General features: G+C 42.0%; 5 protein-coding genes across 5 annotated transcripts; 4 read left to right on the forward strand and 1 right to left on the reverse strand.

The window, feature by feature from the left end:
• The first annotated feature begins 6,278 nt into the window (after positions 1-6,278).
• Positions 6,279-10,400, forward strand: haus8 (HAUS augmin like complex subunit 8). The gene is made up of 10 exons (XM_041040695.1): positions 6,279-6,369; positions 6,472-6,536; positions 7,106-7,167; positions 7,394-7,520; positions 7,802-7,912; positions 7,998-8,101; positions 8,289-8,447; positions 8,790-8,931; positions 9,317-9,458; positions 9,746-10,400. The coding sequence occupies exons 1-10, from the start codon at positions 6,305-6,307 to the stop codon at positions 9,870-9,872; spliced, it is 1,104 nt and encodes a 367-aa protein (XP_040896629.1). The 5' UTR covers positions 6,279-6,304; the 3' UTR covers positions 9,873-10,400.
• A 503-nt stretch (positions 10,401-10,903) lies between these two features.
• On the forward strand, positions 10,904-14,338 carry sac3d1 (SAC3 domain containing 1). The gene is made up of 4 exons (XM_041039446.1): positions 10,904-10,968; positions 11,777-12,149; positions 12,783-13,065; positions 13,467-14,338. Exons 1-4 carry the CDS (start codon positions 10,904-10,906, stop codon positions 13,976-13,978), a joined length of 1,233 nt encoding a protein of 410 aa, XP_040895380.1. The 3' UTR covers positions 13,979-14,338.
• Positions 14,339-15,031: 693 nt separating this feature from the next.
• On the forward strand, positions 15,032-54,117 carry cpamd8 (C3 and PZP like alpha-2-macroglobulin domain containing 8). The gene is made up of 44 exons (XM_041041105.1): positions 15,032-15,345; positions 17,746-17,897; positions 18,422-18,444; positions 19,071-19,236; positions 19,599-19,651; positions 20,263-20,280; positions 20,935-20,989; positions 21,254-21,367; positions 21,615-21,699; positions 21,832-21,940; positions 22,073-22,300; positions 22,432-22,602; positions 22,711-22,839; positions 22,994-23,192; positions 23,368-23,543; positions 24,949-25,098; positions 25,326-25,487; positions 25,602-25,744; positions 26,504-26,566; positions 27,395-27,626; positions 29,088-29,241; positions 30,577-30,707; positions 30,884-30,935; positions 31,092-31,390; positions 32,200-32,268; positions 32,356-32,512; positions 32,702-32,878; positions 34,709-34,790; positions 38,343-38,499; positions 38,936-39,010; positions 40,858-41,023; positions 41,620-41,706; positions 41,820-41,956; positions 42,052-42,207; positions 42,875-42,937; positions 44,810-45,078; positions 45,174-45,261; positions 47,797-47,871; positions 48,106-48,211; positions 48,411-48,521; positions 48,610-48,822; positions 50,238-50,312; positions 52,420-52,621; positions 52,998-54,117. Coding segments are annotated over exons 1-44 (5,616 nt in total). The 5' UTR covers positions 15,032-15,259; the 3' UTR covers positions 52,999-54,117.
• Positions 54,118-56,535: 2,418 nt separating this feature from the next.
• Positions 56,536-58,760, forward strand: odf3l2b (outer dense fiber of sperm tails 3-like 2b). The gene is made up of 4 exons (XM_041040422.1): positions 56,536-56,575; positions 57,319-57,429; positions 57,841-57,954; positions 58,220-58,760. The coding sequence occupies exons 1-4, from the start codon at positions 56,536-56,538 to the stop codon at positions 58,705-58,707; spliced, it is 753 nt and encodes a 250-aa protein (XP_040896356.1). The 3' UTR covers positions 58,708-58,760.
• Positions 58,761-58,801: 41 nt separating this feature from the next.
• cks2 (CDC28 protein kinase regulatory subunit 2) lies at positions 58,802-60,616 on the reverse strand. The gene is made up of 3 exons (XM_041040423.1): positions 60,558-60,616; positions 59,905-60,032; positions 58,802-59,328 (listed from the first exon to the last, which is right to left on the reverse strand). Exons 1-3 carry the CDS (start codon positions 60,614-60,616, stop codon positions 59,285-59,287), a joined length of 231 nt encoding a protein of 76 aa, XP_040896357.1. The 3' UTR covers positions 58,802-59,284.
• Positions 60,617-60,948: the final 332 nt, after the last annotated feature.

Consider the following 60,948-nt stretch of genomic DNA (forward strand, 5'->3'; position numbering starts at 1 on the left):
TCTGCACACAATCGGTATGCAGACAACACCCTTTAAACACATACCCGTGATAGTGCTTCTAATTGATTATTTAGGCAAATAGGAGGTTGAAGTTAATTACAAAGGGTAAGATACACAGGGAGGTGACCTGCTGCCATCACTTTTAAGAACATGGGGAGAGGTAGCTGTGGATTGTTGTGAATGATACACTGCCTGGACTGAGCGCAGCAAAGGCAGCCTCGTGTGGCTTGAACATTTGTTAACCTGTTGGCACACCCTGCAGACAGGTGATAAATTAGAATAACCTGGATGTGGGGCTGGTGGGGGGCGGTGTCACTTACTAGTTTGATTAATATGTAAATTATGTGGATCACATACCATGACCTTTGCAGTCACCATCAGCTTTCTTGAATACTTTTCAGAGATTTTGGACCAGATTGTTATTTTGGACCACAGTGTTAGACAGTGTTCTCCACTATCATTGTCAAAACACCAAAAGAGTGAATATGTTCAGGAAAAATGTTGTAGAATCAATTCCAAAGTGCACCAAAACTGTTCTAGACACTATATGTATTTTAGCCAAGCACCTTATTTGAAATTCCCATCATATGTACATTCATCCATGGAGTATTTAAGACAGTAGAGAGTGGGGTGAACTGTCCTTCTGACAGGGCTGATGAAAAAATATGGTGGCAATAATCAAACCAGAGTCATTAGTCATAACCGCCTTCTGTTCTGCTAGATGCCTGTTTCCCCGTCACCCTCACTCCACCAACACAAAGTAGCTGGCAAACCCACCCCCACCTCACACACACACACACACACAGATGACTGGGACCCCTCCCGACCCAGCCGCAGCTCAGACAACACTAAGCCCAGCTAGCTACTCACAGCCAGTGGCTAACAGCTTCAGACAGGCGTGGGAGCGGGGCTGTATCCAAGCAGGATCTGCCCCCAGAGCTGTCAGGTCAGGCAGGACAAACAGGGGCTCAGGCCAGGAAACGGGCCCTCTGCCTCGGGGCCTGCGGCCTCTTGCTAATCCCCTCCCCTCCCGGACCACCCCACCACCCCATCGGAGCCTCCCTACACTTCTCTGCATCTCGACGCTCACTGTAAACTTGTCCTGTACTGTGGTCAGTTTATGTATTTAATATTTTATCCGCTATGTTTTACACACCCATGCACCAACATGCACGTGCATATTTTGTGTGCAGTGAAAACCTTGCTTCAGTTCCACCCAGTGTTACTATGATTACAAAATGGCTGATATTGGCTCCCCCGATCACCACCTCCCCCAACCCCCCAATACCAGGATGGTGCCGCTGCATTGGAAAGCACATCAGGATCTATAAATAACAGGGGAGAAAAACTTCATATACCTGCTATTTAACTGCCAAATTCCGTGACTGTTCAGCATCCTTTTATAAGAGCCTTATTCAACAACAAAAAAAGACATTAATTAACTTAGTTGTAATTATAAGAAAAAAAGTTGTCTTACAGTAACTATGGCAACTAGATAAGCCACAGCTATTGCTGTAATCTTGTAATATTCTTTTATGACAAACAGACACACACTGTCTAAACTCATGCATTACAGATAATAAAAAAAAAAAGGAAAAAGAGAAACATGGAAGTCATGTTTTTGTAAATCTTTTATCTTAATGTTGGATTAACAACAGCAGTTGAAGACAGAAGGTGGAAATTCCCTGAAGCTGAGACAGGTGGGAGCTGAAGCCCAGCTGGTTCAGATTCAAATGGATGATAAAAAAAAAAACAAACAATATTGTGGTTACATCTCAGTAAAATTTGCCTTTTTTGGAAGCAGCTTTAGCCTGAATCACACTTTAATGTGTAAGCATAACTAAAGGTAGAATATAAGGCAATGCCAAAAACAAATTAGCCTGAATATGCTGTTTAGGCATATTGTAATGAACTACATTATTACCGCCTATAAATAAATCAATTCAATATGATCAACTCGACTGACACTAGGTTTGAGGCATTTAACAATTTGTTGATTTGAACCAAACATGAATGAATATAGAGAGAAATTCTCCTAAATGCTGCTGGTGAAGCTTTGATGAATTTTGTGGAATAAAAGTCTGATGTGTTAGTTCACTCCAGAAAGGGACATTTTAAATTAAATTATTAGATTAAATGATTTGCTTGCTGTCATAAGGAAAACTAAAAAGTGATTTAAAAAAAAATTGAAATTTTACCAAAACATAAACTTGTAGTTTTTATTACAGATAGAAACCCAATAGGACTTTGCTGTAAAAGACAGTAGTTGGATGTTTGCGCGCCCATGTGAAGACACAGTTGCAGGGATGTGCAACACATTAACTCATGCCCTGACATATTCTCCACCACTCTCTGTCAAATCACCTCTACACCTCTAGTCTCTGGTGGTATCTGATGGCAGTTGATCTGTAAATTCTCTTCCTCTTTTTGATGAAATAATGAGAAATGGAGAGGAACAGAGGGACAGATGAAGTTGCTGAGTAAACACTTGGAATCCATTCATTCGCAAAGTGGCTCCAGGGGACGGGGAGTGGGGGGGCATGAGAAAAAGAGGGGGAATAAAAGAGTGAGAGACAGAAAGAGAAAGAGAGGGAGCAAGAGAGAGAGAGAGAAACACACGAGAGAGCGCAACCTTTTTCTTGCTCAAGCCCATCAAGTACGGGCCAGGGCTCCTGAAAACGCAGGGATTACCAGGGTACTGGGGCTGCGCTGGCCTCGGCCGCCTCTGCTCACTCCTGCACTGCACGCTACACTGCCCTGCTAAAGCACTGCACATGGTTCTCACACACACATACACAGCCAGTCATGTTTGCTTATGTGGCACTCATCTTTTATTTGCAAAAGTTCACATGGATGTTTAACACATAGATACATACAGACAGAAGCTCCCACACACACATATATTCTTAAGCAACACATACAAGTGTCTCTGATTTAATTTTAGTGTCATTTTCTGCCTCAGTTTAATGATAAATGTTACATCTAATATATTGCCCACTGAGAAACAGACTCCACCTGAGGCACAAAATTCAATTTCTCCTACAACTCTTCATTCACTGAGCAACATAAACTTTGACCTGTAATGATGTCATGAAATCCCCCAGCCTCCAGCGCTGCAACCAGGCATGCTGCACGGCTCATCCACAAGAGTGAACAACAAGCTGAGGTCACATCCTGCAAAGATAAGCGCAGTAATTAAACAATTAGGAAGTGAGCAACAGACAGATGAGGTGGAAAACAAGGCTTCAGGTCGTTTGATGGATGGTCCATTTATATAAAGTTTCTCTTGATAGAATTTTGCCATCCCCAATGTCATACACCCCACAATCTCAGATTTTAGAAATTTTAAATGAACAAAATGATCAGTAGAGCCCACCCTGATATTGTGAAGGTAAGAGGCAAACACTGTCCTAATACTCAGCAGCTCACCACAGTGAGCTAACAGAATGAAGCTTACTGACTTAACACCGGGAGTTCCTGGCTGGCTGGTTAGGTCTTTCCTTAGCTGCTTTCTATTCCAAGGGCCACCAATACAATGAAGAGCAAACAGAGGATATTGTTCACCCTGTCTGCTCTGGAGAGATGAGGTGGCCAAAGCTAAAAGGGCATTTCTGCACCAAGACAGGCACCAGAAATGTTTTACCTGCAGGATCAGAAAATAAATTGTTAGACCCCCTACATTTTGAGATCTTGATAAATACATTAAAAGACAAACAGTAACTGATCAAGTCAATGGTCAGATGATGAAATAAGATTATTGCTTTGGTAAATCAGTTATTCAATGCTAAACAAATACATGTGCCTAAAAGCAAAAGCATGATTATCAGGTTTAGAATGATGTGATTTTGTTCAGACATCCAACCAAGTGCTGTAAACACTGGTTGTTGGCTTTACTGTACAAGCCACTGTGTATCTGAGGCATTCCTGGAAGGCTATGTGGACCAGACTGGCAGACTGGGTGGTGATGAGTAACAGCTTACCGCAAAGGGGAGAGGGACTGGTGTGTGGGCAGCATGGCTGGGTTGTGTGAGTGAGTGTGTATCTGTGTGCGCACAATCATGTGCACATACATGTGTTAGGAGAGCTGAATAGAATTTTTCTTTCACTTCATTCAGAACGTGATTTAAAGCTGCTTCATCTCACATTTTTTTTTAATCACTTCCAAAATGTCTTCAAGTCACAAAGCGGAGTATCAGTGAGGTCACAGTGACATAGACAAATCCTTCTGTAGACGTCAGAGTTTCGGAGCAGAGAGAGAGGGAGCTAAGGGAGGTGGGCTCATAAAGGAGACAAGGACTCTCATTCAGCGGCTCCACGCGTCTTTATACTTATGTCTTTCAACGTGCACTTCTCACTCTTTCACCTCAGCTCCTCTGGGCTGGACCAAATTTCATCCTTTACTCCAGAGGAAAGTGAAAGGAAACCACTACGCCAATAAAACATTTGTTCTATGAAACCAAAATTACTGCTGACTGAATCCAAAAGAGTGAATTCTGCCCATATCACCTTCATCAACAGCACTAGTTGTCCACCTCGAAGCAGCTATTGGTCCTGGCATTGCTTGGTGGTGAGAGATGGACAGCCAGCATGCGGACACACAGCAGCCTGCCTCAAGGCTTTATTACACTGAGAGAGAGAAGAGCAATGATAAGACCCGGCCTTTACACAGACTGATAAAGTTGGACACACACACCACATGCTTGTCACACACACATAAATACAGACATGTATTTGTGAGAGATTTGTTTTAATGCCAAGCCCAAATGTTCAACCTTTATCACGGAAATTCATTAAAGCAGAAAGGTCAGATTAAAACTAGTTTCAATACCTGGATGTTATCCAGCATGTTCACTTCATGGAAATCTGATTTAACTAATCTTTTAAAAGTTATATTTAAAATACTATTATGGGATAGTAAAGGATACAAAGTAACATTCTCTTGCAAATGTTAAACTCACTGAATTATTCCCTACATTTTTAAGTTTTAGATGCCCACTCACAAGCCACCAGTTTTTTCCATCTCTGACCCCAGTGGTTTATCCAAGCATGTCTGTGGAGGTGACTTAGGACAGAAGTGGCTGACCAGTGTTGACCACCCAGTACCCACACCCACTCTCTTCCTATTGTCCAAGACCAGCTCAGACAGGTGGGATCAGACGCCCATTATGTTCTTTAAGACTTGTGCACACGAACAACCAGTTGACTGCAGGTAAGAGAACTTGCTAAGTAGATATCCACACAAACGGGATGGGGACGCACACACACAGGTACAGGCACAAGGGGTTACATATCTACACACACACACACACACACACACACACACATCTGTTGACAGTGAAGGTGAATGCAGACCTTTACACCCATCTAGTGGTTACTTGAACCACTGTAGGTTTTCACTTACCCTGATGCTATTGCAGAGCAAATGTTGTGTTCTTTCATATACTAACATATACTTTTCATACATGCAATAAAGTGTTAAAACATTAAAATGAAGAAGTGCACAATATAATGCAACAGCCCTGCATATGTCATGTCGCATCACTCTGTCACTGTTTCAACAAAGAGGAGGACCATAAACAAGACTGAAGATTGCATCAGATATGTTGATAGTGTTTATATTACCATGTTCACTCCCTGCATGAGCAAAAAAACATAAAGTGTGCGGGAAAGAGGAAGGAATTTTTCTTTTAAATAAAATGGTACAGAAATATCTGCGTGTATCATATTAAGAACAGTGTCAAAGTTACAAGGGTAGGTAGGGGACACAAAAGAGAGAAGGAAGTTGTGTTGACAGTGATACGGTTGGTGCGCTGTGCACTAGACAAAACACTGAAAATGGTGGAGAAACACCAGACAGGCTTGTGTGTGGGATAACAGGAAGAGGAGTCAGTGGAGCATGCATGTCTGAGTTGTAGGAGGAATGGGACAGAGAGAGAGAGAGACGATGACGAGGATGAATTTAGGTGTGCAGCAGTTCACATGAAAAGGCTTACCGAGCATGCGTGAGAAAGCACAGGCCGGGCTACTGCATTTTTTTAAAAAAGGGATACAGGGATTTTAATGGGACGTGACGGATAAACAAGAATAGAGTGGTACAAAGGCTGACACTGATAGTTTATAGTAGCACTAGTTTGTAAAGCGTGGTGGGTGGAGTGTAGAAAAACTGTGGTTTAGCATGCCTAGGCAGCAGATGGCGGTAATGCACCCATGAGCCGGATGCCAATCGACATCCGGAACAAAGAAAGAGGAAGAAGAAGAAGAGACGAACTTCCGGAAACAGGAACGCGGTTTGCTTCAAAACATTATGGCGTCGCGAAGAACGACAACGGTGCCAAGCAGTTTTAAAAATGCTTCCACCGACGCTAAAAGGTAGGCCTTGTCGTCCTTTAAGCGAACGTCTTGTTTTTCGCGCATTTTCAGTAGTAATTTGTGGTCTCGTTTCTACAAGTGCGACTTTTTTGTGTGTTTCAGCTCGAAAATTGGGAGCAATGCTAACAAAACCAGCAGCGGTGGAACTGGGAAGAAAAGCGTCAAATGTAAGTATTCACAAGTTCACAATGCATGACATTGGATGCCTGCGTCTGCGGGTGTAATGAATCGGTTTTGATAGAGCTGCCACTTTTCAGACATGGCATACAGCCCTATTCCCACAATTCCCATATTTCCACAGAGCATCTACCTAAAACCTGAAATCAATTTGAATTGTGCTGATTATAATATTCTATTTGTTACAGCAGAAAAAGTATTGAAGTGTGAATTTAAACTGTTCCCGTATCGTATTTTTCTTTTATGTCCATCCATTTTCCCAGTACCAAACCAAACCTGATATCATTTGCCCGAATGCGGATAAATACACTGATTGGTGCTGTCCACCTCAGAGCTTTGTATTTTATATCACAAATAGTTCAGAGAGTGTTGTTGTGAATGTATTGGTTATGGCTTTTTTTTTTGACCATGTTGGAAGATTTAAACTAATGTTTTTTCTCCCCTTAAGGGGGAATTTGTTGCTGTTATACAACCTGCATGTATGTTTTTAATCAAAGCTTCATCAATTTCTTTGTTTCTGTCATTGTTAATCCTTTAAAATTTCTTAATCAAACTTTAGCAAGTGGAACTATAGTCAAGTCTCGATATATGCAGTCGGCTGAGAGGACATCACTTTCAAAGGTATTGCTTCCTTTTTAAATTTGTTTTTGTGGTAGTGACTAGTAATAATCAAATTACATTAGGTATTCTTACCTAGGATGTGGGCACAAGATTCCAATATTCTCTGAAATTTTCAAGAGTGTGTGTGTGTATATGCAGTTCAGGTGACTTAATTTCTCTGTGTGTTACTGTCAACCTTTTGATGTTACACATTTTTTTGTTGTTGCACCCCTATAACTATTAACAGAGTAACTCACTGAACAATGAGTCTGTTGGTGTGCCACCGAGACCTTCCTCACCTAAACCCAGTGGTGTCAGACCAAAGGTGGGCACTCCACCAAGACGTTCAGTGGCTCCACAGGCTCTTGCAACTTGTAAGTACTTCCTATGGTAATGAATGTGAATGTAAATCGAATGAGTTTGTTAACTGCAGTGAGCCCCAGCAGCAATGATGTTAACCTCCTAGTACTTGAAGTGCTTTAAAGACTGTCTTTATTTTTAAGTCAGTGTTGGTGATAGTTGTATTGTGTATGATTCTCTTTGAGTGTGTTGTTGATATCTTGCACTGAAACCCTGCAGTGCCAACTGAGCCTATAACATTGTCTTAAGGAGTTCCGTAAATAATATTTGTGTATTCACGTTTTCTTCCTTATAGCAATGATGACACGTGAAACCGAACCATCACTGCTCGGGAAAAGTATTCTGCAGTCTACTTTCTCAGATGGACACTGCTTTCGACCAGATTTTGATATTTCTGTCATTAAAGGTAAGCTGATTTAAACCCCTGAAATGTGTAGAGTTAATCAGAAACGAGACAGTCCTATAACAGTTTTCGTTTGAATCTCTCTAAGATAAAACAGTGATAGAAAATGCAGCAGAACCCGAGAGAAACCCAGAGAATGAAAAGAGAGACATTGAGATGCAAACATTTCTGCTGGCGTATCTCACAGCAAAGGTGAGTTAGTAAACTGTATCTGAAAACTGCTTTTGACTGTTTTGTTAAATTAATGTAATGAAATATTACATACAAACTAACATTTAAGTAGTTTTTTTGTGACTTGCCTACTGTGTTCGGTGGGGAATATACATCTTGTCCCATGCTGTGAATGATCTGGCTCTATGTCTGTGTTGTTTGACTGAAGATGGAGAGCAATACGGCAAAACTCAAAGCTGAGGCAGAGGCAAAGATCCTGCAGATTCTGGAGGAAGAAGAGGCACTGCATAATGAGGTCCAGGAAAAGAAGCGCCAATATCTGCTTGCAGAGAAGAACAGGCTGGTGAATGAGCTGCTGGATTTGCAGGTCAGGAAACTTTCTCCTTTGTGTTGACCTTTGTGTGTTCATTTAAACTATACTGTAATTAATTTAACCTCTTCATTTTAAACATAAAACATATTTAAACAAAAGAAAATCATAAAATGTTGATTTTTGTTTGCATACAATAAATTTCAATTGCTGATTGGTATGGCAAAGTATCATAAACAAAAAACTTTATCGCTGGAGACACAGTGTTACTTTTTCATACTCAAAAATCTGGTGAATGTCTGGTTTAAGTCTTTTAAGATTTCAAAATGTATGCACTGTGTGTTTGTGTGGACACAGTACGAGTAAATGATTCTCATCCTGCTAATGTTATTCCATCAGATCACTGCACTGACTCCTGTGGCCGAAGCTGCGAAGCAGTTCACAGAGGACTACAGGTCTTTTGCAACAGCCATTGACACCACCCGACATGAGCTACCCGTGAAGAACTTCTACATTGACGGGGACAGAAAGGAATTTCTAGGTTGTGGTTATTATGTTTAAAAGTGAAAAAAAAAAAGTTGAAGTTCCACAAACAACATTGTTAATCTTAAATAAAATAACAACTTTTAAAATTAGATTCTTATATAGATTCTTACATTGGTAAATTCTAATTAGTGCTCAGAAATATCATATATCTCATTTCTCTGACACAGTCCTGTTTTCTACAAACCACTGACCAGACTTTATTTCAGGATTTTGATAATTTGTTCCACAAGCTGATTGAAATTAAACTCGTTTCTTTTAGTTATTCGGTGTGACCTAACCAGTGTCTGCTCTTGTAAACTTCAAATATGCAAAAATGTGTTGTACAAAAACTGATGATAAATGTCATGATAATCATTTCCACCTGTATCTGCCCATTTTAGATAAAGCTGAAGCTTGCCTGAAGGAGAGTGAGAAGTTGCTGGTGGAGTGCACAGAGGGAGATCATAAGGACAACAGCACCTGTCTGGAGTGCCTTAGGGACATGAAAACAATGTCAAAGGACATCAGTCATCAGTTGTCGGGGTAGGAACATAAATAGAGAATGCTGTGTATACATGATCTGCTCTGTGTCAGTGTTTTGATCTACTGCTCTTTTGTTCCTTCCCAGAGGATTCCACTCTGTTTTGTCATAACTGTTCATGACAGTCTTTCTTAAATAGCTTAATATTTCTATCTGTGCCTGAAAAAGAGACAAATTGTTAGTTTTATTGTACAGAATTGAACACTGGCAAGTGGTCATCTAAAAATCTATAATATCACTGATCAGGTTACACTTGTACTGAGACATTGGTGTTTTTCCATTTTTCCAGTGTATTTTCAGAGCTTGTGGAGCTGTCATCATTGGTTTGCCGGCATTCAATCCACATCCAGCAGGCCATGGAGGAAGAGCAGCTCGGCACAGCAAGAACCCATGAGCTCTACTGCCCCAAACAGTGAGAGACACATGAAGGGATACACAGTACATGCACTTTGGTAACCCCTCCACTCTGTAATTTCCCTGGTCTGGATATATTTGTGCCATTTGTGTCAGTTTTTTTGTGTACTGTCTCAGTACTGTTTGTTCTGTGTACTGTTTGCAGCTGTATTATAAGAATTTGTAAATGTTGAATGATGACTGATACTGTTTTATTGATGGAACATTATTAATAAATAGAAAACAACAATAAAAATGTAAATTGGACGGTCAACATGGACAATGAGCAATTGGAAGCAATATTCAAGAAGATGGTATTACAGTTTTATGTTGTGTTAAATACAGTTGCAAAACATCTGAATGAGTCTTAGTGCTGGGAATACAAATATGTGAGCAGAGCTGTAAGAGTTAGGAGGTTTGGACAAGTTTAAATTCACATTTGATATACAGAACTGCACAAAGGTTTTAGGTTTTAAACGTAAAATGAGGACACTTTCAAAAACAATGCCATGAATATTTTTTATTTTCAGTTAACTGATTAGAAAGTCCAGTAAACAGAAAAAAAAACTAAATCAAATAAGTGTTTTGTGGGATCCCTTTTTGCCTTTAAAACAGCACCAGTTCTCCTTGGTACACAGTTTTTCAAGGTACGTGGAAGGTAGATTGTTGTAGGTCCAAGCGTCTTGGAAAACTTCATGTAATCCCAGACTGATGTTGGGATCAGGGTTCTGCGGGGGCCATACCATGTGTTGCAGGACTCCTTGTTGTCCTTGTGTCTGAAGATAAGATTTAATGTGGAATCCATTCCATGAAGAACTGAGGCTTTTTTGGGAGCAGAGGGAGGAACTACACAGTATTAGTATGATGTTCCTAAGTTACCAGTGAGTGTTTTCGTTCATAGTACATGGGTGGCATACACGTAGTTTGACGGGTTAAAAAGTGCTATGCATAATTTCATTCAAAAGTGGCTGCCTTCAGTTGTAAATACGCTATCCCTATTCCGGATGTGACGTTATTTCAAAACAACAAGGACACGTTCTGCTTTTTTTTTTGGATGATGCTGAAAAGTGACGACGGGCTTGAAAGACCAATGAACCGCAGGAGAACGCCTCGTTGCGCGTGAGTACAAGCATGGACTTTATTTCATATAACTGAAGTGTTTTTTAAAGATGTGGTGTTCAAAGCCAGTACTTTTATTGTATGTTTACAGCCTGCTCAGTGAAACGTGTGCATTGTTGTTATGAAGAAGTGTTATTCGCGCGTTAGTTGTTGTTGTTAGCTAGCAGTTAGCTAGCTAGCAGCTAGCTCACTGTCGTTTTTAGCTAATGGTCAGACGGGCTGGGTGTTTAGGGCTACTACACTATTCACCTACAGTGGCATTAACAAACTACTAACCAAACAGAATATCCTACATTGACTTAGCATGACAGAGTTGACCCAACAACTTGCTATTAAAGTTTCAACAGGGATTGCATTGACGTATAGTTTGCAAGAACGAAATGCAGGTAGCATAAACCAGAACTTAACATAGGAACTGATTGTAAATAGTACGTATGATGTTAAGTGGGAGATTAAAGGTTAGAATGTCATGATCTGACCGTAAATTAAATAAAAATATACATAAAGAATTGTGGATTTAGAAAGTAATTTGGTATATTTTACACTGAAATCGACAGATGTGCTTTTATTGTAATTCTTTGAAATTGTCCAGAGCAGATGTATGTTTATCTCTATAGGACAAAGATGAACAACACAGCAGGACTCATTACCTTGCTCCACTGTATTTGTTGGCATGGCAATTTGTTGAGATTGTCAAGTGTTGAGAAAAGACAGCTTAAGAGAAGCTGCTGTTCTTGTGTCTGCTTCTTTTGGTGTAGATCTTGAAAATTTAGATTTTGTTAAATCAGCTACTATTTAATCTACTCAGCTTTCGCTCACAGAGGAACCAGGAGCAATGTCAAGGCCAAGACGGAGCACAGCTGGAAATGGAGGATGAGAGACATGAGCAGCAGAAGGACACAGTGCCAAGAGGGACCTGCCAGACCATGTGCCCTGTTCATGAGCTGCGGATCCGTGAGACACAGAACCGCCTCCACTGTTTCGAGATGTTAGCAGGCACAGAAAAAGATCGACTGCCCAAGGGAGATCCCTTGCGTGCTGTCAAGGAGTATTCCAGACCAGCGGCTGGGAAAGACTCTACAAACCCTGCTGACCTCCGCCCACCTGCGGTGTTGCTGAAAACTGTTTGTTACCTTATTGATGACATCGCTGCCTCCCCTAATCTGCGCCCTTGGACTGAGGCTAGTACTATTTCCACATCTATTTTTCAGTGTCTTTGTTTTTATTATAGTCTCATATATTAAGGGGATTGTCTTAGAGTTGAAATTGTTGGTGTTATCTATACACTCTTAATGACTGTTGAAACAAATGGAAGTTTGAGTTTACAGGCAGTTTGCCAGCACAACTTCTAATGTGTAAGACTCCTCCAAAACAACATAAACCTGTTCTTGAGAGTACCAGAAAGGCCCAAAACTATCGTGTACTGGAGCAATGAGTTTTTGGCCAGTAGTGCAGTTGATCAGCTTCAAAACACTTTGCTTACATAGCGCAAACTGTTTAGATCGATGAGCTTTGCCACCTGTGCAGATCTCACTGTGTGTTTTGATGCCATGCAAACTTGACCTGCATTGTAATTTGCACCTTAAGTTGGCCAGAGAGTGACAAAACGTTGAATGACAGGTGGCTATAAAATTTAATGTAATTAAATATCTAATCCAAAAATAAGTTTGGGACATCAGAAATTTAGAGTATAGTATGCAGCACTTGTACAACTGATTTTGAGATGGCTCATTTGTGTCTAAGAACATTGTAAAATATAATTAAAGCTTTCCAAGGCATATATTGTTTTATCAAAATGATCCCGATCCTTTTAGGTGTACAGCTTTGTTTTTGATCGGCTGCGTGGTGTGAAGCAGGACATGATCATCCAGAGGGTGTCTGGGTTGGACTGTGTGTCCATTTTAGAGCGGACAGTACGTTTCCTCATCTATGCCTCTTACCGTCTTTGTGGCGAGCCCCTGGGACTCTACGACCCATGCATTAATAACACACACCTACAGGAGAATCTAAGCTGGCTGCTGGATAGCTATGCAACTGGAACAGAACCACATCCCAACCAGGAAGAGTTTCAAGCTCTTGGTCTCCTGTACAACTTGGGTAGGTTACTAGATGTAATATGTAATATTTAAATACATGATATGACATGATATAATACATTTTATTAGAGGTGCTAATATGCTGAATGTGCCAGTGTTATCTTGTGTGTTTTTAATGTAGAGCGCTGATGAAAAAGTTCAGCATACCTCCTGAATGTGTTTATGATGGAGACCTAGCACCAGTCAGTGTTTTTTACTGAAAGGAAGAAACTTCTGAAATTTCTTATGCAAAAGCAGATACACAGAAGTGCATATTTTATCTATGGCTCCTTCTGTGCACAGCATATTCACATATTAACTCTTTTTGAAAAATATTTTGTGGGTAGTCAACTAAAAGGTGTTCTGGAAACAGAACTGAAATGATTCTTCCATGTTTGCTGATAATTTCCTCATCTCTCTCAGGTTCAACTCGTGCCACACAGCACATCATGGAGCTCCCTGAGCGGCTCCGCAGCGCTCCTTCCATCAAGCTGGCTCTGTCTGTCAACCAGGCTTTTCTGGAGCGAAACCCTGCGCGTATGCTCCGTCTGGCTCAGAGGTTGAACTTTCTGCAGTGTTGTGCACTCCACCGGCACCTGGTGACGTGTCGTAGAGATCTGCTGCTAATATTTAGCCACGGATACAGCAGCCGCAACTGTCGCTTTCCCCTTGACAAACTGGCTCAGCTCTTGTACTTAGACACATCACTTGCAGCCCAACTCTGCCAGGTTTATGGACTGGAGGTAAACCAGGGTAACCAGGTGGTTTTCTCTAAGGCTGCTTTCACGGAGCCTGAACAAGGAAAACTGCACTGCAAACTGTATCACAACATAGTGGCTGAGAAACAGAAAGACTTTACTGTTGCTGGTATCATTCATGGTTACACTTTAGACTCCAACATTTGTAATGCAAGTAATATTTTAAAGAAAAATTGACTGTTAACTCCCATCAATCCACAGGGAAGTCATAGTGCAACTGGCAGGGATTGAAAAACTTCAGCTGTGCAGCTGTTTTGTGAGTAGTTAGTAGTTTTGTTAAGTAGTTTCATGGTCAGGGTTGTTGTTGAGCTAAGGGTTTGCCATTCTCTAACTGAGTGGGGATGTAATTCAAGAAAAAAAGTTCCCTCTCAGCTCTGGATGTGTTTTTTCATGTTCATCATCCACTCTGTGTCTGAATTACTTTAAAATGTGAATATTTTGTATATTGTTACTGTTTAAATGTTATTTTAATGCCATATTGTATTAATTCTCAAAAATGCAGTACCTCAGAAACATTTCAATAAACTGTTATCTAAAAGAGAAATTCAATGTAAACTCATTGATCAGTTTAAGTTGCATTTAAGCCCATTTACCACCGGAGGGCAGCAGATAACCGCGCAGGCTATCGGCGCTCTCCGACTAGATCAAGCATAAGAGATTAAGTAAGAGACAATCCTGTTGTGTTTGTGTTGTGTTGATCTGTAAACAGTTTTCCAGCGTGGCAGTCTTGTGATGTTTTGCGACGCAGGCGCAACTGGTTGCAGCTGGTGGGTCTTTAGTGATGGCAACTGAACCAAAAGTATGTGGCGTGCAGGTAATTTATAGTGGTTCAAGCTGCGGGGTCCGTGCCTTTCCTCACACTGGGGTTAGTCATGCTCTCGCCGCAGAGAAGTGAGAGGAGGTATTGAAGTGAATGAATCGCAGCCTGACGCCGATCGCCTCCTGTCTCGCTGCCGCAGGAGTGGAGACAAACAAACAACAAAAAAAGGGATCGACCCGCTTGAAAGAAATCACCGGGAACAGTCGGAGGAAGCGAGAGTTGCACGGATTTTTACACGTGAAACAGTTCTTTACAGTGACAGTTTTATTTTTGCGCGCAGGAGTGGGAGGACGCTTACAATTTGTAATGCTGAAATATGAGAGAACGGAACCGGGGCGGGTGAAGGCACATGGGAGAGGACTGTCCGTGTTCTCTGGGCTCTAAAAGAAAAACCCTCACACACACGGTTTGCTTGGAACTGGATTTGGCGAAGTGGGATGATTACAAAAAGTTGATGTTTGGTTCCGGACGAAGCTCTGCACACCTATCACGCCAACCAACCTCAATGGATAGATAGACTGAGAGGGCTGTAGACACAGACTCTTAACTTTTCATTTAACTTTTCTAAGTTTAAATTTTTTTAAAAAAAAAGATCCTGCCTACCGATATCCAGTAGTACATCGGTTACTGGAGCCAACATGTTGCGGTTGTCTTTGACAGCTTTGAGTCTTTCATGGACTTTGTTCATCTGCAACGTGAGCAGAAGTTGTGCACAAGAAAGACAGTAAGTAGCCGATGTCGCATGTGGTGCGGTGCTGTGCTGTGTAGGCTACTTACTACAAGCGTTTCCGATCCTCTGAATCGGAAATTCGCTTCAGCCGCACTCTTACAAATATGCAGGAAAAAACAAACAAAACAACCACTGATATTTTTACTTTATGTGACCTGCGCTCATAGCAACGTTATCATTTTCATTAAGATTTGTGCAGTAAACTTCACGATCATTGATCTGTGATATTTACTGTCTGAAGCATGTGTCTTTATGTGTTACTTCATCATGGTATTCGTGAAAATGTAAGGATTTCGTGCCATCGCAGGTAGACACCGTGCTATCACAACACTTTGTCATTCATATTTTTTTTTTCTTTAACAGACCTTTCACTCCAACAGCATGTTGTATTATTGGACTTGTGAGCAGTTACACGAAGTGATGTGCCGGTCATTGTTGTGATTGATTTGATTATATGCACTGATAATGGCAAATATTTTAGGTGAATTCATGGTCTTTGGCTGTAGCTTATTCAGTTTATTTATTCCTTCCGACCCAGTGGCAAAAGAGGTAAAATTGACTTTTGGCTCTTCCTTGTCATCAGTCAGGCTGCTGTCAGCTGTTTTAAGGCTTAATCGTGACCTTGAGAGTTGTGCTAATAGTGAGGAGTTGTAAACATTTCTTCCAGGTTGTCTGGGGGGGAGGTAAGGAATGCAGCTCAGTGTAAAGAATAAACAAAAAATACCCAGTGACTGACAAATGCAGGCTTGATTTACAAAAGAGAGCTCAGATCATTTTCATGTCTTAAACTTCCTTCAGCGGACAGTGATGTTTGGGGGGGAAAAGCAAAAGGCTAAGAACATAAAACCATGTGACTGAACTAAGGGGGAAAAAGGGAGCTGACTGTTAAGGACTTCACCTACAAAGGAGAACACAAATCCTTCTCAGGCACTGACCAGCTCTCAGCTGAGGACAAAAGTTGGGCAAAAACAAAGAGAACTTGAGTACATCAAGCCATGTGACTGAAATAAGCATGGTCTCCACCACCTGATCCAGGCTCATCCAAGAGCTGGTTAAACTCACTGTAGATCAAACGCACAGAGTCAATTTCCTCGTATTATCTTTCTTCTCCCGAAGCCTTATTTTCCAGGGGATTTTCTCATGACTTTCTCTCTCAGGAACTCCAGTTGCCTCTGGCTGTAATGCAGTAGTGCTGTAATGCCAACCACCTGATCTTTCTCTCAGGCATGCAATTGGGTTTGTGCTCGAGGCTTTGCTCACTCCTAATTTGTGTGATCTTCAGTTAAGTTTTCAGGGGGTGCGTAGGCCTATTTGCCTTAAGAACTGGACTTGGAATGACTGGGTCAGGACTGAACTGGTCAAACATAAAGATATTTAGACTTAGATTGCTTCAGGTGCGCCTGCCATATGTGGGTGGCATGACTGATTTGGTATTTGCTTTTCTCCAAACAATACATGCTCACAGATAAAATAAATAACTGAATGATACTTAAACACAACACATCATTTGGTTGATCCTTCTATCATGTGGTCCCCACACCCCTAATTTACCATACTCTTCTGAGTTGGTTGTGCAGGACCATGCTAACAAGAGCGCCTATTATTCTACCTTTGTTACCTGAGAGATGCAGCCCCTCTGTGCCAGATGGTGTATTCTTTCATCCAAATAAAACTTAAATTGGGCTTTTTTTCACCCCCTGACTGTTTATAATCATCAAAGAACGACCTTTGCTCTGTGACCTCAGTGACAGGCTCCTTCCCTCAATTAAATGTCAGAGTGACTGTGTGGAATCTCAGTCGTTATTTTTCAAAACAGACGGCAAGGTTCTGTCAGAGGTGCCAGACCACCCAAAGAAAACTCTCGAGCAGAGAGCTCATTGGCCGACAGGTACCGTGGCCCTGGTAACCATTGCAATTAAACCTGATCTTGCTGCACAAATCCATGTGGAATGTCCCTGTTTGTATGTGCGATTTGTTGTGTAGGTGTGCACGTGGATGTGCGTGTGGGTCAGGGACAAAGTGAGACACAGAGAGTGAGAAAGAAACATGAGTTTATGCTTAATTCACCTGTATGACCAGTGGAGCAACAACACTTAAGTTACACTGCCATGTTCACTTTAAGTCAGGTATGGTAAGTGATATTAGAGATGGTTTGCCTCAAAAAACCAAGCAGTGATGCAATATATGTTTATCCACATGCATCATATGTTTACCTCCTTCCTCTTCTTGTCACACTTCCTTCTCTGACCTCTCCTTTGTCTCCCCCCATCACCCCTCCCTCTTTTTTGCCACCACTACTCTTTCCTTCCATCTCACCTCCCTCCTTCCTTTGCTCTTCTTCCTTTCTTTCACTCTCTCTTTGTCCTTCTTTTCCACCTTGCTCTGTCCTTTTAGGGGTTATTTGGTGGCTGCGCCCTCTGTGTTTCGAGCAGGCGTAGAGGAGAGCGTGAGCATAACCATCTTCAATGCAAAAACAGAAACCCGCGTCCAGGTGCAGCTGTCGGTGAAGGGACAGACAGTAGCCCACAGCCACGGCTCAGTGCTCGGTGAGAACAGATTCTGAAGCTAAGGTTACACTGGCACAATGCGTTACTTTTTGAGAAGAAAACATGCGCTAACAGGTTGAGCTATGAGATACCCCCTTTGTGTGATTTATTCAAAGGATGTTGAGAGCACACAGGCAGGTATGCTGGCAAAAAAATATACACCTAGGTTGAGGAACACACACAGCGTGAACCTAATTGACCTCTGCCCTGACTGTGTGCTCCTGACCAGCCAGAGTTTTCATCCCAGCAGCCACTTAGTGTATACAGTGTGTGATTTGTTTGACAGCACCATTAATAGATGGTGCTGACTCTGCCTCAGAGTGGCATGGAGACAGGTTGCAGCTGGATGTCCTGCTAACCCAGGGTGAGAACCTCCAGGCAAACTCAGCCACAGTGTAGTAGCTCTCATAACTGCTGAATATTAATGGTATTACACTGATGATTACACAGAAAACTGAGATGTATGTGTGCCAAAGCTCTGTTGAAACATCCCATGTTAAATGATCTCGTTGTTTCTATTTTAGACAAAGGCACCATCAAACTAAAGGTGAGTCTGTCTGTGCTACGTGGTTTGCATTTGTTTTCTAAGCAGTGTCCTACAGTGTGTGCATGCTGCTTTCCAGAGATGTTTAGCGGTGACAGCTGCACAGTAGTGAGAACCTCTTGTCCGTTGTGTGCACATTCCTCAGGCAACATGCAAATCAACACTAACATTATTTGTAATGCAACATCTGTCTCTGCTCATTCATTGGGAATAAGGTAACAGCCTCAATATAATATGCAACAGCTGTTGACGTGCATGTATGGTCCGCCGCCCCCGAAGGCTGGAATAGATCAATCTAGTATGCACGACTCGGTCCTTCCCCTCTCTCTCTCTCTCTCCCCTCCCTGTAACCTCCACCCTCATTCTCGTGAAATACAGTCATGTGTAGTGTGCAGTGTTATAGCTTGGCATCTTCCTCTGGTGTTTAAATGTAGTTATTTTTCTTATTCTGTCGATTTTATTCCCTAAAAACCTATTAAAAATGTTGTGAATCATTTGTGATTGTGTATCACTACAATAGCCTAGAGTAAACATTTCATTCCTTCCCCCATTGACCTAATTTACTTCTGGTAAATCCAGCCCTGATCCTTCCTGTGTTTGCTTTTGTGTTTGCGTGGATGTGCCACCAGGTTCCCTCTGGGCTAAGAGGCCAGGCCCATCTGAAGGTGTGGGGGAACCGTCACCTCACAGAGGAAGGCTACATCTTCCACAACCACACCACTGTCACAGTGGAGAGCAAGGGCACAGCTGTCTTCATCCAGACTGACAAGCCCGTCTACAAACCCAAACATAAAGGTTCCCTCATAGTGCACCTGGTAGTTAATCAGTTAATCACTGCACAGAAATGCAGAGAATTTAGGCTCATTTTTAGGGTTTTGTCACAGAATAAGACTCAGTTATTCAAAATCAGTTAAAAGATGTTGTGTTGCTGCTGGCTTCAAACTGAACAACCAATATGGAGATAAGCACTGTGATTATGTGTTACTATATATACTATACCATGTCTTGATTGTAATATAACTTTGTTTTCACTAACTTTGTTGATCTAAGCAGGGCTACCAAAATACTAGCTTCGTTCGAATGCCAGAGGGTGTTCATGTTGAAATGATGTAAGCCTGCTGTATTTTACAATACTGTGTTTCTTTTTCTGTCTTTAGTGCTGATCAATGTCTACACAGTCACCCCTGACCTCAGGCCAGTAAACAACAAGGTAAATTGAAACTCATATCATGCAAATGAATGTTGCACATTCAGCACATGCACCTAAAAATGCTCCAAACATTACACACCAGTCATGACAAACGAACAAACAAACAATAAAGAACTGAATAACAATCTGTACTAAAAAAAGATTAGTATTTGTGGTAAAATCTGTGATTCCATTCATAGCCCTGTTTACATTCTTTAATTAATGTTCCAATATCACGTTAGGAATGGAAGAACACAATATTTAGCACAAACATACTTTTCCATCTCTAATTGATGAAATCAAGAGGAGAAACTTTGCCTGCCCTGAGTGCAGAAAAATGTACAGTCACCTATTTACAGGATCCAAGCTAGAGTCATTTCTCTTGGAATGTTAGCAATGGCCCCAAATATACTGTGCAACTGTGCAGACAGATGGTGTATTGATGTTTGCAGCTATAAAGGTCTGCTGCTAGTAAAGGGCAGTACTCACTTTCACAGATGAATGATTGTTGCATAAGGAAAGAGTGGGGTGAAGCACTGGGAAGATGCACAGGTTCCCCTCTAGGCCTTACAGTTGTTTTTTTTTTAAATTTCATAACATCTTGTACTTGTCTTTCTCCTTTTTTTTCACAGATTGAAGCGTACATTTTGGTGAGTGGAAGCTGGCAGGACCACCCAGGGTTGGCAGAACCATGTCTGGGAGGGGACAGTGGCAATTTTAGCTCCCAGTCTGGCTGGAGATTACAGAGCAGAAGTCAAGGCAGCTCACCTAGATAATAGGGTGCTCGTTGGAACAGTACAAGGATAAACAACATGAAAGGAACCTCTTCTCTTCTCTTCATTTTGTCTTTATCAGTCCTGCTTCAACCTCCCCACCCACCCACATTCAGTGTCTCCCTCATGTACTTGCGGACCTTGCTCATTTATTGTCTCTCTTCCCAGATACTGAGACTTTTATAGGGCAAATAACAAGCTGCTGCTTCGTAAGAAGCTTTTTTGGAAGCCTATGCATGACCCATAATCAGCAACAAGCACATAGATGTTTTTTTCTACCCTTTTACCTGCAACATTTGAGGAAAAAAAACGGCCTGAGGAAAAATGCTGAACAAGTATTTTGACAGTGGTCTGAGACAGGAGTTAGGTTTCTGGGTCAAGTTAAGTTCAAGTTAAGCCTCACTCAACAATTACAATATATGATTTTGCCATTGTGGAATGACAATACGCAATTGTGCCTGCAACATAGTTTAGTACTTGTGTGTATGATCTTAACACTGGTTTTTGGTCCCCCCTAATTTGATCTTTCAGGATCCAAGAGGATCCAGGATGGTCCAGTGGAAGGGTCTTAAATCTGTCTGCTGTGGTAAGCCACATCTTCTGCGATATATTGGCAGTGTATCCTGTACATTGACATGTCATTTCAGTTTTTCTCTAGGTGATATATTTACTAAAGTGAAAAGACTTTTTTGACATATAATTTTAGGAGGGTGATAAGCAACCGGTACACTCTGCATAGTTCAGTGCTGCACCATAATTGTCATATCAAGGTTTATATGTTGGTTTACGGTTAATAAACTATGAAGTACAAAGGCACTGGATGTGTTAACTAGATTTCTCTCTCCTATAGGGATTGTGAACATGAGTTTCCCTCTGTCTGACCAGCCTGTGTTTGGAGAGTGGTTTATCTTTGTGGAGGTGCAGGGCCACACCTATAACAAGTCCTTTGAAGTGCAGAAATATGGTGAGGATGTGCACATGTAAGACACTTGTTTGCACAACAAAGAACAAAGACGATAAAAACTGCTTTTATAGTTTTTTACAGTTTGGGTGCTTTCATTTGTTCTTAACATCTATGTGATATGTTGAGGTTCTATATTCAGTGCATAATCTATAATTTCATGCATACGCAACAGAATTATGACCTCAAACATGCACTAAAAAAGTAGATCATGTCACTGAAAAATAATATTCTGCTGCCTCCTTCACAGTGATGCCCAAGTTTGAGCTGGTGATCGATCCGCCACGCTACGTCCGTGACCTGAACTCGTGCGAGCAGGCCACTGTCAGGGCCAGGTGAGTCATCCATAAAGGGATGCTACCTGTAGCTTTGTTTTATTACATTCATCATGCTTTTTAATTGTTACTTGATTTGCTGACCTTGGCTGTCTTGTAGATGTAGAGGTCTGACATGTCGATGTTGTACAGGTACACCTTTGGGAAACAGGTGACAGGGAAGCTGACAGTGAATATGACAGTGAATGGAGTGGGCTACTACCGTCATGAGATGGGCCATCCTGTGATTAAAAACATGGAGGTCAGTTTATTTATTCCCTGGTCAACAGATATCTTAATGCTCCCGTTTAATCATTCTTGGTGATCCGAACCCAGGCACTGGAACTACGTTCAACACATTCACACTAACAGATCATTCCTTTGCTGTTCTCAGATCAAAGGCTCTGCAAACTTCAGCCTGTGTGTCAAGGACATGATGCCCTTGGATGTAGCAGATCACTTCAGGGGCACAGTGAGCATTTGGGCGTCGGTGACCAGCATAGACGGAAGCAGGCAAACCACATTTGACGACTCAACACCCGTCCATAAACAGCTTATCGACATCAAGTACTCCAAGGACACACGCAAACAGTTCAAGCCTGGTCTGCCTTACAAAGGGAAGGTGAGACAATGAAATCCACCTCAACTTGCGTCTTTAGTTATCAGCTGATAGTTGAAAACGAATCAGGTTCATTGTTGACTGTCTGCCTTTTGCCTTTTCTCCACCTACCCTTGTTAACCCTCTCCTTGTAGATTGAGGCGACCTACCCTGACGGGAGCCCAGCCGATGGGGTGAGGGTGCGTGTTAAGGCAGAACTGACCCCCAAGGACAACGTCTACACCAGTGAACTAATCTCCAAAGACGGCCAGGCCACCTTTGAGATCCCCTCCATCCCTACTGCTGCCCAGTATGTCTGGCTAGAGGTCAGTGGTTGTAGTGGCAGTAGTTTCTAGATGTTATATAAACAGGGTGACACGAGAAGGTAATTTAAAGCAAATATTGTGAAGATGTTTTGTCTTTTCCTGGCATAGACCAAAGTGATATCTATTAACGGAAAGACAGTGGGAGACCAGTACCTGCCCAGCTACCTGTCCATCAGTAGCTGGTACTCTCCCAGCAGGTGTCACATCCAGATCCAAAGCCCCAGCACTGCGCTCAAGGTAAATGCTTCCTTCTGTACGTGAAGTGTTATGCATCACTGTGCCATTAGGTATTGAGTTTCTTTCAGGTTCAAACCTTTTAATTCATCACAATGCTGCAGTATCATCCTTATAATAATCATAACAGTGTAGTTGGATCTTTCTGTGTGTATAGGTTGGCCAAGAGGCAGAAGTGGCTCTCAAATCCACCTGTCCCTGTAACTTCACCCTGCACTACGAGGTGGCATCCAGAGGGAACATCATCCTATCAGGCCAACAACCGGCCAATGTGACCGCCTCACACCGAGGAAAAAGGGCTACGGTCACCTTTGACAAAAACATTCACACCACCCACCTTCCTCCATCTGCCTCCGGTAAATATTTTGATCATTTCCCATTATTACAACCATAACAGTATCTTTACCAACTGGATGTTAATAGGATAAAGATGCACAGAAAACCCTCAGATGAACCTTTTTTTTTGTTCTTTTCAGCGTTCAGATTATGCAACTCCAATCACCTTTCTTTACCCTCACATCATTCCACCAGGTGTTGCAGGCTCCTCCTCCCAGGCTGACATGGACAGCTGTATGACTTATCTACGTTTCCCTGTTAGTCACGGCATGGCACCCCTCAGCCGTCTGCTGGTCTACTACGTGAGAGAAAACGGCGAGGGTGTCACGGACAGCCTGCAAATCCCCATCCAGCCCGACTTTGAGAACCAGGTTTGGAGACAGAATGAAAAATACTCTCTTTTCATCCATTTAATTTATCCAGAGAAAAGTATTTTATCTATATTACCCTGGTATGTTAACACACATTAAGATATTAAATGTATAATAATGGGTGGTATGTTCCCAAACTCTGATGTTGTTGGATATACAGTTAATTAAGGATTGCTTGTTATTATAAGAATAACTGCCTTGTATAATATTTATTAAGAACCTTTGGAAAATGGTGCACACTCTGTATACATTTTGGAGCTGAGCCCAAGTATCCATGCACCAGCTCTGTCCACAGTGTAATGTCTGTAAACAAACAGCTGTGTTGGCCTGGGAGAGATCCCCAGTTCCTGCCTGCATTAGGTGGAGTTAACTCCCTGAAGTATTTACAGCTCCCTGGTATGCCATTACAACACTCTGTGTGTGTGTGTGTGTGTGTGTGTGTGTGTGTGTGTGTGTGTGTGTGTGTGTGTGTGTGTGTGTGTGTGTGTGTGTGTGTGTGTGTGTGTGTGTGTGTGTGTGTGTGTGTGTGTGTGTGTGTGTGTGTGTGTGTGTGTATGCGTGTGTGTGTGTCAGAGGAGGGGGGTTGTGAGGGCATGATGAGACAGAGGCCAAACGGGCCGCAGGCAGATGAGCGGGGTCGTGACAGGGGAGGATGACAGGTTACGGAGTGGTGAAAGGAGGGCAGCGGAACCGATTAACCGGGCTAATTTGTGACTACGCGCTGCTGAAAAACAGTTTTGACGTGTGAAAGTTTATGGCCGACTCTCACCATCCCTCCTCTTTCAAAGGCTGTAGTTTTCCACTCCCTGTCCTGTTGTTTCCCACCATATCTCACTATTAAATTGATTTAGTTCCAAATGACTCTCAAACTGCCTCTTAGGCTCTGTCAGGAAACACTGCCAACTAGTGCTGAAATGATTAAGTAAATAGACTGATAATTTGATTGACAGAAAAATAATCACAGCAATTTTACTACTTGATCTGCCATTTATGGAATTTATCAGGCAAAAAAATGCAGTTTGCAGATTCCAGCTTTTTAAATGTAGGGTTTAGTAGCTTTTCTTCGGTTTATTGTATGATTTTTTTGTTTTTTAACGTATTGGACTGTTAGTCAGACAAAACAAGCAATTTCAAGATGTCACCTCAGGCTCTGGGAAATTCTGTGTGGCATTTTTCACTATTTTCTGTTTTAGCCAGCAAGTAACTGATGAATCCAAACATAAATTTAAAAATGATAAATAATAATAATAATACATGTTAGTAGCAGCCCTACTTCCAAAGACTGGTTGAATCTTAATGTACAATTTCATGGTTTAGAGAAAGTGTTTGTTTTTTTTTTTTGTTTTGTTTAGAAAGTATTTCTGTGTGCATATCAATTGTTTATCTCCCGTTGGCTCAATTGCAGGTGTCTGTTACTCTGTCAACTAATGAGTCCATGCCAGGGGACCCAGTGACCCTGCATGTCCGGGGAGAGAAGGGCTCCTGTGTTTGTGTGGCCACTGTAGATAAGAGTCTGTACTTGTTAAAGCCTGACTTCCAGCTCAGTCCTGACAAGGTTGGTCATATTTATAATTTATAGTGATATTTCTCTGTGGTCATCTTAAAAGCATATGTTTTGTGTGACTTACAATATAAATGTTAGAACAGTTAATCTAAAGGACTTGACTTTTACTTATAGATCCTTTGTTTCTGAGATACTACTTCTCTATTTATAAGTAACTCTAAGCTGCATTGTGTGTGCAACTGTTTCTTTGCTTACATGAGTGTGTTTCCTCGGTGCAGGTGTTTAAAGAGCTGGCAGATTTTGATGTTTCAGATGCCTTTGGCATTCCTAAAGATGATGGACACTTCTGGTGGCCTGGGCTGTCATCGAAGAGACGCAGACGATCCTCTGTGTTTCCATGGCACTGGGACATTACCAAGGACGCACGCTTCGCTTTCACAGTGAGAACACACACTTAGTTAAAGGGCCCACAGCGATGGTACAGGGATAAACAATAATAATTCTTGTGTGTGTGTGTGTGTGTGTGTTTTTATTTCTCTGTATGCTTAACACAGGAATCAGGGCTGGTTGTGATGACAGATATGGTGAGTTTGAACCACCGGCAGAGCGGAGGCATGTACACAGACGAGGCTGTTCCTGCCTTTCAGCCGCACACCTCCACCTTAGTGGCTGCCATGCACTCTCGCCCTACAACCAGGTAAAGGACCTGCTATAGAGATATCATAGCAGTATCTGGACACCAGCTAACATCTCTGAGATGCCTAAAAATGCAAATATTGTCTTGTTTCCACTGCCTTAGTTGTGGCTTTTAAGAGAAGTTTTCTTAATTGATATAAAAGCCCAAAAAGGCAAAAATCTCTGAAGGTAAACATTTTCTTTAATCTAAAGGTTACTAAAACAAGTTATCAAATACAACAGAGTCAACTATGTGTGGTTGAACCTCAACAAAGAGAGGGCTGAGCTGGATTTTTTGTCTTGCTCAAGGATTTTCAGTTGTTGACATTCACATATTGGCTGTTAAGTTATTGACGAAAATGCACTGTGATCTTTGGCCGGACCACACACAGTTATATGGGCATGTACTTTTCTGAAAACAATGAATTTGAGACCGAGCCCATGAGAGAGCAATAATTACTTCATGATCAAAACAATTATAAACTAGTAATACACATTTCAGTATTTGTCATGCTTGGGTTAAATAAGGTCTCAGAGTTGAGCAACGGACAAGCGGAGAAAAACATGACAAAAGAAATTAGTTTCGTTGGTTTGTCCATATTTTAGGTCTACTTTCCTCAATGCCACGAATACTTCTCATCCTGTGATGAACATTAAACACATGACGTGACTCAGAGAATGTCAGCATGGAATTCAGAATAATACATTTTCCAATTATGGTGTTGTTTTATTGTGAGCAGCTGAAGCCTTTTATTGATGTCAGCTTGTGTTTTGGTTGCAGAGCGGAGAAGCGGAGGCGCACATTTTTCCCAGAGACTTGGGTGTGGCACTGCCTCAATGTCAGGTATTTAAATCTTTATATAAATATTTCACTTGTGTGTGTGTTACATGCCTCTGGCTAGATATATCAGGTGCACCAGATTGTCTATACTTACATGGGATTTAGTCACAATCTAAAACATGTAGGAGTCGGGAAAAGCATTTGTTGGGAGAAGAAAGGAATGAGAGAGGAGAGAAAAGGTGCTAGTAAATCTGTAAGACGGATGATCCATCATGTAGCAGCATCCAAGATTTCCCCCCTCTGGGTGTGAATGTGCCTCATTTAAATTGGGCGATCTTGGAACGGATTGGTGCTTTCTCAACAGCTCCTTCCATTCATTTTCAGCCAATATAAATGAGTCGCCCATAGATTTCCATATGCTTGATTCCTTTGGATGGGACTTCAGCTCTGCCTAATTTCCTGTGAAGTCCAAAGCTCTGATTTCCCTTAAAAGTCTATTAAAGTGGATTTTGGGCAACTTTGATCAAAAGGAAGGGCGTACATGCAGTTTTTCAAGTTTATTATGCCCTGTGACCATTTGCCAAGACCAACATTAAATATGTGTTGCCAATAATGATCTCAGCCCATTCATTCAAAGAAACAGATTGGGTCAACACCTGACTGTCCCTCACACCTATCCGTTTTAAGAGTGTTTGCTGTAGTTATACTGGTGCAGGTGCTGGTGTTGACACAGGTGTTACAGACATAGAAGTAATCTACAGTGTTTCATCAAGCCCGTCCTTGTAGTCTGTGCCCTTTTTTTTTATAGCTTAAATAAAACCATGAAAGGATGCTAAAATCTTTTTACTTCCACTGCCCCTAAAGTTGTATCTCAACATGTGTCACTGGCAGCTCTGAGACTGGGGAAGCCGAGTTGCGATTGGATGTCCCAGATTCAATCACCACATGGGTGACGGAAGCCATCAGCCTGTCTGAGGAGAAGGGGCTGGGCTTAGCAAAGAGAGCGGAGCTTCGTACCTTCAAGCCCTTCTTTGTTGATTTTACGTTGCCCTATAGCTTGATCAGAGGGGAGCAGACCAAAGTTCCCCTCACTGTCTACAACTACCTGCCAACATGTTCTGAGGTAAGATGATGAATGAGACAACAAAGGGACAGAAAGCAAGCCTGTTATTGTTCTACAGCGAATGTGCATTAAGATTCATTAGCAGTTGCCTTCACAAACAAATAAGGCAACTGAGTCATATTCTTAAAGATGGCAAGGGTAGTATAAGTTTACAGAGGGGCAGCTTAAGGGGCCATAGCCTTGCTTTTACATGTTTTAGCCCATCAACTACAAACTGTGTGTAGTAAACATTAATGTCGTCCATTTTCCAAAGCATACTACACATTTTCAGATAGACTAATGGTTTTTAATCCATTGCAATATGCATTTTTATTTAATTGTCAAAAAATAATTTAGATAAGGACTGATTTGAGCAGACTCCCTGGACAGACCCTTCTTAGTGTGAGAAACACACACAAAATCACTTCACTATTCAACTGGCAAACCTGGTTGGTTGGGACACTTACTGTGAGGCTAACATCTTTCGGGATAGTATTAAACCCAGTGCGTTTCATAGTGTAACTGGAGGGCTAGTGGTGAAGCTTCTCACTGTCAAGTGAAAGCTTCAAGATGAACAAAAGGGAAGAATAGTCAGTAGAAGCAACAGAGGAGGAATATGGAAAGATAGAAGTACGACATTAAGTAAATAAAATCCATAATAATATTAAACAAAGAGTTTTAGGCAAAGTGCAAAAGTGTTTGAAAAAAAGACTGTGATCACAGAGGAGACATAGAGCATCTTCCAGGTGCTAAAAACATATGATGTGCTGTATAGGCGATGGGTTTCAAACATGCAGAACATCACAACTACTGTGATGTTCCTTTTTTTATTTCTGGATTTAACAAAACCTGTTATGGAATAACTGTAGGTAGTTAAATTGGGGGGTACAGAGGGGCTGGAAATTGTGTCCAGAGGAAGCACAGGTTTGTAATATGAAGATATGAGATTAGCCCAGAAGTACTTTTCAGGACTCTCTTTGAAGAGCCCTCTAAGCTCTATCTTGGCCTTAAATGGGTCCATCCTGCGCTCCACATGGATGACATCATGATGTTTGCAGATGAGCCTGTTAAATGGCCTGTGCGTGTGCTGCCCTGATGTCATGTTAGGTGAATATGCAAACCAGAATAGCCCTTCTTTTGATGTCCACCCCGGCAACATGTGATTCCTATATTTTATGCTCCGTTATTTACGACTTGTGGCGTGTGGATAAAGAACAGTTAAAAGATCCCTCTGCATTACGGAGCCCTCTGTGAAAATTGGACGATGAGTGGAACTTAATCCTTCAGGGAGCCTGAGAAGCATGAGTCAGTCAGCATGGAAAATTCACAATGTGATTTAAAAATTCTCCCTCGTTTTCAGAGCTTTGAGGGGAACACGCTATATGAGGGAGGGGCGTGCCTGGCAGAAATTATGTCATCGTAGCCCCTGTCAGAGAAGATCGATTGCCTCTGATTTGTCTCCTCTCCTCTCCCCTCTCACAGGTTCATGTTAAAGTTTCAGTTCCAAAGGGCATCAAGTTTGTTGGCCATCCTGGAAGGCACCACCTTACCAGAAAGAAGTGTGTCGCACCTGGAGAGGCTACTCCCACATCCATTGTACTGTCTTTCACTGAACTGGGGTCTGCTAACATCACAGGTACCTATAAAGCACAGTGAAATAAAAAATTCCTTAAAAATTCTGTGATTTCTCTATTAACTTATACTTTATTTTTATTTTAAATATTATTGTCAGAGTGGAAGTACAATGATATTCCCCCTAAATAATTTTTAAATTAGGAAACCATGAACATTTTGTCCTCATGCCATAACAGTGCCATTGAAGTCATGAGGCAAACTCAAACACTTCTCTGCAGCCATGGGTATTTGTTTTTGTTCTGCTGTATAACTGTAAACAGAACAACCTTGTCCCTATGTGGCACTGTGAAGTAGATTATTCTATAAATTCAGGAGACGGTATTATATAGTATGTCCCAGAGTCCTTTGTCACATGTCTATAAAGAAGGAAAAGGATCAGTGTTTGCTGTGTAAGAATGATTCAGGGTTTTTTTCTACGCTCATGTAAACATTGCAGATTAGGGCGTGGATAATGAAAATAAGCATCATTTGAATTCTTAAGTGGTATGGCACTTGGCAAGGCTGTCGGTCCCCTCAGTGTGATGCCTTTACAAATAGGCAGGCCTTTGACTCAGGAGAGCTCTGCTGGCCAAGGAGCTGAGCTGTGTGTGATCTGGTCACCCACCCACAGTTACAAACAGTCCCCTCCAGAGCGCATGTGAGAACAAAGCAGGCCAGCAGTGGGGGAGCAACCAGAGCTGTGCTGTGACACTCAGTGGCATGTTGATGAGTTTGCAGGTCACTGGCGGTCAATGGGCCCCCCATGGCCCCACTCCTAGTCCCCTGGCCCCTTGTGTTTCCCTCTCAGTACACACACACAAAGAGATGCTACTGGCACAGGGCCACATTTCTAATGTGCTCCCCAGCAAGAGAACTGGGAGTCCTCTTACAGACATGTTTGTCCTGTGTAATGTATGTTATGAGCGATGACCACAAATGCCTGAAAGACAGTGGAGACAATGCCTCACTCAGCTATTAGTAAAATTTGACTTCACAAACATGTTTTCCTCAAAACCCAAAATAATTTGTTGCCATGATAATGACATTTTTTAATGACATCCACTCAGAAACAGGACTTATACTACTTCTACAGACTCCTACTACTGCTAGCACTACAGATAGCCATCAAAACATTAGTGCTCAGTAGTCTCCAACTGTAATGTTTCAAGCAATAGCCTTAAGAAAAGGCTATTGCTTCAGGACCAAGGTGGTCCTGATACGACTCAGTGCTGGACTGCCTTTTTTGTCAACCATGGTATGTCAGGGAGCCAGCAACTGGCTTGTGGTGACACAGATATTCTGGACAACCTGAGTGGGTGCTGTGACAGAACTGTGTCTCTTCTGTGCTGCCCGATAGCTCGTGCCATTGCCTACAGTGAACCAAGTTGCTGTTCAGATGGACTCCAAACAGGGAAAGCAGGCAACGATGTGGATGAAAGACGGACCCCAACTGGCCTGGACTATGTTCGCAGGACTGTCCTGGTGGAGGTATGAAATCTGATATTGATCAGTGTTATTTTATAAGGCAAGACTTGCTTTACATATTGTAGTTATTTAAAAATTAAATTAGAATTTTATTGAGATATGTCCACACCTTTTCTAGTTTCTTCATTATTCTTTGTCTTTCCTGTGACATCTTTCTCCTCTCCTCGTCCTCCTTGCAGCCAGAAGGTCTGCCCAGAGAATACACCTACAGCGTCTTCTTCTGTCCCAATGGTCAGTGTCATTGTTGTTAATCTTCATGAGATTTATGGAACACAGCTGCATCCAGCCCCTAGTTACATTTCTCAAATGTATCTATGTCTAATGTCTATGCTGTGTAAATTTTACTAACCCTAAGTGCCTGAGTGTATTTTGTATTTCCATTGTCAGAGAGGATCCACATTTCCACCCCCAACAAATATGAGTATCAGTATGTGAAAAAGCCGGCCAGGATGAACCAGTTCCAGGTTGCAGTGAAGACCCACAACGATGCCCATTTTGCTCTCTCTGCCAGCCCCCATGACAGCGCAGAGATGCTAGAGATCGTGCTTGGGGGAAGGCAAAACACTCGTTCCTGGATCTCCTTGGGCAAGATGGGCGAGCCCCTGGTCAGTGCCTCCACACCAGGCATCCTCTCCTGGGACGAGTTCCGCAGCTTCTGGATCAGTTGGAAGGGAGGCGTGGTACAGGTAAGGAAGAAAAATGCGAAGTTTAGAACTCTGAAATACCCTGCGCCAACAAATGCAACAGGTTTGTGTTCAAATCATGAGTGGACGCTCTGAAACAAAAAGAGGAGGGTGAAAAAGACTCAGCAGGCCATGGGGTCTGTGTGTTAGGAGGACTGGCGCCACTTTTACTGGCATGCCTTCCGGTAAGGTCACACTTAACGGGGCTGATGTCACTGAGGACACTCGGTGAGCCATGGCCTGGTGCTCGCATGGCCCTCTCTGGCTGGCATACCGCTCCCCGACCCTGGCATTAGCTTTGCACCATTCACCAAAGGCAGCAATTAAAAGCCCGCAGAAGAGCAATGCACATTACAGTCCAATAGGATTCATTTATTTCCTTGGGGGACAATGGCATTTTAGGATGAATGAGCTGCGGGGCTTGGCCATGCATGGTCTTTGGTTTAATGTGATTACAAAGTTAAACTCTAGTACCAGCGAGGAAATGCTCTCTACATGGGTCTGTTTGTATGTTTGTGTTTGTGTGTGGGAGGTGAATGAATAACACTGGCGTCACTAACACTTGGCAGAGGGACATTATTAGTGCTCAGTATGAGGGAGTCCAAAAACAGCACCAGTTGCTTTCTAAAGAGGGTTCACTGATTTGTAATGCTTTTTTGTTGACTGCTGTCTGTTTGTGTTCTGATCCCTACAGGGAGCAGTAGTGGTATGACTAAAGAATACAAACAAAAACAATACAATGGACTGTTAATTATAAATCTGTGTTTTTCCAGAAGTGTTCTCCTTTAGACTGTCTGCATTACTTTCTCCAGGTAGGACATGGTTTGCATCCATCCAATGAATCGGTGATCCTCCACTGGGCGGGCCAGTTCCCTGGACAGGTTTTACTTTTTTTATGGCATTTATATACTAGTTGCAGTAATTTCTCTTTAAAGATAATTTAAATAATGATTTGTTTGTCCATCCAGGTGCGTCACATTGGCTTCTCAACAGGCTGGGGCTCAGTTGGAGAATTTAAGATCTGGAGGAAGGAAGACTCTGATGAGAACCACAATGAGGCCTTCACCCTGGGGGTCCCTCACAACATGGTGCCTGGATCTGAGAGGGCCACTGCACTTATGATTGGTATTATTATTACTGTATTATTCTGTGTGTAAGAAACACAGACTGGTTTATTATTTCAGTCATACTTTTTTCAGCATTCATTAAACTTTGTTTTAAGTAGATTGGTTTCATTTGAATGGAAGAAAAATACAGTACATTGTGCAGTATGAGTAGCTAAGTAGCCATTGTGTATCTGTGCACCTGTATCAGGGGATGTCATGGGGCCAACCCTTAATAACCTGGACAAGCTGTTGCGGCTGCCCTTTGGATGTGGGGAGCAGAACATGATCCACTTTGCCCCCAACGTCTTTGTGCTCAAGTACCTGCAGAAGACCAGGCAGCTCAGCTCTGAGGTTGAGAACGAAGCAACTGACTACCTGCTGCAAGGTAAAGAAACTGCAATCTAACTGCATTTTGGTTTTCATAACACATTGTACCCTTAGACCATTCTTTTAATGCAAACATGTCCCAGTGGGTTAAAGATGACCTCCCTAAACTTTCTGTTGCTCTCCTCGCCTCTTATCCTGTGTCAGGTCTTTGTCAGGTCTCTTGTACGTGTCAGGGAGATATGGGTTTGAGATTTGGACACTTCACTATTGATTACTTGAAATTTTAATAATCTGACTTTTAGTGATTTGTTCTCCTGATGTGATCGCTGTAAATTGGTTTGGATGTGATCGCCAGCAAAATGTTTAAAAAGCTGAGTATCGGTAGCACTAATAATTCTTGCTTCATATAAACTGTTTTCTTGGACGAATTCTTTTGAACAAGCATGAGTCAGCGACTCAGCATTTGTCGCCGACTGAGCCTTTGGTACCACAGATTCCATCCGTCTTTCTCTACAGTCCACTGGTGAGATAACGGATGACATGTTTATCTGAAGATGCGCTGCATTCCCAAATCCCTGCTGACCTACCTCCAGTTAGCTAGCAGCTGTTTAAGCAGAGGAAACAAGAGCATCAGTTAACCTCTCAGAGTGTGCTGTGAATCTCAACACGTCAAATCCCTCCTAGCCCAGCTGTGTGCAAAGTGGTTTCATGCTGAGAGGAAGGAATGTTTTCTAATTACTGGCAAGTTGTATATTGTTGTTGGGTTTTCTGGAAACTCTTGGAGTGAAGTTTACCTTGGATAATTTACTCAGAGTTACCAGTCTTTTCTCCACCTCCTACATTTTTTCTACAGCTCTACCTGCCTTGATCAGATGGAAAAGTCCATGAGTTATTTTAATGCATTCTGACATTGGAAATGGCATTGAGGTTGACCTTAAGATGGGAATTCAGATAGTGAGCTATATACAGTACAGGAACAAACATACTATTATTTCCTTATTAACTAGATGGTGTTTTGTTTTGTTTTGTGTTGTATTTTTTATTATTATCAAAATTAGTGGTAAGGGCTGAAATCACCCTCTTTGATCACAGTGTGGAGCACCTGGACACCTTTGCGTAGTTACTCTATTATAATTGCATAATCACTGTGACAAGCGCAAACTGCTTCATCATGTGTGCAGCAACAACAAGGGCATGTCCAAGCACACTTGGTATTTTCGTTCATATATTAAGGTGCAGCTGGCCATGTACACAAGAGTTGGGTTAAGTTCACTATGCTTCACATCATTTGCATGCAGCTCATTGAACCTCTGTTCCCAAGTTTGTACTTCATGCTCAGTGCATAACAAAAAAAAAAAAAAAAAAAAAAAAGAAGAAATGAATGGTCAGAGAGCATTTTAAGGTCAGGACAATACCACATGTTGAAGTGCTGTTTTTGCCAGCCTTTGCACCACCTGTAAAATATTGCCCAGAGTTCAGTCCCACCTTGTTACTTCTGAGTTCCTCTGACTGAACTTCAGAGGTCACACGATGAAAGAAGAACCTTTGGTTAAAATCCCGATACTTATATAGAACATTAAATACAATTAGTTTTCAATTCTGTGTACCCTCAAAATGTCTTTCTTTCTTGTAGTTTGTGCACATTTATCCCATTACGAACAGTCTGTAGGAATCCATTGGAATGCATTTTTGATTCTTTTTTTTTTTTTTAAGTTTTTTCTCTCCAGTGATGAATAGAAAAAAGTTGAAATTTCCTACAGACTTTTCAGACTCTGTAAAAACTGAAAAAGAGAGCAAATAATTTTGGTGATTCCTCAGTGATTTTGAGGAACTGTTATTTGTTGAAGGTTCTCTCCCACCACCTCACCCATTCTTTATTCTTATCCAGGCTACCAGAGACAACTGACCTACAAACGCCAGGACGGATCCTACAGTGCCTTCGGAGAGAGGGATTCCTCTGGCAGTATGTGGTAAGTCATTGTAGGGGTAGGCTGCTGAAGTTTACACAAGTCATACCAGCCAAACTGCGCTTAGCTGTAGCCACATTCTTCAGCTTTAACTGGAACATAGATTACTGGCCAAAGCAATCAAGTTTTTATCAGCATCTCAGTACGCTGTGCTCAAATTAATCTATTCCTGTTGGTGTGTTTAAATCACTGGCAAGTTTTTCCTCTGAGTGTTTATTTCATGTTTACACTCCCTGGGGGTAGGTAGGCAGACAGAACCATCTCATAATATTTATAAAAAGTGAAATCAATGCTCTCAATGGGGAGCTCCACTGCTTGCATTTTGAGGCCCACGCACAATCTGCATACCTCTGGTTGATTTATGAGCTGAGGTGGGTATTATGATATTTAATAGAGCTAACACTGTGAAACAGCAGGTTACATAAACGACAGAGAATCATAAACAAACTACATAATTGGATCCCTGAGGTAGGCAAAGCTGTCAAGATTTATTTGCAGTTAATCAGGGTTCATATCCGTCGCACTGAGTGGACCCATGCTGCTTTGGCCCTGCAGACAAGCTCTTAATGCCACTATTGGAGACACTGTTATAAGTTGTCTGGAGCCACTTCCCCAAATGGCTCTCTACGTTGTTTTTTTTTTTTTTTTGACATGGCCTAGAAAATAGAAGCGGTGCATGCCTCTTAATGACTCACTACCTCGGTGTAATTGGTAACATTAAACTGCCATGGAAACCTTGAACTCTTCCCCTGATGACTGTGAGAGGATATGAGGATGTAACAAGCAGCACTTTGGAGTTTTCCTTGGCACCCAGGGCAATAAGTGTGGTTGTGGGCACAACACAGATGGTGAACCTTCTGTAAACCTGCATCAGACACTTTATGAATCCATCAACAACACGTTTGCATCCAGAACAAGCCCAGCTTTTGTTTTGGTTCCAGAGTTCACAAGTAGAGCAGTGCATTTACTGCCTGCTTAAAAGCACCCGTAATGCAGTGTTAATGTATTCCAGCTTGTAAAAATGTATCAGAGTGGAAATTGACAAGTTCTGTTTAAAAGAATGACAAGGGCTGGCAGGAGTGGTTTGGTAGGTAACACTGGCCATCTCTGCTGCAAAGGCTGTTAACACTGCACCGAGTGGACTAAAAGTTCACTGACTTAATATTATTCAGAAGCGGGGAGACACTGATGGGCAATGATGGATGTTATAGAGTATGTATTTAACCCCTCGCTCTTTTTTATGTTGGGTTGAATAAAAAACTGCCTGCTGTTTCGCAAATATAGAAATATGGACTTAAGGGAATATTCTAGTTGGGTGTGAGTTTCTGCATCAACCTTTTTCAGCCTTACCCTTAATTCCAAACCTGAATATAGATTCACTATTTAAATTTTATAGTCTTTCTTTTCTTTTTTTTTTTTCACTACTATCCTCAGTGGAACTGATGAGGTTTTGTTTTGTTTTTTTTGTTTTTTTACACACAAACAACATGACTACAAGACCATAAAGGAAGCCCTTGAGTTTTCTTATGTTCTTCCATATTAGCTAACTGAGCTAAACTAAAAAAAATGCTTTTAACAAACTTGTCAAAAGTTTGCTCCCTCCTTATATAATTATCTTTAAGAGTGGGGCAGTATATTTTTCACATTCTCTGACAGTCTCAGTCCTTGGCTCTACATGTTGAGGCTGGCATGGCATTTGTGTGTCTGCCCAGAGACTTCTCCGACAGCGTTAGCAGGGTTGGGGGGCTGAATACCAGAGATTGAAAAAACTGATATCTGCTGCTGCATTAACCTAATATCCATTTCCACTTCTCTGCCAAACTGGCAAGCCGGCCCTTCTTTCTTTCTTTTGCTATTGCTTGGATACAGAGTTGTACTAGAGGTGTGTATTTGTAAAACGAAATCACTCGATGGTCTGTATGTTCACTTAATATGAAGTCATGTAGGCTTTCACGAAGCTGTCATCCACAGACAGCCTGCAAAGCAAATCCTAAGAGCTGAAAATATAGACATGTCCACCAAAAGGTAATAGAGAAATGATCAGCCACAAGCAGATGCATGCAAACATTGTATATTAGTATTTTGTTTACTCTAGTTCCAGGGTGCTTTCTGAAACAACACACCAGCAAAATCTCAATAGTTGAATGCAAGAAAAAACAAAACAAAAAAACCCACTTAAACAGGAGTCAGGAACACTTTCTCCAAGTCCAGCTCATAACATTCCCCTTTAAGCTTATCAACCTAGGCTTTATCAGGGAGCACACCCATGTATTGTCTTTTAAAAAATACTTCAGATCTACCCTTTGAAGTACGGAGATGGATAAGGGTAGCTCAGAGAAGAGATCTGGGAGTGAGAAGTAGGAAAACAGGAGAAAGAAAAATGGAGGGGAGGAAGGGGGGAATTGGAAGGTGGTCACCTCAGCCAAGGGCCGAATGGTGGAAGTGAACCTCTCTAGTGCTTCCTTCCTGCCCCAAACTAAATCATATTTACACTTTCCAATACCTTTCCCCGGGGCCTGACATTTAAAGACTGTGACACGATATTACTTAACATTATAAAAATTCCACCAGGCTTGTGGCTTCATCCCTAGTTTTGTCTCCGGGGAGAAATAACATCCAGGTTTCAGCTACGGAAGATTTAATGTTTTGCTTTATGAGAGCAAAGTTCTTTTTTTCCTACTCATCTCCCCTGGTGCTCTCGCTTGGATGCTTGCTCTCACTTACGAGCTGCATTGAGAAACCAGAGCATGACCTGTTTGTTTATTTCTTCATTTCCATCTTGCGTTTCTTTCTTTTTATGGCAAGCAGCTTGCTTCATCCTATAAGTCAGTTGTGGTCAGGGGTGCTGTAATGGAATGTCTTGCTGTCACTGAGGAGTTGTTGTTCAAAGACTGCAGCTTGCGACCACTACCGGGAGGTCTGTTGTTTATGGATGAGTGTGTGTTTATTAGCTCAGCCGTGTCCCCTAGGGCTGACCTTGGCCTTTCTCCGTGATTCCCCTGGTCCTTCTACGCTGTGGCCCACTAAAACCACGGCTCATAAAGTTTCAGTTGCACTCCCAGGCCAGCCAGGTTCACAACCTTCGTCCCTGGGATCCATGTTTGTATAAGTTGCGGGAATGCTTTTGGGGAATCTCCGACTCACATGCAGAAACATACTTGATTGGCCTGCATGTGATTTCACATTCTCAAGAGCACAGCTGTCGCATCCTGTAGCGGTGATCAAACCCTGCCGCACCCATCTTCTCCCCTCCTCACTTCCTTTCTTTTTTTCCATTTCATCAGATCCGTCTATACATACTAGTCCTCTTGACAAAAACATCCCTCCATCTACACTCTTCGCCATCACCCTGTTGACAGATTGAAAGAGTGTGGCCGGTTGAAAAAAGCGATTGCTTTCAAACTCTTGATAGTTAAGTATTTTTACAGGATGTGCCGGCACATGTTTTTAAGGAATCTCTTGATTACCTCTCCTCTCTTATCTCTTTCCCCTTTCCTTTACCCTCTACCATCTTTATCTGTCGCACCCCTCCACCTCCATATCACCTTCCTCTAGGTTGACAGCGTTTGTGCTCAAGTCCTTTGCTCAGTCTCGGGGTTTCATCTTCATTGACCCTGAGGAGCTTCGTGCAGCCAAGTCCTGGCTCATCAAACATCAGCGGGACGATGGCTCCTTCCCTGCCATGGGACGCATCCTCAACAAAGACCTGCAGGTAAGCCAGTGTCTAGTTGGATGTTGGATGGGGTTAAAAACAGAAAGTCTTGATAAAGGGGTGGGATTGGTTCTTCTACCCTGAGACTGTGAAATCACATGCAGGACTGGAGCATTAGGATCACTTTCCTACAATCCTTTAAACTAATTGTATGAATCTACGTCCCTCTGTATAATTATGTTTTTAGTGTGTTTGTGTGTCAAGTGAAAGCTAACTTTGCACCGTCCAGCTAACCAAATATTTACACTCGGGTACAAGTGAAGGCCGAGTTGTTTGTTTACTAAGATACCTTTTCCAGAGGCCGACATTCCTGACATTCCTATTTATTGAGATTAATTTTTGTATGAAAAATTCTTCTGACCTCTGAGAATATGACGAGATGGAGATCTCTACAGCTTGAAAGTAACTGAAGGCCAATGTATGCGTTTGTCCACAGGGCGGGATCCATGGGAAGATCTCACTTACAGCTTATGTGGTAGCAGCTCTCTTGGAGACAGGGATAACCACAGAGGTAAGCCATCACACAGAATAGTATGTCACTGCAGTCTGTGCCTCTCACACCACAGTCACTCCTCAGAGTAGAGGTTTTCGACGGACCAAGTAGTGTTTAATTTGGCGGTACTGAAGCCCACTAAATAAAAAACTAATTAACATGTTCCACTTTGCCACACTGGATGCTGTTGCTGTAAAATCTGAGCTATGATTTCAGTGCCTTTTAATCATCAAGAGAAACACACAGTGAACTACCTGTCCCCACTTAAAGCACATACTCCTGTAGCCCATCCTACCAGCCTGGGTCATGTGTGGACGTATCGCTGCATTCCTGATAGTTGTGAAGATGGATGTGCTGGCAGTCAGCCTACTCATATTTGTTATGCCCCAGTGCTGTTAATCTAATATCTAATCACGTTTTGGACTACATTAAAAGATTTAGGCTGACGTGTAGAGACAATTGAGTGCCATGAAAGACACCCTAGGTTACATTCCTCTCTTTATCCTTCCTGCTGCTTCAATTGTTGCTCTACTGCTCTCTCTTTTTTTGACTTCATTTTCCTTTGCTATCTTACCAATAACCATCATTAATAATTTAACAACTTCACCATGTGTGTTGCTCAGTCGCTGAAAGACACTGGAAAGGGAAGAGTTACAATAAAAGTCTCCTGAGATTGTCCTCAGCTTGTGTTGGAAATTCCTGTGACATAAAAGCCGCTAAACATCTGATTGTTTTTGTCTTTCCATTTGTCCACATAGTTGACTTTTTATTTAGCATTTCCTCTCCCTGGCTCCTCTCCATCCATCTGTCTCTCCTCGTTTCCTCTGCTATCTATCCCAAAGGGCTTCTTCTGAGGAGCTGTCCTTTTACAACTGATAAAAACAGTGAAGGTATCCATCACATCAAAGCAGAACCTTCACCGCCCTTTCAATTTCACTTAATTAAAAGATGACTGCTGCAATTATAGTGAGTGGCTCTGGAGGCCTATCATCTCATGGATGAGAGGGAAGGTCACATCTGCATGAGATGAAAGTAAACTCTCAGCTTTCTAATGACCAAAATGGATGTTTATTCAATAACTGTATCTGAGCAGAAGAGAGGGTTGTGAGTTAAGACAGGGCAGCCTCTAAACAGCTGAACACTAACAGAGATGATGATGATAATGTTTGTGTTTGGAAAAGGTATGCCTAAGGTCGTGTCATGTAAGATGATGATTGCAGTGGAGAAATTAGATTGTTGCAGCAGATAAGACAGAATACAATGTTTTGTAAACCATCCATGGAGCCAACACACCACCATTCACAGTTTTCAGTTTTATCAGCTGAGAGTCACTGCTTTAGTTCAGCTGTGTCTTCCATTGCAGAGCAGCTTCTATCAACATCACACTCAAACACAACAAAGCAATTTTAGTCTGTGTTCTGACATTTTAAAATATTCCTCATTTTGTGTTTTTCCCAGTAAAACATTCCCCTGAACTCTATTAGAACTATGCAGCATGCAGAATGTAAATCGGGCAAAGCCAAGGAATTAAAAATTATAAGCTGTCTGTATGGTTTTATTTGTAATGATATGTTATTTAAAAACATATGCTCTAAAAAAGCTCTTCAATTTCATATTTAAACAATGTGAATGTGTGCAACTCTAGCTATATATGAGTTTCCAGACGTGCAAATGTGCCACTAATATGACTATTCAGAAAATGTGAGTTTCCCAGAAATGTTTATCTCTTATTTGGTACAACACTACCAAAACAGAAAATGATGTTTTACAAAGTCCATCTGTGGCACGTCTCATAGTCATGTTGATCATTACCACTAACACATGTTCATCTGTGTTTGTCTCACGTGTTATCCCGTCTGATCCAGGAAGAGAAGGTGGCAGTGGCCAAAGCCAAGAATTTCCTGGAGAGCAACACCTACTCTGCTGATGACCCTTACACCACGGCCCTGTCTGCATACGCCTTGGCTCTGCTACGCAGCCCTTACGCCCCGCTGGCCTTGCGCCGCCTCAACCACATGGCCATCACTCAAGGTACTGCCACACTCATCACTGTGAGCAACCTGATTAGCAAGTCACTGGTGGCTCATTCATTTGAAGCCAAGTACTGGACAACAGATGTATGAACAGGTGATTCATTCATTCATAAAAAAATCACAGGAGTGATTCAGTGTAGAAATATACGGCTCGTTTCCTTGATCGGGTCTTTGCAATAGTACAAAAGAGTCTCCTGCGCTAAGGCTGCTCACAGTTAGAAAGGCAGTCAGACAGAAGCTATAGGGCAGCAACAGTTGTGAAAGTAGCTGCTGTAGTTCCCAGCAGTAGTTCGATCCACTCCTCCCTTTCGTTTCCTTATCTCACTGTTGGTTTCCTTTGGCCGTTTCCTTCTCTTCCTCTTCACTGAATCTTTCTGCAAGCTTTTGCAGATTTGATGCAGCTGAGGGGAACACAAAAATATTCTTACTTGATCTCACTAATTTTTATTTGCCAAGTACAATGAAGGCACAGGGCTTGGTTGCATAGTTGCTGAAAGATTCAGACAATTAGGATAATGATACAATGAGTCATATGATACAGGATGTTCCTCTTGCACCCTCTTTGTCTTTATCTCACTTTGTTCCTCTCTTTAGATGGACTCACCCATTGGAGTCTGACCGGCAGCACTGTGACAGATGAGGACACTTTCATGGGCTTCAGTGATGGCCTCTCTCAGTCAGGTATACTGTACATCCATTAATGTTATTTTAATTCCCCCAAAATAAAAATGCAGAGTACAAATAAGAAGCTTCATAATCAGTTCTGTTTTTTTGTGTTTTTTTTTTAATCCCAGTGGTGTCGGCAGAGGTGGAGATGACAGCCTACGGTCTTTTGACCTACACCCTCCTGGGGGATGTGGCTTCTGCCTTACCTGTGGTCAAATGGCTCTCCCAGCAAAGGAATGCCTTAGGTGGCTTCTCCTCTACACAGGTAGCCCTGTTTCTCTGGCTTCTCCTCTCCTTTGGATTAAACGCTCAAGGCAGCATCAATGTAAAGTTAACTTTTCTTAAAACCCCCTGTACCAGGACACGTGTGTGGCTCTGCAGGCTCTGTCAGAGTACGCCATCCTGTCCTTCGTGGGAGGGGTCAACCTCACCATCTCACTGGCCTCCACCAACCTGGACTTCCAGGAGACCTTTGAACTCAACAGGGACAACAAGAAACTCCTTCAGAGTGCCAAGGTAATCACATCCACGAGTCTGAGTCTGCTCCTCAGCACTTTATTAACATTAATTGTAAATTCTGCTAATGATTGCCGGTGCTTCAGAGGGGACATTTCACTTAGCTGAGACCCCTGCACTTTAAGGCAATTTAGAAACTTCTCCCTCTTGATTACAGTGATTGATGAACAGCTATGTACCAGAGCCACTCTCTGGCAATGAACATTAGTCTCTGTGTTTCCATGTCCGGCTGTTTAGTAGCCAGAACGGCTTCACGCTGCCAAACCAAACCAGGCTGGATTTCCCAAAAGAACCTAGTTGGTCTGTTGATTTAATAGCTGTGTTTTATTGGTCTGTTTGCCCACACATTGCAAACTTGACAGTGTGGGCACGAACTACCTTTGGCCAGGGCACAGTGGCGCTAGGTCGGTGCTGCTGTGTGTGTAAGCTAGAGTGGTTCAGGTGAGAGTGCAGTGCGCTCTCTCTGCCGGGCATGTTCCTCCGCTGTGATTAGTGGTGTCAGCTTAATTGGGGGCAATTAAGCCCTGCTGGTTAGTAGCCAGGGAACCACTAGTGGCAGTTCAGCAGCCTACAGCATTCATTCACTTGATAAATGACTCACTCACCTCTCCTTGCCCCCTCTGACTCTCTTTGTTTCTTCTCTTTCTTCTGTCTCTCTTTTTCTCAGATCCCCAGTATCCCCACAGGCCTTTTTGTGAGTGCTAAAGGAGAAGGCTGCTGTCTCATGCAGGTATTGTAGTACTACATACACAAGCCTACACAAACATTTGAACATTGCCCAAAAAGGAACTGTAATGCTACACTTACTGCCCGGGCTCACAGCAAGAATTATTGGACCATGGCCCAATAATGCCCGAATTCCTCCCTGTAAATTGGAGTAATCTGGTAGAGTTTAGCCAGTTGTTTTGGAATGTGTTGATCATTCATGTTGATTCCTGTTGTGGTCCCCCGGATAGGATGCTGTTTACTTTTACCTTGTCACACACAAACAAAATCCCCTTTTTTATAAACATGAGGAGTCATTTTTCCTCTTTGTTGGATGATATTCTATCCTCTCTTCTTATCACCAATGTTTACACATTTGTCTGCTTTAAAACCAAACAAGGCGTAAATTAAAAGCATGCAGGATCAAAAGTGAATGTTTTTAGAAACCTGTATGTGAGATACAACTTGATTTCACTGAGGCAGAGCCGGATAGAGCAGCGGATGTTGTGTTCTAACGTCTTCCAACTCGTTCTCAACAGCAAGTTTCTCACACACAAACACACAATTTCTTTCTTCACACCCCTCTACCGTGCTACTTTCTCTCCATCCGCACCTCTTCATGCGTCACCACACCTCTCTGACAGCCCCTCAGGCCAGCAGCACCTGGGCTTTAATGAAATACAAGAGCAGAGCTATCAAAGAGACCTGCCTGTGTATGTGTTTGTAGATATACTGTATGTGATGAATATACGTCCTGTGCCTCAGGATTATTATTTAGTAGCTTTGAAAAGGTCTCAAATCACACTGGATGATTTATTCAGAATTTGTACAGCTCTGGCAATACTAATCTTCTGTAAAATTAAAACGAGCGTCAATGCAGTGAGTTGTCCTCAGGCTGAAATAGTAGTCTGCTGAATGCATGTCTTGTGTCCAGTGAGTATGGTTTGTGGTTATGCTTTAAAGTGCTGCCTAAGTCTTTTTTTTCCTGCTTTTCTAGTCTCTTCAAGGCCGGAGGTCTTAAATATTTGAACTCTGAGTAGTTTGTTGCCAAAACTTGTGTCTTTCATGTAGCTGTCAAAAAGTTATTTAATTAATTTTGTTTCTTCATACATTTTTTTTCTTTTTACAAAATAGTTTCCTCAAACACATACCAAATGTTTGGCAAACAAATGAAGACCTGCTTTGATAGTAAACATGGTGGCAAGCCATCGATTCAGTTCAAGACCTAATGTGCTAAAACAAGGGGAAATGTGCACTGAATTTTGTTCCAAATTTTATGGCTTTTCATTTCAATTTGTGGTTTCACAAATACGGACATTAGAGGAGAAGTCAGCCACCAAAGTCAGCAGGATTCATCTTCTGGGAACCACGAATGTCTGAACTAAATTTCAAGGCAACCCATCCAATAGTTGTTGAGATATTTCATTAAAAACCAAAAATGTCAACCTGCTGGTGGTGCTAGACAAAAAAGTCGGGGAATCAGCAGAGTCAGTAGACTGGGGACCATGAATGTCTGTACAAAATTTCATGGCAATTCATCAAATAGTTGTTGCAGTGTTTCCATTTGGACCAACAGACCATCAGACAGAGCGACTGTGCCATCCCCAGAGCCATGCCACTAGCATGGCTAAAAGAATTTTGCCATACATGGATTCCAAACCACAAAACAACCAATACAGTGAGAGTAAACGTAGGCATAGGACAGTCCTATCAAAGTGAGTGTTGATTAAAGTCAGATTTCATAACTGCATACCATGAGTACAAAAGCCTTGTCATTTGTTTTTTCTTTCTTTCGATGTACCAGTAGTCAGGCTGCTCAGTTTGAGCATTTAATTTTTCTATTTTGTGGATAACATTCTTAAATACTATAGTCCTGCTGCTCTCTGTGTGTGTGTAGATTGATGTGTCTTACAACGTACCTGACCCAGTATCCAAGCCAGCCTTCCAGCTCAAAGTGGACCTGAAAGAACCTCTTCAGGAGCGGCACCTGCAGCCTCCCTCCTCCTCCTCCTCCTCATCTTCCCGTCATTCTTCCTCTCGCCCCCGGAGCCGTGCTGACAACCGCTCTGAGCTCAACCGGAAGCGCCGGGCACCCATCGATGATGATGACCCAGCAGCCCACCAGGACAAAATGGATTTCCACATCTCACTGGAAGTTTGTGCCAGGTAGAACGCACTCTGTGTACAAATAAAGAAGTGGGCCTGTATACATAGCTCGGCTGCTCACAACACCTTCATCCTGACTCCAACTTTCTGCCTAGGTGGCTCCATTCAGGCTCGTCCAACATGGCCGTCATAGAAGTTCCCATGATTTCTGGTTTCCGAGCAGATGTCGAAAGTCTAGAGAGGGTAGGTAATCACATAAACACGCAAGCACACATTTTGCCAGAGGTTAAGAGACTGCACATCATCATGAATATACACAGTTCCACAGACACCCACTGGCTGTTGTTGTTGGTCACACTGGCTCAGAGATTGCTAGACACGCAGTGCAAGTAGTCAGGTAAGTGGCCAAACTGAAAAACAGGTAGAAAGAAAGGCAGATGCATCCACATCTGGAGGCCATTTGATGAAAAGCAGTATGTCATGGAATTTCAGACTCCTTCTGTTTCCTTTGGAAACCTCAGACTCACGTGTACATGTTCACACCCACACGGGATGCCTCCTTAAACAAACACACGCATACTTTGGATATGGGCATTATTCCTGTGGTGCAGTGGAAGGTGTTTTGGTGTAAATATCTGTCAGAGCAGGAAGGAGTCAAGTGTTTACCCGACATTCCCTTCATTGTTGTTTAATGTCGTTGTTCGGAACAGCTCCTGAAGCCTTGAAATGGGAACAGGTCCTCTAAGTACTGTGTGTTTTTTACACAAGCAAAGTGAAAGTATTTGAAGGTATTGAAGGTCTGCACTCTATGTGTGTACGTGTGTTAGAAACCGTCGCAGTCACGAGAGTGGTCATTAAGATGAGGGCGCTTTTTTATGGTGTTTTTTTTTAGGTATGATGAGAGAAAGACCAGCCAGCTCAGGCCCTGTGGAGTTACAATGTCTCAGGGTCAGCGGCCATCTGGCCTCTCTGGGCCTACGAGACCAAATACACACTCATGCCACTGGGTCTCATGGGGCACAGACTTAGAGAGCACTTGTATAGTTTACAGAAGGCAGAGGAAAGAGATAGATATACTGTATACACAGAAAGGAAAGTCAAGGAGTAACATTGGTAGGATATATGGGTGAATTTAGAAATGGCTACGCTCTTGGAGAATGAGAGAAAGTGAAAGTAAATTAAAGGGCTGGATCCAGGTCAGCTCCCTAGCCACCCATCAGAGGCTTGTCCCTCATTACTAGACAGTTATAGGGTCTTAGTCGACAGGCTTCCACCTCCAAAGGAGCCACCTCTCTGGCTACCTGGGGAGATGTTAAACACTCGCACACCTACACACACACACATACACTGCTGAGAGCATGTCAGTTGAGGCTGACCTGAGTTGTAGTGGCTAACAAGCTCAGTTTACACCCCTGCTGGCCTCCCTTGGAGTTTTACTGCTGCCTGCTCGACCGCCACTTGCATTCCTCAATTTATGGTGGCAAGCTTGGCTTCTACAGTCATGTCTAGTTGCTTTCATGGATGCTGCAGTCATGAATGATTAGTCCGGTGACTGACTGGGAGCTACCATAGCCATGGTTTCTTATCACCCAATATAATGAGCTTTGTTTAACGGCCCAGAACACACTGTGAGTATAACATTTGAGCTATGGGAGTTCATTGGCAATTCTTCGTTGCTAGATAGACAAACAATGCTTTCGTAAACAGAGACCAATTGTGTAGTGTGTGTGTTTGAGAGAGAGAGTGTGTACGTGTGTGTGTGTCTCGGTGGCGCCAGCTCAGGCTGAGCACCTCATAAACCCCTGCTGTCCAAAGGCTGCCACCTTTGACAGAATGAAAAATCCCCCTGTGGGGGGAATTAACTCTGCTGGCTCTCTATGCACACACTGAAAATTGCAGTAAACAGCTTCCTCATTACTCATTCATACACTCGTATTTATTAGAAATGGCCATGCCTGTCTAACCCAACCATACGTTTGTGCACAAGGTTCGCGAAACACCAGAAACTCACTTAGTATAAAACTCTGATTAGGCGATCGCAGAGGAAAGTTATAATCCCATGTTGATTTTAACTAATATAAGCCCAGCCAGACCAATGATTGGTGACTTGTATATTTTTCATCTCGGTCATCATGTCGTGGTAGATTGTATATTCTTTGCGTTCCAGTTGTGGTTCACAGAACACGTTCAAACAGAAAGACAGGGTGGTGAGGGCACTGTGCAGCATAGTGTGTTTAAATACAATTCAGTCAATAACAATTAACTGTACATGTAGACAAAGGGCAAGCATTTATGACAGCTGAGGATGAGGATTTTGCAAAATGGGATGCTCCTTAGTGGCAACCTGTCCAAATGGCTTTTCGGACCTTTTGGACATATTGACCCAGGGCTTTGTTAGTCAACCCAGGGTTTTGGTTATATGTTTAGCACATTATATTTAATCCTCTGTAAATAGTAAACCCTGATTTGCATGAGGCGGAGCTGTCCAGTCTGCTGTGGTGCTGATTAGTGTTCATGTCCATGTGCATGGCTACTACGGACGCTCAGTTGGCAGGTTAAACTAATGTAGCTTAATAGTCCTGCAATAAGTCCTAACTTCATGAATGTTCTGTTTTTGTTGAAACTGTTTTCCAACTCTAGATTTTCACAAGGTAATGTCAGAGACTGTTGTGAAGGATCTCATAAGTATTTCAAAAAGTATTTCCCACCATAAGGCTTCACCAAGGAAACGAATGACGCACGCACACACTCAAAGACAATATATGTCTTCCTCAACAGCTGCTGATGGATAAGAGAGTGGGTCTGAAGAGATATGAGCTGAATGGGAGAAAAGTGTTGTTCTACTTCGATGAGGTGAGTTTAATCCAGATTCCTCATTGCTGCATGAGTCAGGGTTGTGCACACGTGAAAGTGTACTATAGTGATGGTGGGTGAGAAGAAAAGTACTCAAGAGTGTTTGCACAGGGTTGGGGAGTATTTAGAGCATGTGTTAGTGTTTTGATGTCCATATTTGCATCTGCCTCCATTTGCATGGGTTTCTGGGTGTTTTTGTAAGTATTTTTTTCTGTATTTGCCACCCCTTTTTAGATTCCCAGCCAGTGTATGACATGTGTGGCCTTTCAAGCTGTCAGGGAATACATTGTGGGCAAGACAGCGCCTGTTCCGGTCAAGATCTATGACTACTACGAACCAGGTGTGCCTCTGATGAATATACTGCTCTTTAAAGAGTTACAGAGCAGGAAAAACATCTAACTCACCATGATTTATGCAGTGGCTTTTTTTGTGGAATTTTTTTTTTTTTAAGTTTATGACCTAGTTATGGTGAGCGTCATCATTGTTTTGTGTGTGTGGATGTGTGAACGTGCCGGTGTGGGTCTCTGCTTGTTTTGCAGCCTTCGAGGCCACCCGGTTCTACAACGTTAGCGAGAGCAGTCCGCTAGCACGGGAGCTGTGTGATGGACCCACTTGCAATGAGGTGGAGAGTTCAACCAATCAGTGGATAGGTGAGATTTATCCTACATCCTTAATGATACACAGATACCCCATTTCCCTCAGTCTCTTAATTTATTTTTGTCTTTTTTTTTGGCGCAGGTTTTGTGCAGGCAAACCAGTGCAACAATGTGTTTGGCTGTCTGGAGGAGGAGCAGTTTGAGCGTTGCACTTGCTACAGGGACTGCGGTTATGATGGGGAGCCGGTTTGTGGGTCAGATGGGCAGCTCTACCAGAACCAGTGTCAGATGGAGGTGTTTGCTTGTCGAAATGGGACACGCATAAAGCAGGTTCCACTGTCCCAGTGTCCTCACAGTAAGAGCTCTCTCGTCGCACAACACCTGACATCAGCGGGACTTGCACTACTACAGCCTGGTTCTAGACATCTGTATCTCCAGCCACATCTCAGATTTGTTCAAAGATTTAAATATATGTCTACTGGTTGGAGAAACAGTCGACCTATCAGAGATTAGTTGGCAGGACTAGAAAGGTGGATGTGTTTTTCTTACCTATTTCACTATCCAGCTGTATTACTGAAAAGCAATGCCAGAAAAACTGACACAGAAGTTTGACACAGAAGTACAAGTTGTCACAAATCAAGGTACAGAAATAACATCTCTTAATTAACATATTCCTTTGATCAATGTGAAAAAATTAAAGCAATATGGCAGCTTCCAGATCAACCAACACTGGCAGGATGGGCATGTCACACACTACTGATTGGTTAGGGCAAAAAAAAAAAAACAACGAAAACAAGAAATGAGCTAACATGAGCTGTGAAATTTAGTTTAGGCTAGTCACTGTATTCAAACTAGTATCTACTGTATAGTGTTTATTTATAGAACATAAATAGTAGGTGTGCATATCCCAAAACTTTTCTTCCCTTTAGAGTAAACAAGTATTTGTCTGTGTGAGTGTATGTTCTTAGGAACTCTTGTGTAATCGTCCACATGTCCATTGTGCATGCATCTGTACGTATCTCCGTTCATGCCTATGCTCACCTGTGTGTGCCATGATCTGAGCTGTGGAAACAGCTGTTCAGGTGTTGAGCTGATTACTGGATGAGTTTTCTGAGGAGAGCTACCCACCGTGCACACACACACACACACACACACACACACACACACACACACACACACACACACACACACACACACACACACACACCCTCTCTTGCTCTCTGCTGTATTACAGGGCTCTGTCCAAATGACAGAGTGCTTTTGTCCAGCCCTTTGAAATCCTTGTCACATTCCTTTCCGACGCACAGCCCAACAACAAAGGAGCCTTCATGTTGTGGAGCAGATTGGGAAAAGACATAGACAAAACTTTGGTGGGAAAAGACCTCAGTTTGTGCCAAGTGGTTCGTGCTGTGTAGATTATCAAAAGAATCGTATTTTTGTTTAGCGCTCCCTGGCCTTGTTTGTTTGTGTATGGTTGTGTTGGGGGACTTTCATGTCACCATTTCCCCATTTTGGAAAGGAAAAAGATATAATTTGTTTCCACACATGGCCCCTTTGGCCATGGTTTGGCCCCTGCTATTTTTGGAAAGATTTTAATGCAGGCTTCTGTTGAGACAGAGTGTACATCATTGTTTTGCCAAGAAGGGTTGCTCAGTGGGGTGGATAATGCTTCTGGCCAGTATTTAGATTATGCAACACTGAAACTCTGTTTAATTCATTACTAGCCACATAAACGTGAATAATCAAACGAGTGTGTGTTTGTATTTTCAGTAGAGACCACGGTGGAGGACAAGCAGCCGACAGCAAGCCAGGATACTGAGCAGCCCTCAGTGCCTGTACACACAGGTAACTTCATCTACCACAACTTACCCCACTTACACTGTTCACAGCTTTGCATTACTTCTCATAATTTTTCCATATCACCTCTCTCTTGCCCTCCAACCTTCCCTCCATCTGCCGACTGAGGCAAACTGTGCTCAGCCTCTGAAATAAGACTAAGTGGCTTTTACTTCTTCACTTGACAGTTGTCTTTAATATGCACATGTAAAGAGTCTGCAGCATGTTAAATCTGCTGTCTAAATGCTAAAGCTCTGATTTTTCTGGGAATCTAATCTGATTGTGCGTCCATTATAGCTCAGTCTGAGCTTGTGTGTCAGCTAAATGTAAATGTAGAGAGTCGAGATTTCAGATTTATTGGCACCTAATGGTGGCATGTGCGAATGTGTACAGATTTATGGTGTGTCATTTGCATAGTATATATATCTTTTTAAAAGTGCATATGTTTGTGTTTTTAATCTGGAGGAGAATGGGAGTTCACAAGGGCAGGGAAAAGAAAGAGAAACAAAGAGATGAAAGGATGTGTGGGTGGTGTAAAAATGAAAAAAGAAAGGGGGGGCACATAGTGAAAGAGAGATGACTGAGAGACAAGATGAAAGAAGAAAAAAAGAAAAAAGAGTAGGGTCAAAAGGGAGAAGGAATGAGAAGAGGAAAGCAGAGGAAAGTGAAGATGTAGATGGGGTGTGTGGTAGCACATTCCCCTGCCACCACATCATGTCTACAAATGATAAATAGGTGGATAGGTTTCGCACTGCAGGCTTGATTGTTGCTGTGCCATGAGCTTAGATCAGCTGCCACTTCCAGAGAGGCAGCCAGAGAATTCCTGATAGGATGTTTGGCTTTGTGTGGAGGGAGGATGTAGCTGTGTTACATCTGGCAATGAAAACATAAAAAAGGCACTGCAGTCATTCACAAGTTTCAGAAGTGTGCATGCTGTACATGCAAGCTTTGTGTGGATGTGCGGGGACTGCATGTGGTAAAGTGTGAGCTATTACTCATATATGTATATATATATATATATAAAACATTAGTCTACCCATGTGAATGTCTGAGTTGTGTACAAGTGTGTGTGTGATGTGGCATAGCCTGCACTGACTTGTTTCTCAGCCTGCAGCTCCCAGTAGCTGCAGCTCACAAAGCTCCACTCAGCAAACGTTCTCCTTTGTACAAAAGCTAATGCTTCACACTCACCACAGGAATGCTGTTATGCATGCACACGCACGCACACCTACACACCTACACACACACAGACATATATATGTATGTACATACACATATATGTATGGGTACACACATATACACAAGCACACACCGGCAAATACACCCACAGACTCACACACACTCACTTACAGCATGATAACCACGGGGGTGATTAGCTTGAATAAGTACTGTAAAAACACTGTCATTGTAAACCATTAGAATGTTGACGACATGCCCGCTAAGTGCACCGAGAGTGTAATAGGTGAAGGTGGGTTGTGCCAAGGAACTGACAGTTTCCACTGGAACAGTGGAGGAAGCTGAAGCTCTGGAATTAGCTTCCCTGTGCGGACTTGTCTTTATTAGTGAACTTGTACAGTATGATGGATAGACAGACTTGCAGGCTTCATTGGAACTGAATTTTCCCCCTCATGTGTGTGCTTCTGGTAATGTAATGTTTAAATATCCCACTTTAAAAATAGATTGTTCACATTATGTTTTTGTTTGTGGGTGTAAGAGCTCATCGTAAAGTCTTTTGTGTATTACAACCTTTAAAGAAACAAAATCTGACTGTATGGTACTTGTAATGAGTGCGGATATAAAATGAATACTTAATAAAGCCATATACTCTTTCAAAAAGAGTGATTTTAAAGTAGCATGCTATGGCAGCACTTTAAGCATGGAAGGACCCCTACTGTCACTGATGGGGTATTGCTGCTGAAGACCTTAAGATGTACAGGATATTAAGTCTCCATGACACCCAACGCTTTAATCTTCAGCAACTAAATCAAGTGGCTATCATCAGATATCACATATTATAATCAACCACTCAGTGGCCTCCTTATCAGGGCTTTTTGTCCACAGACCCTCATTTGGTTTAACGTGTCTGTATTTGTCACCTCAAACCTGATCTCTCCAGGTGAAGAGGAGCAGGGGTCCATGGCAGAGGTGTCCTACTACTCCTATGAATATGACCCAGATTCTGACCCTTTCCTTGCTGATGCAGAGGGAGGGGACCATTTTGACCTTCCTGAAGGTGGGGTGGGTGTAGAGCAGAAGGTGCTCTTGCCAGCAGATACCCAGCTACCCACACTGGACACAAAAAATACCCCTGAACGATGGTATGAGTGGCTTCATCATAGTTGGATTGGATTTCTGGCATTGTTCTAATGTGTTTATATGTTTTTTTTAGTGTGGAACCCATGTAGATCAGAATATGTGTGAGGATCTATGGCCAGCTTTGCCTAGGAAAGGACTAATGTTATTTTTTCTCAAGCTAATTAATACAGTGAATCTCCTGGGCACTGTAGTTTTTCAATTGTAGTTGTGTAATTTTGCTGGGGACTATTTTCAGATGTGGATGGATATGCAGTTGGTGCTCTATTGTCTCTCCACAGCTTTTGATTACAAAATCTGTATTGTTCAGAGAAAGATGTTTTAACAGTGCCTGGAATAATCTTACATTGAAAGTTTGTTCTGTTCTTGTGTCATCCCCAGAAACCCTCACAGAGTGAAGCCATACCCACCTCCAAATTGTACATTATTTGTGAATACGCTCGTGAATGGAAAGAGAAGAGAGACTTGGGACTTGCTCACCCTGAAAAGAAGAGATGGTGGGGTCTGGAGAATGAGAGTGTGACTTTGTGTGCGAGTGTACGGTATTAGGTATTAGTTTGTTTTGAATGGTAGAGCGGATGCATTTATGTTTGTGTGTGTGCTCTTGAATATGACGAGTGTGTGTATGATTGCTATTAAGCTAGTGTCCTCCAGACTTTGATTTTTCGTCCTCCAGATTCCTTGTCACCAATAGGCACCATAGCGTCTTTGTTATTCACTGTACTGCCTTTATAATCACTAGAAGAAATAATCAAGTATTTATGTTTGTAATTACACCTGACTTTAAGCAAAATATTTTGTTATATTTTCTATCTGTGGTATTTATTTGTAGCTAGAAGTAATATCATTTTTATTTTTTTGTCATTGCCCGCCCATACAGTCGACTTTTTGCCCTTGTGGTTCTTTCAGTTCAAACAAGCGAAACAGTATGTGCTATCAAAGGCATTTTTTTTTTCCTTTCATAGCAAGCTTTAACCCAATTATTGAAATGTTTGATGAAAATCTTGTGCTGGTATCCTGCTGGAAGAAGACATATGCTAACCATATGCTTTACAGAAACATAAGCTGAAATGTTTTTCATTTTTGAGATTTTCTGGGGCTTTTTGCCGTTATTAGACACCACAGTAGAGATTGACAAGAAACATGAGGAGAGAGAGGGGGACTGACATGCAACAAAGGCCTCTGGCCGACTCAAACTACAGACTTTACATTTACAAGAGATGCGTCTTTTTTCGACCAGTGGTGCACCAGGACGCACCAGCTCGAATGCTTCTGAGACTATTGTATCAAGGCACGGACATCAGCTACTCTTAAGTCACCTTTCACCTTACCTACCTTGAGATTTGATTGTACAGTTCATAAGCTATTGTGTTTGTTTGTTTTTTTGTTAAATTTTGATTCGTGAAGCAGCCAACTTAAAAATCAAGAATGAAGTTTTAGATTTCTGTAAATGTACCAAATTTGATTAAGTGTAGCCCCAATTCATATCAAATATTGTGCTTTTTCAAACAAACAAGAATAAACTTTGTATACAATCCAGGGTTTTTATTTTGTTGGATTTACCCTGTGGTTAATCAGCAAACAAGACATGCTCCTGTGTCTTACCAGTAATTAGCTGGGTGTAAGTCAGGCCTTAGAAATACATTAAACCCCTGCTATTTTTTTAGAACAGGGTCATCTCAGCAGATTCAAGATTCAAAAAACTTTAATTTTCCAGAGGGACAATTTGCTTTACAGGCAGTAATCCAACTCAAATACATACATCATAAACAACGTAGCACAAGATCCGTATCTCCTACACTGTCACCATGAATCATGGGAAAAGAAGACATAATGACATGACATAGGGGCTTATAGTTAGTTTAAAAAACCAGTAGCAGATGGAACAAAGGGCAGTCTGTATCTCTCAGTGCTACCTTTGGGGAGATTTCACCTCTGCTCTGATGGAAGCACCTGGAACTCAACATGTAAAGGATGTTGAGAGTCAGAGACCATTGTCTGTGCATTTGAGATGACCCTCACTGCATACAGGTGCTGAAGGTCATTAAGAGTAGCACAGGTAATGCTAAGGCCCTGCTTGAGAATGTTCTCCAATTTATTCCTGTTTTTAAGAGTTAAAAGTGCCAAACCAGCAAATCATAGAAAAAGAAAGGACATGTCCACATTAAAACTTCACAATGTCCTTAAAAAAAAAAAAAAACAACCTTTGATTTATCAGCATAGTACACGTAACTGCTGCACTAGCAGAGGAGCTGCAGTGCAGTTGTTTATAGAGGTTGTGTTGCTCCATTTCCTTTGAAAGGCTTGTTAAGTCTGGAGATAATTTCCTGTCAGCGGTGAGCTGTATTACAACCCTGCTGCTTCAGAAGGCCCTCTGCTTTGATAACTGACTCTTTGACCCCTGGCAAGCTACTGTGTTAGAGACAGAAAGCATGTACATGTGTGTTTCAGTTTGAGCATTGGATGTGCATTGTACATGTTTGTGTTACTGCTAACAACAGATTTGGGTTACCAAAGCAGCAGCCATGAGGGAGTTAGAACCTGTTAAAGTTTAATGTTTGTTTTCTGCACATGTCACTTGTCGACCCTCTCGGTTACTATGGCCTCCGGCAACTGGCAGCTCAGGCCCTTAAACGAATCCTTCAAATCCCAACTACAAATTATCACTGGGATTAGAGGAGATCAAAGAGGAGTAAACTATAACTCCATCTGAGTTATCAGTTTGACCTTAAGTTAGCAGAGGGTTACTAGTTTAATTTCCAGCAGCTTATTCCAGCTGTATGTTGGCAATTTACGACGTAGTCAGTGGGGGCCTGTTAAATGAAGGCAGTCAGCCTGTAACTGCTCCAGGTGTGTTGCATTGCATCTGACCCCGGATCTGTGTTGGGGATTTATATATGCATGTCAGGGGGAAAAAAATGTATACAATACAGTATGCACCATTCCTACTTTCATAAATGTAAAGAAGTGCATGCAGAGAACTGGTACTGTCTGGTAGAAATGTTACGAAACTTCACAAACACTTTTACCCTCCCGCCAAGCTCTTAGCAGGGAACAGTACGATTTACTCATCCTGTCCGAATGGAAAAACTTTTGTTCATGTTGTGACAATAAGCCAGCAGTGCAGGGGACCTGGCCCCAGCAAACTATCCACAGCAGTCTCCGTGGCAACTGCATGCATGGCTGAAGAGTGATATTGCGTCTCCACACTGCGATGGGCAGAAAGAGTGAAAAGAGAAAGGAGGGAGAGGGGGATTTTGGTTTCATGGTTTGCAGGGGGAGCTAGCATTACATGAGAGGGAATCGGAGTGATGACATTGTTCCTAAGTAGCAGCTGAGTGCACCTATACATCTACCTCTGTGGAGGAAGGGCCATTCACCTGTCTGAGCCGCCGCAGATGGAGCATTTGGACAAAAGGATGAACAGGCAGATAGATAAAACCCTATCCAGTGCAGTGTCAGCTCTACTGGTGACACTTTGATGTGTATTATAGGTCTCAGGTTTCTTGATTGTTTCAGAGGAAATTAGGGATTTATCCTGGATCATCCAGGGCTCTGAGTTTCAGTGTTAGCCAAGGCATGGCTGATGCTGGATCCTGGAGAAACAATGCTGTGATATTTGAAGAAAAGACCACCAACGTGGGCATGGATTGAGGTGCTCCTCTGGCACTTATCTGATAGCTGTTTGAGTTTCCAAGTATGCAGCCTTCCTCAGCTCTGGCTAAAAGGGGGAATTACCTGTGGTAAGGTGCAAAATATTTGACAAGCCTTTAACATTTTATGTTCTCCATGATTTTAGAATAGTCAATCATTATTTTCTTAGCCAATGTCTCGTTATGATTAACATGTATGAATATTTCTATAGTATTGCTACCACTGAGGGATTCATGAAGTATCCATCACTTCCACAAAGAGTCAAATGGAGAAGAAATATCCAGCAATCGCAGGAAGAGAAAAAGGTAACTTCATCAATGGAAGATAAAGTCTTCTAAAAACCTACTTTTACTAGTAATGTGAATCTGTGTCTATAAAATTTTTACACCCTGTGTAAAGACATGAACATCATTACCTGTGTTCCAGCTGGTCACTTTTGGACACGTGGTATCATATAATCTTAAAAGTGGAACACTGACTTGAACAGAGTGGAGGATTTCCCTGTGTGCAGACCTGCCAGGACTCGCTCCAGTCTGTGAAAAATGCTCCCACTTGCTCTGCTTGTGCACATGAACACTTGTATGCTGATGTAATTCTTTTCCCGAGGTTGTGTCTTGATGTTGTGTGCTGCTGCCTGCAGCACTGTCCTGCTCTGGTTGCTGTTTGTCTGACCCGGTGTGCATAACAGACAAAAATCAGATGCAGTCGGGTAATTACTAACAGCCCCTGGTTAACTGGCTGACAGGTGTCTCTGAGAGAAGAATGACGGTGAAGAAGATCAGAATTGCTTCTCATGCTGTAATGGATCAAATGATCTAATGACAGGTCACATTTATTCAGGGTGCTGAAATACACTGCTTGCACAGAACCTTACTTTTCTATGACACTGCCATTTTTAAAGGAAACTGTTGCCACTTTAAATCTCCCTTCCTGCAAATCTGTGTCATTTGTGCGCTGCAAATGCAATGTGTGGCACATAATGTGCGTGGGAGATTGTGATCAAGTGTGTAGGCCCTACATCTTTGTGACATTTCCCCTCTGTCTCTAGGGCCAGGTCCTGGTCGCTATGGGCTTCCTCCGACCATTGGATTTATTGGTCATGACTTCACCAAACCAACAAGTCCTGCCTATTCTTTCCATGGCAGGATGAGTGACAACAGTGAGCCATCCTGTTTTTCTTATTGTTAGATTTGCTACAGGGAAAACCTTTATTATTTATTCGTAATGTAAATAAATGCTTTGTTACTGGTCAGAGTAAAAATCAAAGCTGTAAATTTGATCATAGCTAAAAGAGCTAATCAAGAATAAAGCAGCAAAAATTATTTACTTTTTATAATAATATATAAATAACTTTTTTTCAGAATTATTTAATCTCACAAATACATCATATGAACCAAAAGTGGTATGTCCACAATGGTGTAATGTCAAATTAAAACCAGTAGGGGGAGACAACACCTCATTCTTCTGGAGTTATTTCTCACCCAGTTTATCTAGTTTAGGGGCTATTTCATGATCAAACCAAACAGAAAGAGAATACTGAATTTTTAATAAATGTTTGCATTGCCTGCAGTGTATTGTGTTGACTCCAGTCCAGGGCCTCAGTACCATGTTGACGCAAAAATCACTCGCTTTGGAAAAGATGGCACGCCTGCATACTCAATGCTAGGTCGAATGAAAGCACAGAGTAAGTTCCTCCTCCTCTGTTATAAGCATATTTCATTTTAGTGCAAATATTCCTTTGCAGACAGATCTATGGCATAATGAATTTTAAATTACAGCTTAATTGATAGCTCTGTTACAGTTGAAAAATGAACTCTAGTACAAAAACCACTTGTTTTTGACACTCCAGTGTCATCTGTTGCAACTGAAAATCTGAATCCCACTAAGTGCACTCTAACATATGGTGTTGAGGTGATATTATTCAACCGTTTTCTCTTTCTCTTCTCCAGAGGAGCTATTCCAAACACCTGGACCAGGCGCATACAGCCCTGAGAAAGCCCCACCATGCAACCTTCAGCGCAGACCCCCATCCTACACAATGGGCTCTCGCACACAGTACCGCAGCATCGACTCAGTACCTGCTCCTAACAAGTACTGTCTCCCTCCACTCATGGGCCCTCATGTCCCAAACAAGCCAGCCAGTGCAAGCTACACAATATCAGGTGCTTACAGCACCGGGGGACCATCTGTGGATTTAGCCAAGACGCCAGGGCCTTGCAGGTACAACAGTACGGACCCAGGTGTATATTTACCCCGACAGCCAGCATTTTCCATGCTGGGACGACACAGCTTACCCAGAGATGCCACCAAGAAACCCGGTCCTGGAACTTACAATCCAGAGAAAGTAACGGTTCACAAGGCCCGAGCCCCTGCTTTCTCTCTGGGCATCAGACACTCAGAATTTGTCACCCCACTAGTTGTCAACATTTCTGACTGAACATCAATCATCTGGGAAAATCGACACAAACATAATTATATAATGGAAAGAAAATATGCACGAGCAAATATGTGAAGAAAGTACATTTTATTTTGTTCTTTCTGCAGCAAAGAACTTGTGGAATCAACCATGACTCAAAATGTATAATATCTAGAAATAATATTTACATAACACAAACATAAGTATAAAGAACAGAAAATGTTCAGACAGAAAACTCTTTTGGGAAAAATCATGTGCTTAAGGAAAATAAAAAATCCTATGCTTTTATGACCACTCAGTAAATAAATCAATCATAACAAAAAGTCATTTTTTAAAAAATGTATTAAAAATATACAATTGACAAACTTTCACCTTCATATTGTTTATAAGGTTATCATTTACAGTGGAATCAAGATAATTGCCTCTCATTACCTCTAAAAATTGAGGGAGTTTGAAAGAACAAAAAAAGCAATACAACTAAGGGTTTTCTACACAATACATTAGAACAAATGTAGAGATGTATGTAGGAGAGTTGTATGGTCTGAAGACAATACAAATCAGCAAAGATGATAGCAGGTATTTCACAGATGTTTCCCGTTTAATCCTTTGGGAGAGGCCTTCTGAAAAGCAGTATGTGAGGCTCTGGAGAGTAAGGCAAAGAGGAAATATCTGTCAGCATCATGTACAGTACAGTGGTTACACCATACAGTATACTGCCATGCACACAGCTGAGGTCCATGTCCACATAAGTTTCATCATGGTCTAATAACACATACTAGGAGCTATTCCAAGATAAGTTCTGATATTTTTAATCTTAACATAGTAGTATACTCACACTTGTACAACAAGATTTACTGATCACTGTAATCATTCCTTTTCTCCATACAATGTAAGAGATGGCTGAAGCTAAAATGAGGCTTTAGAGATCTAAGTTTCACAGACAAAAAAAGGTCTGCAAGTTGTCCTTGTTGAATTTCTCAAGACAGTATTTCCTTGCTGAGATGCATCGGAAAAAAATATTGTACCTTTAGAAATGCCCAATTAATCTAATAGATACATACTAAGAAAAAAATCATTTATGATCATGGACTAAAGGAATGATTAGAGTGGTCAATATGCTATTTCCATGTACATATGGGCTTGTGAGTTTTGGTTTAAGAAAAAAAAAAAAAAAAAAAAAAAAGAACGTGCTATCCTTTTTAGTCCATGGTTACTCACCTGGTTTGTGGACCATGTAGTGAATCCAGCCCTGGCTCTGTTGCACCCCCAATCCCCTCCACTCCTCTTCTGTCATCAGGTGGGAGGAAGGCACCAGTTTAGACAGCTGCTTTGGAAGCACGACATGCCTATGTGAAGACAAACAATAAAACTGTAAGGAATGACCCACTGGGGCTCTGAAAATCGCTTTATTTGACAAAAGAAGGGCAAAGCAGTAACTTATGGTCAATTCCAGGTACCTGTAAATCAACGGCAATACTCCAAGCCTCAATTTACCAGTAATACTAATGATGTAAGGGTTAGTTTTTGTGTTTGTTTTACATTTAACATGCTGCAGTGACTTAAAGTTAGCAAGCCAGGCCGATCTCACCAACATTTAGCATGGGTAGCTGTTAAGTGGACCAGGGAGCTGTTTTGTTAGAGTATTGTAAAAGAGTTATGAATCTTAATCTAAACTAAAATTATATACCCAACACGGTCTTTTAATAAATTGCCCATATCAGGACGAAGCTGCCAACGGATGTTAACGTTATGCTGAGCCACGTAGCTACCCTAACGAATCATACCGTAGTTTGACGTTAGCTAACTAGCCACACAACACAAAATAACGGACTTTTGCAAACGTTAACTTTAGCAAATGTCGATAATCGTACCTGTACTCGAACTCCTCATCGCTGTACTTGTCAGAATAGTAAATCTGTTTTTTGGACATGTTCAGTCACAGTTGAAGCCCAGAAACCTCTTTTCAGGTGATATGAAGCAGTTAGCTCACTTCTTCTGATGTTTACGGTTGCAGCAAGTTGCTGTCATCTGCCGCTGTTTTCGGTTCAAATTCTAACGGCTCCCCGCACTCTCCGGATTGGTTAAGGCACGAAACCCGCCCTCCCACCTAGATCGTCTATATCTGGGAAGAGGAAGCACTCGGTTGCGAAAGCACAACGAGGAAACACAACTTGTAAAAGTGAGCATGTATACCTGTAAATTCCTCTAAAAAACGTTAGTTTCAGCTGTCATCTTAAGTTTTGGTTTTGTGCCGTATAGGTC

This window comes from Toxotes jaculatrix, chromosome 6 (genome assembly GCF_017976425.1).
Source record: "Toxotes jaculatrix isolate fToxJac2 chromosome 6, fToxJac2.pri, whole genome shotgun sequence".
Lineage (NCBI taxonomy): Eukaryota > Metazoa > Chordata > Actinopteri > Toxotidae > Toxotes > Toxotes jaculatrix.

Excerpts from the sequence above, each read along its gene's own strand:
- haus8 (XM_041040695.1), top strand. The coding sequence starts at position 6,305 with ATGGCGTCGCGAAGAACGACAACGGTGCCAAGCAGTTTTAAAAATGCT. Across the intron at positions 6,370-6,471 it reads GCTTCCACCGACGCTAAAAG|CTCGAAAATTGGGAGCAATG; the intron begins GTAGGCCTTGTC and ends TGTGTGTTTCAG. Across the intron at positions 8,448-8,789 it reads ATGAGCTGCTGGATTTGCAG|ATCACTGCACTGACTCCTGT; the intron begins GTCAGGAAACTT and ends TTATTCCATCAG.
- sac3d1 (XM_041039446.1), top strand. The coding sequence starts at position 10,904 with ATGATGCTGAAAAGTGACGACGGGCTTGAAAGACCAATGAACCGCAGG. Across the intron at positions 10,969-11,776 it reads AGGAGAACGCCTCGTTGCGC|CTTTCGCTCACAGAGGAACC; the intron begins GTGAGTACAAGC and ends TAATCTACTCAG. Across the intron at positions 12,150-12,782 it reads ATCTGCGCCCTTGGACTGAG|GTGTACAGCTTTGTTTTTGA; the intron begins GCTAGTACTATT and ends CGATCCTTTTAG.
- cpamd8 (XM_041041105.1), top strand. The coding sequence starts at position 15,260 with ATGTTGCGGTTGTCTTTGACAGCTTTGAGTCTTTCATGGACTTTGTTC. Across the intron at positions 25,488-25,601 it reads ACGCACGCTTCGCTTTCACA|GAATCAGGGCTGGTTGTGAT; the intron begins GTGAGAACACAC and ends TGCTTAACACAG. Across the intron at positions 26,567-27,394 it reads TGGCACTGCCTCAATGTCAG|CTCTGAGACTGGGGAAGCCG; the intron begins GTATTTAAATCT and ends TGTCACTGGCAG.
- odf3l2b (XM_041040422.1), top strand. The coding sequence starts at position 56,536 with ATGGAGAAGAAATATCCAGCAATCGCAGGAAGAGAAAAAG. Across the intron at positions 56,576-57,318 it reads AATCGCAGGAAGAGAAAAAG|GGCCAGGTCCTGGTCGCTAT; the intron begins GTAACTTCATCA and ends CTCTGTCTCTAG. Across the intron at positions 57,430-57,840 it reads TGGCAGGATGAGTGACAACA|TGTATTGTGTTGACTCCAGT; the intron begins GTGAGCCATCCT and ends CATTGCCTGCAG.
- cks2 (XM_041040423.1), bottom strand. The coding sequence starts at position 60,616 with ATGTCCAAAAAACAGATTTACTATTCTGACAAGTACAGCGATGAGGAG. Across the intron at positions 60,033-60,557 it reads GATGAGGAGTTCGAGTACAG|GCATGTCGTGCTTCCAAAGC; the intron begins GTACGATTATCG and ends GTCTTCACATAG. Across the intron at positions 59,329-59,904 it reads CTACATGGTCCACAAACCAG|AGCCTCACATACTGCTTTTC; the intron begins GTGAGTAACCAT and ends CTTACTCTCCAG.